The sequence below is a fragment of the Dendrobates tinctorius genome, unplaced genomic scaffold (genome assembly GCF_039654945.1).
Source record: "Dendrobates tinctorius isolate UK_male_01 unplaced genomic scaffold, ASM3965494v1 ptg000322l, whole genome shotgun sequence".
Classification (NCBI taxonomy): domain Eukaryota; kingdom Metazoa; phylum Chordata; class Amphibia; order Anura; family Dendrobatidae; genus Dendrobates; species Dendrobates tinctorius.
The window spans coordinates 981124-1053212 of record NW_027361989.1 but is presented as its reverse complement, the minus strand read 5'-3'; the positions used below and the strand labels follow the sequence as shown (position 1 = coordinate 1053212).

Genomic DNA, 72089 nt, shown 5'->3' with positions numbered 1-72089 from the left:
AACAAAAAATTACATCTTTATGACACTTAAATTCAATTTGCATAATAATTTGGAACGCAGTGCAAAATTGGTCATTCGACGGATCCGTCAAAAAAATGGATCCGGTAGCATACGTTCACATCAGTTAGGAACGGATCTGCTTTTCCGCCTTTTTGGCGGATTTTAACTGACACAGAAAACTGAAGTGTGAAACAGGCCTAAGGTGCTTTCTTTTGGGGACATTAGAGAGGACACCTTAGTATACAGTTCTTATATACAAGGGTAAACTAAGGGAAAGGGACAAAGAACCAGCTGAGATTGTAGCAAGGGGACCTCTTATTTCATGTAGAAGCACCAGATTAAGGGACATCTTGGTAAAAAATCGCATTGGGATGCATAGTGTGAATTGGTTACACACCGGCATAACGAAATGAAACCATAAGTGTGGCCATTGCCCTTATTGCAAATTCCATTTAACGGACCAAATTATTCGCATGGGAGCTGTAAGCCATTCTGTTGCAGAGTTTATCTCATGTAAAACGAATGATGTCGTTTATGTAGTGCTCTGCCCGTGCAAATACTTTTATATAGGGAAGACCACACGGTCACTATATGTCCGTTTTAGGGAACATTATAAATCTATCATGTCGAATAAGGGTGTACCGAGGTTGATTCATCATGTCAGAGAGGCACATGCAGGGGACCCGAATGTTCTGGCATTTGCGGGTTTGGAGAAAGTGGATTTGCCCCCACAGGGGGGAGACCTACACTAACTTCTACTAAGACGTGAGGCTAGGTGGATTATGCAGACTAATGCAATGGGCCCCACAGGATTTAATGATAGGGTGGACATGTCCATTTTTCTGTAGCAAATTTTCCCTGATAATAGTCACTTATCGTTTGCGGTATCCTTAGTAATATTTTGCTTGTATAGATGGTAGATAATATTATAATCATGTGAAGATTATTTACAGGGAAGATTAAATATAATAATTAATATTAGGGCATGTATCCATAACTAAGAACATATATGATATATCATTGAGTATATTTTAGTCATCACATGTCTGTTCTTTAATTATTATCGCTATATTTAGATCGCATAATTTTTGTATAATTAGGTTACATGTTATTAATGTTTAATTTAATATCTAATTTGATTATCCATTCAGTGTGCAAGACAGTGATAAAGATTTATAGTAAAATAGTTTTGCAGATAAATGTATATATATGGAATCTGATGAACTACATTATAGTGTAAAAGATTTTTCCCTACACATTTCTGTGAATTTCTGTGTTTTCACGTTCGTGACTTGGTTTTAATTGTTTTTAAATGTCTATGTATTTCATGTCATTATGGCAGCAGCTGCAGAAGGAGGAGCAAAAAGGTGGCAAGGTATAATTTCCCACGTCACATTCTTCTACTCACTGACCCGTTGAAGTGCTAGTAGGCACGTCGTCAGATTTTGCTCACTCCTCCCTCCAGCCTCCTGGCCATGAAGTTTTCATGTAGATTGCTAAATAAAGCAGACTTTTTCACCTGGATCGGTGAGTGCTATGGTCTTCTTTTCTTCCATGTGGATTTATATACTGTGTCTTCTGTTCCAGCACCCGAGATCACGGGGTTCAGCCTCTATCAGCAATATGGATATGACAGCTTTATATCGGCAGTAGTTTTGGCAGTGTTGTCTGGCTTTTTCCTTACATGTTGATGATATACAAGGGCAAGTGTAGTTCATTTGTGGACCACTAGATGGAGGCATACTAGTGTGCTCTGTTAGGTATAGTTGATAGGATGGTTATAGAGGGTGAAGTGTAGGAGGGGCTGCCGGGTGGTAAGACAGGAGTTTCTAGAAAGTTAGGTCAGACCCGGCCAGGGTGCCCAAGTGTCCACATGGGCTATAGACCCGGACAGCTCAGCAGCCACGTAATGTTAAAGCGCTGCAACCCACGTTATCCACAGCCACTGTGCATCATAGCAGTGGGCCAAAACAGGGAAGAAAAGATGTGGCGACTCATCACCTGGGCAGATGCCTTTTAGGGCAGGAATCGGTGGGTGGAGATAAGGGGAGGGGGAAAAATAGTAAATTAGTGATAGGGGTTTGTTATAAGTCTCCAAAAATGATGGAAGCAACAGAGAATATCCTCATAAAGCAAATAGATGAAGCAGCGACTCAAGGAGAAGTCATTATTATGGGGGACTTCAACTACCCTGAAATACATTGGGGAACAGAAACCTGCAGTTCCAGCAAAGGTGATAGGTGTCTGACAACTATGAGAGACAATTACCTTTCACAACTGGTTCAGGACCCAACAAGAGGGGGGGCACTGCTAGACCTAATATTAACCAACAGGCCAGACCGCAGATCAAATGTAAGGGTTGGGGGTCACTGGGGTAATAGTGATCACAAAATAATAAGTTTTCATGTTTCCTTTAGGCTGTGGGCACACGTAGCGTTTTAAAACGCTCACTAAAAACCGGACTCCTTCCCAGAAATCGCGTTTTTTTCCGCGCGATTTCACCGCGATTATGATCGCGATTTTCGTGTGCGATATTCAAGCACTTTCCAAGCGATTTGAAGCATCGCTTGGAAAGTGATTGACAGGTTGGTCACACTCGTCAAACATAGTGTTTGACAAGTGTGACCAGGTTTTTACTATTGAGGCCGCCTATTCGGCATCAATAGTAAAAGATAGGATGTTAAAATGCTAAAAAAAAATAAAAAAATCGGGGTATATTTACTTTCCGGCGTCCCGCGCTGCATTCCCGGGCCTCAGCGTTCCCAGTAATGCCTTGCGAGACCTGTGATGACGTAGTCTCGCATTGCTATAGCGATCTCACGAGACCGCTAGAGTCACGCGAGACTACATCAGTACAGGGCCTTGCCGCAAGGCATTACTGGGAACGCTGAGGTCGGGAATGCAGCGCGGGACATCGGAAGGTAAATATACCCCGATTTTTTTATTCTTTTTTTTACAGGGGTATGGTACCCAGGGCCTGGAGGACAGTTTCCTCTCCTCCACACCATGGGTACCAACCGCACATGAGATGCTTAACTTCCCGCATGGTGGGCATAGCCACATGCGGGAAGTAAGCGGTTCTCATGCATACCTATGGGTGCGGAATCGTGGCAATTCTTTGCGCTTCCGCACAAAAGAATGAGCATGCTGCGATTTTTTCCGCGATGCGATTCCGCCGCGGAAAAAAGCGCAGCATTAGCACAGCATGTGCGGAATGCCATAGGAATGCATGGGGGGCGTTCTTTACACGATTTTTAAACGTTTTCGCGCCGAAAATCACGGCAAAAACGCTTAAAAATCGCTACGTGGGCACATAGCCTTAATAAGATGTGTAGTAGAGGGGTTACAAGGACACTAAACTTCAGGAAGGCAAATTTCCAACGTATGAGAGATGATCTAAGTGCAATTAACTGGGACGATATCCTGAGACATAAAAATACACAAAGAAAATGGGAGACATTTATTAGCATCCTGAATAGGACCTGTGCACAATATATACCATATTATTATTATTATGCATTTATTCCATGGTGCTTTACATGTAAAAAGAGGAAATATAGACAAGTATAGCAAACATGTGCAAGACAAGGGACACACAAGTACATAAGGAGAGGGGACCCGCGAGGGCTCACAGTCTACAGGGATGGATGAGGATACAGTAGGAGAGGGTAGAGCAGGTCGTGCTGTGGTTCAGTAGACCGAGGATCATTGCAGGCTGTAGGCTTGTTGGAACAGGTAGGTCTTCAGGTTCTTCTTGAAGGTTTCTGTTGATGGTCAGAGTCTGATGTGTTGCGGCAGGGAGTTCCAGAGTATGGGGGAAGCACGGGAGAAGTCTTGTATGCGGTTGTGGGAAGAAGAGATAAGGGGTTAGTAGAGAAGGAGATCTTGAGATGATCGAAGGTTGCGTGCGGGTAGGTACCTAGAGACCATGTCACAGATGTATGGAGGAGACAGGTTGTGGATGGCTTTGTATGTCACGGTTAGGGTTTTGAATTGGAGCCTCTGGGCGATAGGAAGCCAGTGAAGGGCCTGGCATAGGGGGGAGGCTGGGGAATAGCGGGGAGACAGGTGGATTAGTCAGGCAGCAGAGTGTAGGATGGACAGGAGCGGAGACAGAGTGCTAGAGGGGAGGCCAGAGAGTAGGAGGTTGCAGTAGTTGAGGCAGGAGATGATAAGAGCATGCACTAGTGTTTTTGTGGTTGAGGAATGAGCGGATCTGGGAAATATTTTTGAGTTTGAGGCGGCAGGAGGAGGCGAGGGCTGGGATATGTGGCTTGAAAGAGAGTGCAGAGTCGAGGATCACCCCAAGGCACCGAGCGTACAGGACTGGGGAAAGAGAGCAGTCTTTGACATTGATGGATAGGTCTGGTGGAGGGGTTGAGCGAGATGGGGGAAAGATGATGAATTCTGTTTTGTCCATGTTCAGTTTGAGAAAGCGAGCAGAGAAGGCTGAGAGAGCAGACAGACATTGTGGGATTTCATTCAATAAGGAGGCGACGTTGGGTCCAGATAGGTAGATCTGCGTGTCATCGGCATAGAGGTGATACTGCAAACCGTGGGATTCTATGATCTGTCCCAAGCCGAAGGTATACCATATGGGAATAAACATGCAAGAAATAGGAGGAGACCACTATGGCTAAATAGAGCTGTAGGGGGCGCAATAAGAGACAAAAATAAAGCATTTAGAGAATTAAAGCAAGTAGGTAATGATGAGGCATTAACTAAATACAGAAGATTAAATAAATTCTGTAATAAGCAAATCAAGACAGCAAAGATTGAGACAGAGCAACTCATTGCCAGAGAAAGTAAAAATAATCCCAAAATATTCCTTAACTACATAAATAGTAAGAAGCTAAAAAATGATAGTGTTGGTCCCCTTTAAAATAGTCTGGGTGAAATAGTGGATGAGGATGAGGAAAAAGTCAATATGCTAAATAACTTTTTCAACAGTATTTACTCAAGAAAATCCCATGACTGATAGCATGATCAAGGATAAAAATTCTCCATTAAATGTCACCTGCTTAACCCAGCAGGAAGTACGGCGGCGTCTAAAAATCAGTAAAATTGACAAATCCCCGTGCACGGATGGGATACACCCCCGAGTACTGCAGGAATTAAGCACAGTCATAGATAGACCATTATTTTTAATCTTTAAGGATTCCATAATAACAGGGTCTGTATCACAGGACTGGCGTATAGCAAATGTGGTGCCAATATTCAAAAAGGGGACAAAAACTGAACTTGGAAATTATAGGCCAGTAAGTTTAACCTCAACTGTGGGTAAAATCCTGGAGGGTTTTCTAAGAGATACTATACTGGAGTATCTGGAGAAGAATAACCTCATGACCCAATATCAACTTGGCTTTACAAGGGACCGTTCCTGTCAGACTAATCTGATAAGCTTTTATGAAGAGGTAAGTTCCGGACTGGACCAAGGGAATGCAGTGGACGTGGTGTACATGGACTTTTCAAAAGCTTTTGATACGGTGCCATACAAAAGGTTGATACATAAAATGAAAATATGTGTAGGTGGGTTAAGAGCTGGCTCAGGGATAGGAAACAAAGGGTGGTTATTAATGGAGCACACTCGGATTGGGTCACGGTTAGCAGTGGGGTACCACAGGGGTCAGTTTTGGGCCTGCTTCTTTTTAACTTATTTATTAATGACCTTGTAGGGGGCTTAGAGAGTAGAATTTCAATATTTGCAGATGACACTAAACTCTGCAGGGTAATCAATACAGAGGAGGATAATTTTATAGTACAGGAAGATTTATGTAAACTAGAAGCTTGGGCTGATAAATGGCAAATGAGCTTTAATGGGGATAAATGTAAGGTCATGCACTTGGGTAGAACGAATAAGATGTATAATTATGTGCTTAATTGTAAAACACTGGGCAAAACTGTCACTGAAAACGACCTGGGTGTATGGGTGGATGACAAACTCACATTTAGAGGCCAGTGTCAGGCAGCTACTGCAAAGGCTAATAAAATAATGGGATGCATTAAAAGAGGCATAGATGCTCATGAGGAGAACATAATTTTACCTCTATATAAGTCACTAGTGCGACCACACTTAGAATACTGTGTACAGCTCTGGTCTCCGGTGTATAAGAAAGACATAGCTGAACTGGAGCGGGTGCAGAGAAGAACGACCAAGGTTATTAGGGAACTAGGGGGTCTGCAATACCAAGACAGGTTATTACACTTGGGGTTATTTAGTTTGGAGAATCGAAGGCTTAGGGGTGATCTTACTACAATGTATAAATATATGCGGGGACAGTACAAAGACTTTTCTAATGATCTTTTTACTCTTAGACCTGTGACGGGGACAAGGGGGCATCCTGTGCGTCTGGAGGAAAGGTTTAAGCATACTCACAGACGCGGATTCTTTACTGTAAGAGCAGTGAGACTATGGAACTCTCTGCCATATGATGCTGTAATGAGTGATTCCCTACTAAAATTTAAGAAGGGACTGGATGCCTTTCTTGAAAAGTATAATATTACAGGGTATATACACTAATTTCCTTAATATTGTGTTGATCCAGGGATCTAGTCTGATTGCTGTATGTGGAGTCGGGAAGGAATTTTTTTCCCCAATGTGAAGCTTACTGTTTGCCACATGGGTTTTTTTTGCCTTCCTCTGGATCAACATGTTAGGGCAAGTTAGGATAGGATATGGGTTGAACTAGATGGACTTAAAGTCTTCCTTCAACCTTAATAACTATGTTACTATGTTACATGACTCGGTCGGTCAAAATATGGAAAAATTATAGCTCTCAAAATGTGGTGATGCAAAAACTATTTTTACAATAAAAAGCGTCTTTTAGCGTGCGACAGCTGCCAAACATAAAAACCCGGCATATATAGTAAATCAAACCCCCTTTTATCACCCCCTTAGTTAGGGAAAAATAATAAAATTAAAAATTTATTTATTTCTGTAATGTTATGTGAGATATTACTGTAAGATATGATGTTCTGGAACACTAGAATCTTCCCTTGCTCCACACAGATGAAAATCGGCCTGTCACAGCTAAGTGAAAGGAGTGTTAATTAAGCTGGAGTGGAGAGCATTTCTTTGTTTGAGACATGTGGCTGAATAAAATTATGAGAGATATTAAACTAAGCTAGCACGGGCTCCGGTCGCGGCAGAAAAATTATACAGACATTTCTGTGATCTGCGCAGACCCGGCTTCGCTACGGTGGATCTTGCAAAGTTCTAAAACCTCCCGAAACTGAGATATGGATTATTCCCAAATGGAGTATCTATATCATGGCATGCTTGGTGTTGTTTTACTGGATTCGATAAACTGAGAAAAATGAGACCATCAGTGAGTTTATACGAGCTTCCCTCATTAAGATATAGTTATTATAAGTTTTACAGCTGAATTGCAACTTGCAGAAAGGGGGGCTGAACTTCTCCAGACTGCCCCTTTTGTGATGTAACCGACCATAGGCTATAAGATATCCCTCCCTTAAAATTCTTCAGTTAAGCTGGAGTTTTCATGCTGCAAAGACCTGCAGATGTCTGGGGATGTGTGGCTGGCTGGCTGCCCCTCCCCCTAGCACATTGTTTGCCTAATACCAACTAAGCACATGTAAGTGTACTTTCTGCTATCATCCCTGTTATTTTATATTTGCCTTGTACATATTTAATGTCTCACCTTTGTAACAACTTTTTATCTATGTAATCACTGCCCTCTTTGGGGAATAAATCATAAAATTATCAGTCTGCCTTCATGCTTTAAGAAACGAACTATGTGCTTTTTTAGATCATCGCTACTAATTTGGGGTTTTGCTACAGACCCTCTTAATTAACTCTTTGATAATTCCCTTACTGCAGTAGTCTAATTGACTGTGCACACCAAGCAGCCCATCCGACGACTAATTATCCTAGGTGCAGTTCCCTGACTGACCTGAGGGTAAGGGGGCGCTGAAGAGCTGCGAGTTCCAAAGTGGAACTGAGAAAGTGGGATATCCATAAATCCCCACAGTTCTTGGAAGGTTGTTAGCGGTGGTGGGGCATCCAAAATAACCCCCCTGCGATAAATTGCTAGGGCAAGATTAGCTTGCTGTATATTTTTGTCACATGGTGCCAGTGGCGGGATAACTAAGATAAGCCCCCACTGTGCCTGTGATAGCCGTGTGCTGGTAGTGCGTCACATCCCTCCGCCTGCTGACATATTGGTGTCAGCGGTGGGATTGTCACATGTTGGTGGCAGCGGTGGGATCGTGACAATTTCCATTTTCCCGTTAGGGCTAAGGCTGAGATTAGGGTTAGGGGTGTGTTGGGGTTAGGGTTGGAGTTAGAATTGGGGGTTTCAACTGTTTAGGCACATCAGGTGCTCTCCAAACACAACATGGCGTCTGATCTCAATTCCAGCCAAAAAAGTCAAATGGCGCCGCTTACCCCCACATATGGGGTATCAGCGTACTCACGACAAATTGCACAATAACTTTTGGGGTCCTGTTACTTTTGGGAAAATAACAATTGGGGGTGAAAAGATCATTTTTGTGGAAAAAATATTATTTTTTAACTGCACGGCTGTACGTTATAAACTTATGTGAAGCCCTTGGGGGTTCAAAGTGCTCACCACATATCTAGATAAGTTCCTTGGGGGTGTCTAGTTTCCAAAATAGGGTCACTTGTGGGGAGTTTCCACTGTTTAGGCACATAAGGGGCTTTCCAAACTTGATATGGCATCCGATCTGAATTCCAGCCAATTTTGCAAAAAAAAAGTCAAACGGCGCTCCTTCCCTTCCGAGCTCTGCCATGAGCCAAAAGAGTGGTTCCCCCCACATATCAGGTATCGGCGTACTCAGGACAAATTTCAAAATAACTTTTCCAGTTGAATTTCTCCTGTTACCCTTGCTAAAATAAAAAAATTGAACCTGAAGTAATTTTTTTTGTGAAAAAAGTTAAATGTTCATTTTTTTTAAAATATTTAAAAAATTCCTGTGAAGCACCTGAAGGGTTAATAAATTTCTTGAATCTGGTTTTGAGCACCTTGAGGGGTGCAGTTTTTAGAATGGTGTCACTTTTAGGTATTTTCTATCATATAGACCCCTCAAAGTGACTTAAAATGTGATGTGGTCCGTAAAAATAAAATGGTGTTGCAAAAATGAGAAATCGCTGGTCATCTTTTAACCCTTATAACTTCCTAACAAAAAAAAATTTGGTTCCCAAATTGTGTTGATGTAAAGTAGACATGTGGGAAATATTACTTAAGTTTGTTGAGTGCTGTATCTCTGTGATTTAAGAGCATAAAAATTCAAAGTTGGAAAATTGCGAAATTTTCAAAATTTTCGCCAAATTTCTGTTTTTTTCACAAATAAACGCAAGTTATATGAATTAAATTTTACCACTAACATGAAGTACAATATGTCACGAGAAAACATTGTCAGAATCACTGGGATCAATGGAAGCTCCAGAATTATTACCTCATAAAGGGACAGTGGTCAGAATTGTAAAAATTGGCCCGGGCATTAACATGCAAACCACCCTTGGGAGTAAAGGGGTTAAAGCAAAAAATGTGGTCAATTCTGTACTTAGTATCCCTTATCCTGGTATATATGGTTGTCTCACCCCCATCCTGATACACAAGGCCCCCTCATCCCTATCCTGGTATGCATGGATCACTCATCCTTATCCTGGCAGGAATGATCGCCCTCATCCCTATATTAATATGCAGGGCCCCCATCTCGTCCTGGTATGCATGGCCCCATCCCATTTGCCCCCACCCCCATCCTGGTATGCATGGCACCATCAGAAAACTTTAAAAAAAAAAAAAAATTAAACTTACCTACCCGGCGCTCACACGCTGCGTCCTGCTCCAGTGTCAGCAACTGCTTTATGCTTGTAAGCAGCACATGGCAGGGACGCCATGCGTTGCTCACAAGCAGAGCACAACTGCTGGAGTACTTACCGGGACTGTTCATTGGAGACCGGGGTGACTATTCATTGCTCTTCAGTAGCGCGCAGTGTCAGCCATTGGCTTCCTGCTGCTGCTGGCGGTCACGTGTGCCGCTACTTAAGAGAAATATATATTCATTGGATTCATCATTCATTCATTCATTCATCAGGAGACTATTTAATACTGAAGTATATTCAAGCGGGACTAGACGAAGAAAACCCTAAAATCATGTTAACCAAAACAGTCAGAAAACTAGCCACATATTGGGCGACCCCAAACCTCAAACTATATACTGTGTAAGTTTATAAGCCCCTCCAGTGTCAGGAATAGATAGTATGTGAAAATACCGTATATACCGCTCAGGGAACACGTAACTTTCAGAGATAATTTCCATCTTCATACTAAATAATGGCACAGATCTCCCAGACATTATGACTGCACATATCCCTAGTCTTTATACTGATATTGCACTCATTCCCTGACAGACCGCAGCATGGCCATTAGTTAGAAGCTGCTAATGATCTTTGGAGCAGGTAAGTTTTCCCTGAGTGGTACATATTGGGCCGTCTGAAGACTGAGTTTAGTCTAGGACAATTTGTCTGCACTACTAATTATCAGCTGTTACATTACCAAACTAGGGCAGTCCCTATAGGAGAAAACCCAAGAATTATACTGTATTGTCACATACTATCTATTCCTGACACTGGAGGGGCTTATAAACTTACACAGTATATAGTTTGAGGTCTGGGATCTGCCAATATGTGGCTAGTTTTCTGACTGTTTCGGATAACATGATACATTATTTTAATTTTTTTGTCTAGTCTCGCTTGAATATACTGTAGGTCAATATTAAATAGTCTTCTGATGAGTCGCCTTTGGTGAGGACGATGAAACCAGTAGAAATGAGAGGCTTGGACAGTGAGTCACCTCACTCTATGTATTCAACTGTGGGGTGCATGTTTTTTCTATTAGTCCCCTATTAACTAATCTTCAGGGGGTGAATTATGGGTATAGTTTTACATTTGGAATTAATAAAGTTAAGTTTTATCCTTTTGTCAGCAAACATGAAAAATGACAAGAGACAACCCATTTAAGAAGATTCAATTTTGGTTAAAACTATTCCAACACTATGAACATAAAAAAGGCTTCTCCCCTATGTGACGTCTCTGATGTTTATTAACAGCTGATTTCCAAGTAAAATATTTCCCACATTAAGAAAATGAAAATGGCTTCTCCTTTGTGTGACTGCTCTGATGTCTAACAAGAATCGCTTTCCGGTTAAAACATTTCTCACATTCTGAACAGGAAAAAAGGCTTCTGCCCTGTGTGCGTTCTTTGATGGCGATCAAGATCTATTTTCCATTTAAAACATTTCCCACATTCTTAAGATGAATATGGCTTCTCTGCTGTGTGAATTCTCTCATGTGTAACAAGACTTGAATTCTGAGTAAAATATTTCCCACATTCTGAACATCAAACAGGCTTCTCTCCTGTGTGAGTTCTTTGGTGCCTAACAAGATTCCCTTTATGGTTAAAACATTTCCCACATTCTGAACAGGAAAAAGGCTTCTCCCCTGTGTGAGTTCTTTGGTGCTTAACAAGATTGACTTTCAGTCTAAAATATTTTCCACATTCTGAACAGGAAAAAGGCTTCTCTCCTGTGTGAGTTCTTTGGTGCTGAACAAGATTGACTTTCAGTCTAAAATATTTTCCACATTCTGAACAGGAAAAAGGCTTCTCCCCTGTGTGAGTTCTCTGATGAGTAACAAGCAGTGATTTATGTGCAAAACATTTCCCACATTCTGAACATGAAAAAGGCTTCTCCCCTGTGTGAGTTCTCTGGTGATCAAGCAAATGTGATTTCTGGTTAAAACATTTCCCACAATCTGAACACGAAAAAGGCTTCTCCCCTGTGTGAGTTCTATGGTGATCAACCAAATATGATTTCCGGTTAAAACATTTCCCACATTCTGAACAGGAAAAAGGCTTCTCCCCTGTGTGAGTTCTCTGGTGACTAAAAAGATGACATTTCTGGTTAAAAGTTTTCCCACATTCTGAACACGAAAAAGGCTTCTCCCCTGTATGAGTTCTCTGGTGATTAACAAATTGTGATTTCCAGTTAAAACATTTCCCACATTCTGAACAGGAAAAAGGCTTCTCTCCTGTGTGGAATCTCTGGTGCTTAACACAATCTGATTTATTGTTAAAACATTTCCCACATTCTGAACAGGAAAAAGGCTTCTCCCCCGTGTGAATGCTCTGATGTCTAACAAGAATCGCTTTCTGGTTAAAACATTTCCCACATTCAGAGCATGAAAAAGGTTTCTCCCCTGTGTGAATTCTCTGGTGATTAACCAAATCTGATTTCCAGTTAAAACATTTCCCACATTCTGAACAGGAAAAAGGCTTCTCCCCCGTGTGAATGCTCTGATGTCTAACAAGAATCGCTTTCCGGCTAAAACATTTCCCACATTCCGAACATGAAAAAGGCTTCTCCCCTGTGTGAATTCTCTGGTGAGTAACAAAAAGAGATTTCTTGTTAAAACATTTCCCACATTCTGAACATGAAAATGACTTCTTTGCTTTAGGAGCAGTTTGTTTTTTAATGCCTCTTTTGTGACTTTGATTTTCCTTAGTAGTTGGTAATGAATCAAAAGATGGGACCTGTTTCATAGGACCAGATGACAGATCTTTGCTGTGAATGGATGATAATATATCTGGAGTAATATCAATCACTTCAGTTGAATCTTGTAGGATCTCAAGATTATCAGATTTAAAAATTGAAGATGTCAGCTGTCCCTCTGATCTCCTGGTACAGTCATCTGCTAAGGTAAAAAACAATTTTTTTAATAAAATATCCTTGAGTTTTATATTTTTGAACATTGCTACTTAAACTGTCCATAAAAATGGCAAGCTATGTAAAAAACCTTAATTATTTACCAAGACTATGACAGTCCACAGTCTAATAGAAAACCTTGTTGGATGAAACAGTAGTGTGTGGTGTTCAACTGTTCATTCTGCCTCCCAAATATTGAATATAAAGAAGCCAATCAATGTTATGTAGGCGAAAGTAATACCAGTTCTCACTTCACAAAAACAAGTCCCCACTCAGGTCCATCATTTGTCAATGGAAAAACAGATAAGGCAGGTTAGGGTTAGTGCTATAGTTAGGGTTCATTTTAAAGATAGGGTTAGGTTTTTCTCAATTGTCTCCCCAATAATTTGGTCACGTCAGTTTTCTATTTCCAGAAAAAAAATAAAAATGAATAAAATGGCCGGTCAGTATTATAGAGCAGAGGAGGCTTATGCACTTTTATGCTCTGACAGTGAAGAAAGTGCAGTGTCAGATGGCGATGTGGATTTTGAGGGCTTTAGTAGCAGTGACAGTGATAGCTCAGAAATGAGCAGTGATTCTGGTCCATCCTCACACACAAGGACCAGTACAACAAGAAGGACAAATAGCGCTTCTGGAGAAATGTCTCCAACTCAGGGAACAATGCCCAGTACTAGCGCTGTCCCTAGTGCTCGTGAATTGGCGCACACCAATGTCCAAGGGGCTTCGCCTCTTGATGTAGCATTTCCCAGATGGGAGGCTTCGGATTCGGCTACTCCATTCATCCCTAATTTTAATGCCATTCCTGGTATAAATGTGGAGGTGGAAAATTTTGCACCAATTAATTTTTTTTTTAATTTATGACAGATAGCTTGCTAGAGCATACTGTCCTACAAATTTATATGCATCCCAATTCATCAGCCAGAATCCACGATCCTATTATGCTAGGTCAAATTTATGGGACCAACTAATATCCTAGAAATGAAAACATTTTCAGGACTTACAGTACATTAGCTATGGGGCTTGTTAAAAAATGAGCATTCAGTCCTATTGGTCCAACCGCCCTGTTCAAGCCACCCCTATGTTTTCTGCCGTTCTTCCTAGGACCCATTATGAAAGCTTTTCGCATGTATGAGAGGAAAGATGGCCAACTAAACCCACGAAGACGCCCTACTTATCTGGGGACATCTGGAAAAATCGTTTGGGAGCTGATAACTCCATTTTTACAAAAAGGCTACAATGTATATGTTGACAACTACTACACCAGCATACCTCTATTTAAAAGTCTGGTTGAACATAACATAGGGGCTTGTGAGAGCATTCGCAAAAACCATCAGGGGTCTCCACAATCATTGGTCAGCAAAAAGTACCGAAAGGGGCAGTCAGGAGCTTTACACAATGGAGAGCTGCTTGTCCTTAAGTATAAGGATAAAAAAGATATTTTTATCCTGAGCTCGATCCACACAGATGCCACAAGGGCCACTGCAGACCAACAGGGATCCACTACTCCAAAACCTGTGTCTGTCATTGACTACAACAAATATATGGGGTGTGGACCTTGCAGATCAGGTTCTACAGCCATACCAGGTATCAAGAGAATCATAGATCTGGTATAAAAAGTTAGTCATGTATTTGTTTCAGGTGGCCACATATAATTCTTTTGTGTTATACAAAAAAGCCGGAAATGCAGACACTTTCCTTGATTATTAAGAAAAGGTCACTGAAAATCTTGTTTTTGAAAATTTTGTCCCCGCCAATCCTTTAGAATGTGAAGATGTCAGAAGACTCACTGAGCGACATTTTATTGCCCTCATCCCAGTAACTGAACAAGAAAGAACCCCCAGAGAAGATGTCGTGTATGCTCCTAGAGAGGAATGAGGCATGATCCCCGCTATTATTACCCACAATGCCCATCATTGCCAGCCTTATGCCTCCATGACTGCTTTACAATCTCCCACACAGAACCACGTTTTTGAACTGTTTTGACATTCAAGCATTTGGTTTATTTAGTGACAGACACATTTGAGTAGAGCTGACTTAACAATTTCCGGGGGTAGGTGGGGGAAGGTCTCCAGAGACACAAGCTGGGCACAATATATTGGGCACTACAATGACATTTTTGCAATTTTTCTGTTGTTCTGGCACTTAGCGGCTCTCCAAAGTGCCACAACAGCAGAATCCCCCCTGAAGTGACTCCATTTTGGAAATGACACCCCTCTGCGAATTCATCTATGGGTGTAGTGACCATTTATCTATCTACCTATTTTCCAATGTAAAATCTGGGGTTAAAACAACATTTTAGTGGTAAAAATATAATTATTTTTTCTTCACTGCCCAATGGTATAATTTTTTATGGAACAGCTGTGATGTCAGTATGCTCACTGCACCATTAGAAGAATTCATTCAGGGAAGTATTTGGTAAAATGCAGTCACTTTTGGGGGCTTATGATGTTCTGGCACCTCAGGAGCTCTGACGATGTGACATGTCACCCACAAACAATTCCAGCAAAATATGCTCTCTAATATGGCGCTCCTTCCCTTGCGAGCTCTGCCATGCACCCAAACAGTGGTTTACCCCCACATATGGGGTGTCTGCATAGTCAGTACAAACTAAAATATATATTGAGCTAAAAAGATTTGGATAATTTTTTTTTTTTATTTCCACGGCTCTACGCTATAAACGTCTGTGAAGCACCTGTGGGTTCAAGGTGCTCAATACACATCTGGATAAGTTCCCTAAAGGGTCTAGTTTCGAAAATGGGGTCACTTGTTGGGGGTTTCCACTGTCTAGGTACATCAGGGGCTCTCCAAACACAAAATAGCAACCACTAATTATTCCAGCAAATTTTACATTCAAAAAGTCAAATGGCGCGCCTTCCCTTTCGAGCCCTGCCGTGTGCCCAAACAGTAGATTTCCCCAAATATGGGGTATTGGCATGCTCAGGAGAAGTTGCAAAACAAAATGTATCGTCCATTTTCTCCTGTTACACTTGCAAATGTAAAAAAAAAAACAGGTCTTAAGGAAAAATTTTGTGAAAGAAAAGTAAATGGTTATTTTTTCCTTCCACATTCCATTAATTCCTGTGAAGCACCGGAAGGGTTAATAAACTTCTTGAATGTGGTTTTGAGCCCCTTGAGGGGTGCAGTTTTTAGAATGGTGTCACTTTTGGGTATTTTCTGTCATATTGACCCCCAACCTCACTTCAAATGTGAGGTGGTCCCTAAAAAAAAGTGGTTTTGTAAATTTTGTTGTAAAAATGAGAAATCGCTGGTCAACTTTTAACCCTTATAACTTCCTAATGAAAAAAAAATTTGATATAGTTGATATAGAGGCTACTGCGCAGGCGCCGCCATCGCCGGTGACATTTTACTGGATGCAATTTTTCTTTTCTAAGCCTCACAATAGCCACAATATTATAGGCATTATCACCAATAATATCAATGCTATTATATGCATTATGTAATAATGGGGGGCAGGTCAGTGAGGGGTCAGCGACCTGTCATAAGCCAATACAGATGACTATGTAATCAGAGCACCACATAAAGCCCCGCCCACAGCCCCGCCCCAGAGCACGAGAATCTCATTAACTGGAAACTACAAATACAAATTACACAACAGTAAACCAGAGTTGCCCTCATTTATGGTGGACCATTGGAGCTACTATGGATCTTGAGCAGAAGATTAGAGAAAATAATATTGCTCCCCATTTCAGGAGAGATTGTGCAGTAATCTGAATTCCTTAGGACCAAAAACAATGTAATTGGTTGTAAGTTCTATAGAAAAGGGCTTTCACTGCCCAATGTCATTTGAACAGTTTTGGGTGGAGCAGAATGTTGTGGTCTAGAGGCAAAATGGTGATCATGGTAATACGGCCGAACTACACCACCGATAAAGCAGCCACAGCCGGTGACTGAGAGGAATCTGTGACTTCTCTGCATTCAGTGGTTACTACTCACCTGGGTAGTCATATGTGGGAATCTCCTCTTTACACCACTCATCATCTCTCACATATGTCTCTGTAGTATTAATATGGGTCAGATCTTCACCCTGAAACAAATATTGTAAAAGTCACCGACAGATGGAGAAGTCCCATCTATGATCAGCTCTAATCCTGCCATCTCCACCGTTCTCATTACACAAGTATAAAACATATAATACTGGTGGATAAAACAAGACTGAGCACAAGACCTTCACAGCCGTCTACACATCATAGGGGAGATCTCCTGACACCTTCTCCATCTACCTGATGATCCTGAGGAGCACTGGGATCTTCTTGGTTACAGTCCTGTGGAAGAAGAGGACGGGGACATCTCTCTGGTGTTGTCCTCTTACTGGATAGATCTGGAGGAAACACATACAGGGACTGAAATCATTCTCTACATACAGATAATTATAGGCCGTGTGTATTTAGTCCTGTCTATTACCTGGTGATGTGAGGGGCTGGGGAACCTCCATTATGACGTTCTTGTACAAATCTCTGTGTCCTTCTAAATACTCCCACTCCTCCATGGAGAAATAGACAGCGACATCCTGACACCTTATAGGAACCTGACACATACAATGATACCGTCATCCCCCCGATCCCTTCATAGTGTTACTGTATAATGTCCCAGCATTCCCAGCAGTGTCACCTCTCCAGTCAGCAGCTCAATCATCTTGTAGATGAGGTCTAGGATCTTCTGGTCATTGATGTCCTCATGGATCAGGGGGTGAGGTGGGGGCCCCGTGATTGGGCTCAGGGGTCTTCCCCATCCCTCAGACACAGGGTCCTGACAGCGATCACTAGAGGTCTTCTTCACCACTGTGTAATCCTGGTTATGGAGAGACACATTAATAAATCTCACTACAGACATTTCCAGAGTCCTCACCTCTCCAGTTCTGTCCATCTGTTATTCCCATAGATAAGAATGATGTAATGTGACGACATCAGAATCTCTCACCTCTCCAGTGAGATGGAAGAGGATCTCTTGGGTGAGGTGTAACATCCTCTCCGCCATCTTGTCTCTGTCCATATCCATCCTTGATGGGTAAATCAGGAAAATTCTCTTCTGTAGAAGATCTTCACTGAGAGGATCCGATATTGTAGAGACCTGAATGAGAAGAAGATGATCCGATGTAACATCATAAGAATCCTGTGTAATAATACAATTACTGGAGATAATAAGGGAAACATATGAGGAGATTTATTATCTTATAGGGTTTAGTTTTCTTCCCTGACATCTACTAATAAAACCTATATATTTAGGCCACAGACAACAAGCAGTTTCCTCCTCGGAGTCGGCAGCTGAACACGTTCCTCATAGACTCATCTTCCATAACGCTAATTCTCGTCTCATTACCGACACTGGAATCGGCATTAGCAATACTGCAGGAGATATTCATTACACGCGACATGAGAAATAACTCCTTCATGATGGGGACGACATCTTCATCTTCTACTGCGGCTCTAGAGACAGGTTTGGCCAGAGTCGGTCACTGCCTCCATCCCCACCAGCCGTCTATATGAAGGTTTCGCGTCTTCCCCGCACTGGAATCTTCTCTCACGTTAGATCTCAGCTCTGAGTCACACACAGAAGTTTGAGGCTTTTAGAAAAGATTTTTTGTTTCCACAAACACAACGGACAAAAATGATCTGATCCCAAAGTCTCCATGTACAGTGATTTATGGGGATTATTTCTGGCCTTAGGCTTTCCTATATTACATGAAAAACTCCAGAAAAAGCCGATATTAAAATGTTTCTAAAGAAAATTGGCTCCAACAATTCTTGTAAGAAGAAAAAAAGAGCAAAAAGCAGAAGACACATTGTATAATTTTTAACATGTTAAACATTTATTAAAAAGAAATGATTCTTTTTGGGCCCCAGAACATAGATGTACACCGCAGGGACGGCACAGATGAGGCTTCAACAAAAACCCTGAAAAGCAAACATGACATCTAAGAAGGTGTGACAGAGTTTGGCTGAATGCCCCCCGCCTTCAAGTACTCGATAGTATGGGGCGGCCTAGTTACTGCGATACTTACAAGCCTAATAATGGTGTCTGGGCTGCAATGTATGAAGGTCTATTAGGCCGGGCCAGAGGCAGCGTCCAATAAGTTACCTTATAACGCCCCCATACACAGTAGACTAAAGTTCCATGAAAGCTCTGATTTCGGGGGGTTTGGCCGACCATATAATGTATTTGGGGGCCTCCCGACAGATGATGTCAGGGCAGAGAAGGATCCGGCATCCTGAATTTCAGAGGATAATCCGTTTGCTCTTCCTGTAGATAATCCTCCTCTAGAGGAGTCTGGAGGCGACTCTCTCATACAGACCAGAGGAAAGCTGGAATATTTGTGTGTATGGGGGAGTCGGGAGAGATCGCCGTCTGCCAAATGACCGATCAGCCAACTCTGATCTCATGTGTATGGGGCCGTTAGTATTACACTGACAGGCAGTGATGATACACGGCACTACAGTAGTACAGGGCATCACCGGAGCCATCAGAGGCTTGTATGTTGTATGATCGCACTGATCAGAGGGGTTTAAAAAAGGTTTAAAGTGAAAAAAATATCACAGTTTCAGCAACAAGAAATATCCGTCACTATATGGAAAGCAGAGTCCCTGCACAATGTTAGTTACGTCACGTCCATAACTACTTTATTATACTCTATTATCCTGTACACAGTGGAGTAGATAGAAATCACAGATCCCACAGCAATAGCTGGAATTGGACCCTCCAATGTAAAGAAAAAAAAATCTCTCTATCTATATACACTGTTCAAAAAAATAAAGGGAACACTTAAACAACAGAATATAACTCCAAGTAAATCAAACTTCTGTGAAATCAAACTGTCCACTTAGGAAGCAACACTGATTGACAATCAATTTCACATGCTATTGTGTAAATGGAATAGACAACAGATGGAAATTATTGGCAATTATCAAGACACCCTCAATAAAGGAGTGGTTCTGCAGGTGGGGACCACAGACCACATCTCAGTACCAATGCTTTCTGGCTGATGTTTTGGTCACTTTTGAATGTTGGTTGTGCTTTCATACTCGTAGTAAAATGAGACGGACTCTAAAACCGACACAAGTGGCTGAGGTAGTGCAGCTCATCCAGGATGGCACATCAATGCGAGCTGTGGCAAAAAGGTTTGCTGTGTCTGTCAGCGCAGTGTCCAGAGGCTGGAGGCGCTACCAGGAGACAGGCCAGTACACCAGGAGATGTGGAGAGGGCCGTATGAGGGCAACAACCCAGCAGCAGGACCACTACCTCCACCTTTGTGCAAGGAGGAACAGGAGGAGCACTGCCAGAGCCCTGCAAAATGATCTTCAGCAGGCCACAAATGTTCATGTGTCTGACTCTGCACAAACGGTTAGAAACTGACTCCATTAGGATGGTGTGAGTGCCCAACATCCACAGATGGGGGTTGTGCTCACAGCCCAACACCGTACAGGGCACTTGGCATTTGCCAGAGAACACCAGGATTGGCAAATTTGCCACTGGTGCCCTGTGCTCTTCACAGATAAAAGCAGGTTCACACTGAGCACATGTGACAGATGTGACAGAGTCTGGAGACGCCGTGGAGAGCGATCTGCTGCTTGCAACATCCTTTAGCATGACCGGTTTGGCAGTGGTCAGTAATGGTGTGGGGTGGCATTTCTTTGGAGGATCACACGATGTTGGGCTTTGAGCACAACCCCCATGCAGACAAAATTGTGCCTGTTATGATTGGGTAACCAAGGAGGAAAACAAAACCAAGCTAAGTCACAGAAAACCAGAGAGGTTGGTATCTAAGTGGATTGCAGACCCCTGATCCTAACCACACAACTAGAAGTAGCCGCGGAACGTACCTACGATGATTCTAGATGCCTCGTCACAGCCGGAGGACTAATTAAGCCTAAAGCAAGACAAGGGGAAATCTAAACTGCCCCAGAGCAGACCCCAAAGGAATAGACAGCCCCCACACATGTATTGATGGTGAGACAAGATGAAAGCACAAACACAGGTAGGAAAATAGACTGAGCAAACGATGGGGCCAAAACTAACTAGACAGGACAGGAAAGGAAAGATACTGTCTGCAATCACGCCAAAAAAAACATGCAAAAATGTCCAACACTTCTGATAGCAAAAAACCTTGAAGTCATTAGACTTCTCCCACTATATCAGCATATTCTGAGAACAGAGCAAAAAAAAGGCCAATCTAATAAGGTACAAAAAGCAAACTGGCACATGCAGTGACATAGGAATGGAAATTCAGCACAGCCCCAGCCGGGGCTGGCTAACCACACAAAAACTGAATAGATCAAACCAAATCAAGTGTGAACAATAGCAGAGAACACTTAGCTTGAGAAAGCAGGAACTGAACTGGAAACCAGAACCTCAGGAGGCAGGAAAAAATCACCAGCATGGGAAGAGGGAATCGGCTGTCTTAAATCCAGTCTGAGACTCCAGATGTCCAATCCTCATCCTCATTATCAGGTGGCAGGTCTCTGTTAATTAGATCAGCTTCATTACCTCCTGCCACTAGCAGAGGGAGCCCAGAAAGAGAACTCACGACTCCTCTGTCAACACAACCAGCTCCTTCACCAGAAACCAGAGGCAGACCAGAAAATAAGTTCACAACATGTGCCTTTACCAGTAGATAAATTCCCAGTGGGGTGCAATTTCCAAAATGCAATAATTTAAGTGGGGAATTCAGCTCTTTTTGCACTTAAGGGATCTGTATATGGAGTCTACAAACTACAGTGGGGAAAATAAGGATTTGTTACGCTGCCAATTTTGGGGTAAAGTCACATTTTTGTGAGGAAAAAAGTAAAATTGTCATTTTTTCCTTCCACATTGCTTAAATTCCTCTCACACTGTCCGAATTCAGATATTGTCCTGTCAGAAAGGAGAATACAGGGAGAGAAAGGGTTAATAGGACTCACAGGAGGAACCGGCCCAGAAAGCAGAAGGTCCAGGAGTGTCTGCCACATATATGACTGCTCTATGCGCACAGGACCTGTGATGAGGTCACAGGAGGGGAGGAGTCAGGGGTCACATGATCAGGGGCCTCAGTGTGTGCAGGACTCAGTGTGCTGGAGCGCTCCCGATAATCAGCTGCATGTGTCGCGCTGTGTGATAGTCACAGCACCTGCATGGAGGGCGACACATGCAGCTGATTATCGGGAGCGCTCCAGGGATCCGGGGTCCCGATGCAGCTATTCGGTAAGTGATATTAGCCAATAACAACTTCTCCGACGATATTCGCTCATCTCTAGTAATAACAGCTCAAAGGAATTCACCAAACTTTTCATTAAGTTTAATAGAAAGACCCTATTAAATATTGAGCACCAGCGGGATGAAGCATTGACAGCGGCATGTAAAAGTGTGAGCGCCCCTGGTCAAAATGACTGTTATTGTGAGCAGTAGTAAGATGAAGATGAAATGATCTCTAAAAGGCCGAACCTCTAAGATGACACATGGCCTTTGCATTTTAGGCAAAAATACTAATAAAAAATACATATATAGACTATTTTACACTTTCATAATTGCTAAAAAGGAAAAAGGGGCGATGCAAAACTTTGGGCACCCTTGGAGATTTGTGTACTGAGATAATTTTGACCAAGATTTCACACCTTAATTAGCTTGTTAGGGTTATGGTGAGATCACATGGTGACCAGGAGCTACAGTCTGAGGAAAGGGCTAAAAAGCCTTCACTAGACCCCTATACAGCTGTATAATGAGGCCCAGGCTTTATAGTGAAGGGACAGGAGTGAGGGCCTGTTCCCAGGAGCTACAGACTGAGGAAAGGGCTAAAAAGTCTTCACTAGACCCCTGTACAGCTGTATAATGAGGCCCAGGCTTTATAGTGGAGGGACAGGAGTGAGGGCCTGTTCCCAGGAGCTACAGACAGAGGAAAGGGCTAAAAAGCCTTCACTAGACCCCTGTACAGCTGTATAATGAGGCCCAGGCTTTATAGTGAAGGGACAGAAGTGAGGGTCTGTGCCCAGGAGCTACAGTCTGAGGAAAGGGCTAAAAAGCCTTCACTAGACTCCTGTACAGCTGTATAATGAGGCCCAGGCTTTATAGTGAAGGGACAGGAGTGAGGGCCTGTTCCCAGGAGCTACAGTCTGAGGAAAGGGCTAAAAAGCCTTCACTAGACTCCTGTACAGCTGTATAATGAGGCCCAGGCTTTATAGTGAAGGGACAGGAGTGAGGTCCTGTGCCCAGGAGCTACAGTCTGAGGAAAGGGCTAAAAAGCCTTCACTAGACCCCTGTACAGCTGTATAATGAGGCCCAGGCTTTATAGTGAAGGGACAGGAGTGAGGGTCTGTTCCCAGGAGCTACAGTCTGAGGAAAGGGCTAAAAAGCCTTCACTAGACCCCTGTACAGCTGTATAATGAGGGCCAGGCTTTATAGTGAAGGGACAGGAGTGAGGGCCTGTTCCCAGGAGCTACAGTCTGAGGAAAGGGCTAAAAAGTCTTCACTAGACCCCTGTACAGCTGTGTAATGAGGCCCAGGCTTTATAGTGAAGGGACAGGAGTGAGGGTCTGTTCCCAGGAGCTACAGTCTGAGGAAAGGGCTAAAAAGCCTTCACTAGACCCCTGTACAGCTGTATAATGAGGCCCAGGCTTTATAGTGAAGGGACAGGAGTGAGGGCCTGTTCCCAGGAGCTACAGTCTGAGGAAAGGGCTAAAAAGTCTTCACTAGACCCCTGTACAGCTATATAATGAGGCCCAGGCGTTATAGTGGAGGGACAGGAGTGAGGGCCTGATCTCAGGAGCTACAGTCTGAGGAAAGGGCTAAAAAGCCTTCACTAGACCCATGTACAGCTGTATAATGAGGCCCAGGCTTTATAGTGAAGGGACAGGAGTGAGGGCCTGTTCCCAGGAGCTACAGTCTGAGGAAAGGGCTAAAAAGCCTTCACTAGACCCCTGTACAGCTGTATAATGAGGCCCAGGCTTTATAGTGAAGGGACAGGAGTGAGGGCCTGTTCCCAGGAGCTACAGACTGAGGAAAGGGCTAAAAAGTCTTCACTAGACCCCTGTACAGCTGTATAATGAGGCCCAGGCGTTATAGTGGAGGGACAGGAGTGAGGGCCTGATCCCAGGAGCTACAGTCTGAGGAAAGGGCTAAAAAGCCTTCACTAGACCCCTGTACAGCTGTATAATGAGGCCCAGGCTTTATAGTGAAGGGACAGGAGTGAGGGCCTGTTCCCAGGAGCTACAGTCTGAGGAAAGGGCTAAAAAGCCTTCACTAGACCCCTGTACAGCTGTATAATGAGGCCCAGGCTTTATAGTGAAGGGACAGGAGTGAGGGCCTGTTCCCAGGAGCTACAGTCTGAGGAAAGGGCTAAAAAGCCTTCACTAGACCCCTGTACAGCAGTATAATGAGGCCCAGGCTTTATAGTGAAGGGACAGGAGTGAGGGCCTGTTCCCAGGAGCTACAGTCTGAGGAAAGGGCTAAAAAGTCTTCACTAGACCCCTGTACAGCTGTGTAATGAGGCCCAGGCTTTATAGTGAAGGGACAGGAGTGAGGGTCTGTTCCCAGGAGCTACAGTCTGAGGAAAGGGCTAAAAAGCCTTCACTAGACCCCTGTACAGCTGTATAATGAGGCCCAGGCTTTATAGTGAAGGGACAGGAGTGAGGGCCTGTTCCCAGGAGCTACAGACTGAGGAAAGGGCTAAAAAGTCTTCACTAGACCCCTGTACAGCTGTATAATGAGGCCCAGGCGTTATAGTGGAGGGACAGGAGTGAGGGCCTGATCCCAGGAGCTACAGTCTGAGGAAAGGGCTAAAAAGCCTTCACTAGACCCCTGTACAGCTGTATAATGAGGCCCAGGCTTTATAGTGAAGGGACAGGAGTGAGGGCCTGTTCCCAGGAGCTACAGTCTGAGGAAAGGGCTAAAAAGCCTTCACTAGACCCCTGTACAGCTGTATAATGAGGCCCATGCTTTATAGTGAAGGGACAGAAGTGAGGGCCTGTTCTCAGGAGCTACAGTCTGAGGATAGGGCTAAAAAGCCTTCACTAGACCCCTGTACAGCTGTATAATGATGCCCAGGCTTTATAGTGAAGGGACAGGAGTGAGGGCCTGTTCCCAGGAGCTACAGTCTGAGGAAAGGGCTAAAAAGCCTTCACTAGACCCCTGCACAGCTGTATAATGAGGCCCAGGCTTTATAGTGAAGGGACAGGAGTGAGGGCCTGTTCCCAGGAGCTACAGTCTGAGGAAAGGGCTAAAAAGCCTTCACTAGACCCCTGTACAGCTGTATAATGAGGCCCAGGCTTTATAGTGAAGGGACAGGAGTGAGGGCCTGTTCCCAGGAGCTACAGTCTGAGGAAAGGGCTAAAAAGCCTTCACTAGACCCCTGTACAGCTGTATAATGAGGCCCAGGCTTTATAGTGAAGGGACAGGAGTGAGGGCCTGTTCCCAGGAGCTACAGTCTGAGGAAAGGGCTAAAAAGCCTTCACTAGACCCCTGTACAGCTGTATAATGAGGCCCAGGCTTTATAGTGAAGGGACAGGAGTGAGGGTCTGTTCCCAGGAGCTACAGTCTGAGGAAAGGGCGAAAAAGCCTTCACTAGACCCCTGTACAGCTGTATAATGAGGCCCAGGCTTTATAGTGAAGGGACAGGAGGGAGAAAACTGGGGAAAGGAGCCAGAAGAGCCGGACTGCCCATCACTAACCTGCAGAGCCGCACTCCACATATATGGCTGCTCTGTGCACAGGACCTGTGATGAGGTCACAGGAGGGGAGGAGTCAGGGGTCACATGATCTCCAGAGTGAAGACGCTCCATGGAGCCTTCTCCTCAGTCAGTGACATTCCCGCCATTATTTCCCCTCACTACTGGCACAATTACCCCGCGCCGCCTTCTCTACACAGTGTTATGTGTGGAATGTAACGTTTGATTTCTCTGGAGGGAAATAGACCCCACACAGGAGGGAATTCTCACCGGTTACCGGCCGTCTACTATATGGCGGCATATGATTGTGCTATCGACTCCACACCAGGAGCTAAAATGCCCAAATCTCGGTTATTTCCCCCCTTCCAGAGTCCGGCTGAGGCCGGGGTCACACTTGGGAGAAACTCGCCCGAGTCTCGCTCCTCAGTGCCCTTGTGGATTATCCTCTGTAGGGGAAACGACACCGGCTGTCAGGGACAGGGGGCCCCAACATAAATCCAATATTCGCTGTAAGAAAACCCAACCTGATGCCGCCATTCGGGGTAACCAATGCTCCGGCAGTCTGTGACAATGTCAGTAATTATATTTTTCCTCACTGATTGGTAGATTTGTGGTAATTTTCCTGGATGATATAGTGAGTTACTCCCGTCCTCTGGAGGAGCATGCTGAGCATGTCAGACAGGTTCTCCAGGTTCTACGTGACAACTATTTATTTGGTAACCTGGAGAAATGACAATTTGTGGTCCAGCAGGTCCAGTTCTCAGGACATTTGTCTTCTGCATTGGGGTCTCAGATGGACCCCATTACGGTCCCAGCAGTCCCTTCATTGGTTTTTCCAAGTAACCTGAAAGTGTTACAGAGATTTCTTGTAGTCGAGATACTGAGGAACAAACAAGCGAAAAATAGGGTCTTACCTGATAACCAGATGTAATGAGAGTAGGGGAGTATTACACTCACCTGATGGAGTGGCGCCTTTACACCATGCTCAATGCATAAATCAGCTGCTGCCGGACCCGGGGCCAAAGACCGAGCAGAAGAGCTGATCCGGGTATAATGTGTCTGTACCTGCGCTGCTGATGGAGACGATCGGAGATGGAGATTTTCACTAAAAACGTTTATTCCAATAGGTTTTCAAAGTCAACGCGTTTCACAGTCACGCAGGATGTCTTCCTCAGGACGAAACCTGAGAGCGGATAAACATGTCAAGCCTGGAACGTTTTATATGCAGTCTTTATAATAATAATAATAATCTTTTTATTTATATAGCGCCAACATATTCCGCAGCGCTTTACAGTTTGCACACATTATCATCGCTGTCCCCGATGGGGCTCACAATCTAAATTCCCTATCAGTATGTCTTTGGAATAAAAAACGCCAACAAAGCACAAAATGTCAAAGTTCATGAGAAAGTCCGTCACACACAGATAAATTATAGATCATGAGAAAACAGAACACACTTACATACAATAATTATATTATAAAGAGCCTATGAATGAAGTGAGGTCACCTAAAAAAATGAATAAAGATATACTGTATCTTCTGACTATAAGCCGCACCGGACCATAAGACGCACCCCAAATATTCAGAAGGAAAATAGGGAAAAAGGTAATGTGTGAAATGGGGGTCTGTCCCACAGTCTGAATTCAGTAAACCCGGGGGGGGGATCGGCAGCGCTGGTGGAGCCGGGTCACAGGAGGTGTTCGGGGATCCGGCGATGATCTGACCTATCCCAGGCTGGTGCAGCAGGAGCCTCTGTAACATCTGTAATCTCACTGAGGCCATTTGGAGTAATGGGGTTTAGTTTATAAATCCAGAAGATTTCTTTCCGATGTAGTTGTCCAATGCGATTCTGTTCCTGTGGGGGAATCTCCTCTGTGGGGAATATTCTCAGTTGTGTGGAATCTTTCTTGTGTTTGATGGTGCAGTGACGTGAAAGCCCATGTTGGAGAAAACCCTATGGAGTATTGGGACGGTGTGAGTTCAGCCTTTTGTGGAGGGGTTGGGTCGTCCTTCCCACATATAATTTCTGGTCTGAGCATATAATCACGTGTGTAACATAACTGGTGGAACATGACATGGGAGTTTTGATCGGGAAAACTTCACCAGTAGAAATAAGGGTGAATTCAGAGAGACCATGGCAGATCGAGTCACAACAGAGGCAAGTTTTCAGATTGCATGTAATGAGTTTATTCGGGAGACAGGCGATTTTTTAGCAAATCTTCCGTCTTCTCTTTTATGTTTCTTGGTGCTAGGACATTTTTCAATGATGGAGGTCTTCAAAATGTCAAAAAGGGATTGCTGGGTAATGTTTTTCCCACTCCAGCTGTCTGACATGCTCATGATGCTCCTGCAGAGGACGTGAGTAACTCAATATATCATCAGGTAAACTACCGCAAATCTACCCATCGGGGAGAAAAAAAATGAGATTTTCAAAGACTGCCGGAGCATTGTTTAATCTGAATGGCATCACCAAATTTTCATTATGCCCCTCCGGTGTATTGAATGCGGCCTTCCATTCATCACCATTGTGTATACGTATAAGAGTAATCATAAGGAATTGAAAGAATTGTCACCCAGATCCTTCTTACAATTTTATTCCATGGTGAAACGAGACATCAAACCATATTAGAGTGCGGCGTGCAGGTAGCAGGGAGCTATACAGATGGGAGAGCCTGACGGACTACGGCCGTTTCGCACTTGCTTAGCGCTTCTACCGGTCCATGCTTGTCAGGGGGTTACACCACTTCCTCTTAACAAGGGTTAGGGAATGGTTAACTGAGAATTGCAAAACATTTACAGTGAGTACAGTGAAATGATTAATATAAAAAATGTAAAGAAATATATCATAGATCACAGCCACACAGACATATTCAATGTATCACTGAGGCCAAGGGGAACTTGTGCACCGCAATCCACAATCCATGCTGCTTCTCTTGTTAGTAGTAATCTATTCTGGTCACCGCCTTGTACAGGATAATCAGCGGGCTCAATTCCTGCAGATCTCAGCACATCGGGGTCCGCATTATGGACCTCTCTTATATCATTAATGTCACAGATGCTTTTCCTGTGTAACTGAATGGAAATGTTCTCTGAGCCTGATGTGCCGCGGTCTAATAGTCTGGGCAATATAATAATCGTCCTGGGCAGTATATGACATAAAGCACTTGCTCTGTGCGGCCCGTGATTAGTTTATCTACCGTCATCGCCCCGATCCTCAGATTTCTCCTGTAAGATGGAGATGACAGAAGGAGCGATCCCCACAATGGAAATGGCCTCTTGGACGTCTTCCATGTAACCAGGTGACTTTATTGTTCTTCTCCTGGAATCTTTCCTGTAGCGATAAGTCATCTAAGTCACCGCTTCTTCTAGAAGCAATCGCGGGTTGTTCTTTGCTGCTACGGCTAAATCTTTATCTCCTCACAAATGCCAATTCCTGTTTATCGCTGATTTTATTACATTCATATTGGGATTAGGTGTAAAAGTAACAATAAACCTTTTATTATCTCGTCCTTCTTTCTGCTCTTCCTCCTGGATCTTGTAACTAGACCCACATGGGTTCCTCCATCGCTCTAGCACAGTGTAATAATGTTGGCGGATAACCTCTGTGTAATAAGTCGTCTGTCAGGTCATTCGCTTGTTGTAGGAAACCTTCTTCTCTACTATTCATTGTTCTCAGCCTCAGATACCGGCTGTATGGTCGGCCTCTGTTAGTATGTTCCAGGTGCGCATTATTAGAATGGAGGGACATATTGGTGGCTGCAGGTTTTTATAGGTGCTGGTTATTATTCTACCATCCTCTATTTTATTATTCACATCTGAGAAATCTAAGTTATTCTGTCCAAATTGTGAATAAATCTCATATTAACCTTATTCTCCTCGATCAAAGGGAAGAGTTTCTCTGCTACTTTTAAACAATCGTCTCTTTTCTATCTGAAATCTCAAAAAAGTTCTTAGTTGTTCTGGAACACCCTCTCAGGGCTGTGCGGTTACTCGGTGCCGGGCCAGCGTCTACCCGGTCAATGGCCCTGAGTGTCCATGTAAGGCCCTGTGCACACAGTGCAGATTCGGTGCAGTTCTGCAGCAGATTTGGCCCTGCAGAACTGCACGTGATGTACAGTACCATTTAAGGCTATGTAAAGCCAAAAACGCGGTGCACATGCTGCAGGTTTTTCCGTGCAGATTTGGTGCGGAATAAGGCTAAGTGCAATGAGTGTAACAAGCTGCCACGAGAGGTGGTGAGTTCTCCTTCAATGGAAGTCTTCAGAGGCTGGACAGACATCTGACTGGGATGATTTAGTGAATCCTGCTTTGAGCAGGGGGTTGGACCAGATGGCCCAGGAGGTCCCTTCCAACTCTACGATTCTATGATTCTATGCACACGTACTTTTTTGCCCTGCAGATTTTTCCGCGCAGAATTGAAGAAATCCGCAGGTCAAATGACCTGCACTTTTCCTGCGGATTTCTTCCTTTTTTATTGTGGTTTTTGTGCGGTTTTCCTCTGCGGATTTGGAGAATGGAGCAGGTGGAAAACCGCACAAAAGAAGTGACATGCTGCATATTTTGAACCACAAGAAAACCGCGCGGAAAAATCCACAGCGTCTGCACAGTGTTTTTTTCAATTGATTTACATTGTACTGTACATCACACTGCGGATCCGCTGGATATCTGCATCGTGTGCACAGGGCCTAAAAGAAGCAGCATGTCGCTTCTTTTGTGCGGTTTTACTGCAGTTTTTCACCTGCTCCATTATAGAAATCTGCACTAAAGCTGCAGGTAAAACGCAGGTCATTTTACCTGCAGATTTAGCAAAATCTGCGCAGAAAATTCTACAGCAGAATCTGCACCGTGTGCACATAGCCTAAAAATAAGAAGTGATAACCAGCACAGCAGAGTCCTGCACACACTGAGGCCCCTGATCATGTGACTCCTGACTCCTCCCCTCCTGTGACCTCATCACAGGTCCTGTGCACAGAGCAGCTGTAGAAATCTCCGACCTCGGGGGTCTCACCAGACTTCGCTCTTTTCTTGCAGGGACCGCAGTGGATTTCATCCCGGATCCATAGAGCTGAATAGAGGAGCGATGTTCCTTCACTCTGATGGGAATTGATGGTGACGTTTGTCCAACGTCCACGTTACCGAGTAAATCCCCCCAGGACTGCAGCCGGTAAAGACCCCGATATCCACAGGTGTCCCCTCTAATTGGGGGAAAGGGATCGAAAAAGCCTCTTATCCCGAGGGGAAACCCTATACATGGAGACATCGGCCTCAGATCTCTCCTGTCCTGTTCTTCCAGAAAAGCCTCAAACTTCTGTGTGTGACTCAGAGCTGAGATCTAACGGGAGAGAAGATTCCAGTGCGGGGAAGACGGGAAACCTTCATATAGACGGCCGGTGGGGATGGAGGCAGTGACCGACTCTGGCCAAATCTGTCTCTAGAGCCGCAGTAGAAGATGAAGATGTCGTCCTCATCATGAAGGAGTTATTTCTCATGTCGCGTGTAATGAATATCTCCTGCAGTATTGCTAATGCCGATTCCAGTGTCGGTAATGAGACGAGAATTAGCGTTATGGAAGATGAGTCTATGAGGAACGTGTTCAGCTGCCGACTCCGAGGAGGAAACTGCTTGTTGTCTGTGGCCTAAATATATAGGTTTTATTAGTAGATGTCAGGGAAGAAAACTAAACCCTGTAAGATAATAAATCTCCTCATATGTTTCCCTTATTATCTCCAGTAATTGTATTATTACACAGGATTCTTATGATGTTACATCGGATCATCTTCTTCTCATTCAGGTCTCTACAATATCGGATCCTCTCAGTGAAGATCTTCTACAGAAGAGAATTTTCCTGATTTACCCATCAAGGATGGATATGGACAGAGACAAGATGGCGGAGAGGATGTTACACCTCACCCTAGAGATCCTCTTCCGTCTCACTGGAGAGGTGAGAGATTCTGATGACGTCACATTACATCATTCTTATCTATGGGAATAACAGATGGACAGAACTGGAGAGGTGAGGACTCTGGGAATGTCTGGAGTGAGATTTATTAATGTGTCTCTTCATAACCAGGATTACACAGTGGTGAAGAAGACCTCTAGTGATCACTGTCAGGACCCTGTGTCTGAGGGATGGGGAAGACCCCTGAGCCCAATCACGGGGCCTCCACCTCACCCCCTGATCCATGAGGACATCAATGACCAGAAGATCCTAGAACTCATCTACAAGATGATTGAGCTGCTGACTGGAGAGGTGACACTGCTGGGAATGCTGGGACATTATACATTAACACTATGAAGGGATCGGGGGATGACGGTATCATTGTATGTGTCAGGTTCCTATAAGGTGTCAGGGTGTCGCTGTTTATCTCTCTATGGAGGAGTGGGAGTATTTAGAAGCACACAAAGATCTGTACAAGAACGTCATAATGGAGGTTCCCCAGCCCCTCACATCACCAGGTAATAGACAGGACTAAATACACACGGCCTATAATTATCTGTATGTAGAGAATGAATTCAGTCCCTGTATGTGTTTCCTCCAGATCTATCCAGTAAGAGGACAACACCAGAGAGATGTCCCCGTCCTCTTCTTCCACAGGACTGTAACCAAGAAGATCCCAATGTTCCTCAGGATCATCAGGTAGATGGAGAGAAGGTGTCAGGAGATCTCCCCTATGATGTGTAGACGGCTGTGAAGGTCTTGTGCTCAGTCTTTTATCCACCAGTATTACTGTATATACTCATGGCTATCTGCCACGTCCTCTGTCTGTGACGTTCAGGCAGAAGAGGGCACGACGCACACTAACCACGTCACCGCGCCCTCTGCTATCTGAATGTCACTGACAGAGGACACATCAGACAGCAGCGATGGAGTGAGGGGACAGTTGAATATAGCCTATACTTTACCCGTCCTGGCGCCGTCTCTGCAGCTCTGTTCTCCCACTGTCTCCCTTCCTGCCTTCAGCGGTCACATGGTACCGCTCATTACACTCATGAATATGCGCATATTCATGAGTTTAATGAGCGGTACTATGTGACCGCCGAAGGAAGGAAGGGAGTCTGTGGGACAAGCAGGGGGCTGCAGAGACGGCGCCAGGACGGGTAAGTATGACCTGGCACCCCTCCGACCCCCTGGCGTATATGACTCGAATATAAGCCGAGAGGGGACTTTCAGTCCCAAAAAATGGGCTGAAAATCTCGGCTTATATTCGAGTATATACGGTATATGTTTTATACTTGTGTGATGAGAACGGTGGAGATGGCAGGATTAGAGCTGATCATAGATGGGACTTCTCCATCTGTCGGTGACTTTTACAATATTTGTTTCAGGGTGAAGATCTGACCCATATTAATACTACAGAGACATATGTGAGAGATGATGAGTGGTGTAAAGAGGAGATTCCCACATATGACTACCCAGGTGAGTAGTAACCACTGAATGCAGAGAAGTCACAGATTCCTCTCAGTCACCGGCTGTGGCTGCTTTATCGGTGGTGTAGTCCGGCCGTATTACCATGATCACCATTTTGCCTCTAGACCACAACATTCTCCTCCACCCAAAACTGTTCAAATGACTTTGGGCATTGAAAGCCCTTTTCTATAGAACTTATAACCTGGAGGATCCACCTACCCCCTGGGATCAGGAGACGCTGACCGTTACCTGCCCAGATCTGTAGTCTACAAAGCCAAATGACAGCGTATGTAGAATGTGCTGACAAGATAGAAAATCACTTGAAGAAAAATCTTATGCTGGGCCTGTAAGAGAAAGCGGAGGGTAATGATGCTGTTGGCTTCCTAGATCCCTGAGATCTTATCGGATGAATCTTCTCTCCCTTCTGTGCTGCTGAATGTCTCATGGTCCCTAAAAGACCAGGTCCTTACAAGTCTTTCTGGTCAAACTTTGCTTTTATGAGCGACAACTCCAAGGGTATGTGCACACGTTGCAGATTTACCTGCAGAATTTTTTGCACAGAATCTGCATCTGTTGCCAGAAAACGCAGGTAAAAATCCGCACGTTTTTTATGTGGATTTGTATGCGTTTTTGTAAGCTAAATAAAGATATGTTAATTAACAAAAAAAAAAAAAAAGATTTGTGATGTCATTTCTGGTCCAACCTCCTCTTTTACATTTGTCCAACCCACACTCCATTACACACACAGATAAATATGGGATAGATGGATATATCTATAGATAGACTGATATATCCATATCTATGGATGGATCCAACTATGGATGGATCCATCTATGGATCCATGGATGGATTTATGATGGATAGATGGATGTATCTATGATGGATAGATGGATGGATCCATCCATGGATGGATATATGATGGATAGATGGATCCATCCAATAAGACGCCTATCCATTATAGATAGATCCATCCATCCAATAAAATGCCTAACCATTATTGATCTTATAGTAAGAAAGGGTTAAAAAACACACATAAGATTAAAGTATTTTAATGAAATAAAACATGACAGTTTTTCATAATTTTTATTGTACGCCTAAATCCATTCAAAGCCATCGATCACCTGCAAAAAAATAAAAAAACAAACCAACAATATACTCCCTGTCCCATGTAATCCCATTAATAACGAATATCCCACGACGATCTCCCCTATAGAGCTGTCACATCAGCAGATATGACCGCTCTATAGGCCTCCGATGACACACTGACAGGCGAAAGCCCTCCAGCAGTGTGTCATTGGAGATAAGCCTCGCATTTTACGGCACTACAGCGTGAGAAAATTCTCACGCTGTAGTGCCGCAAATTGACAGGTGAACTCCAGTGACCTGTCGGCGGCGAAGTGATACAATACAGAGGATTATCTCTGTCATTGTATCACTGGATCCCCTGGAGAGCAGTCGCATCAGCTGATGTGGCAGCTCTCCATGGGAGATCGTCGTGGGATAATCATATTAATTGGATTACGTTGCACACAGGGAGTATAGTGTTTATTATTTTAATATTTTTTCAGGTGAGCGAGGGCTTCGGGGATTAGGTGTAGATGGGGAGTATGAACTGTATATGTGTGTTTTTTTTGTTTTTTTTTTTACATTCAACACATTAGCCGGATGATGGGACTACTACTGTCCCATCATTGGCTAATGTTTCACTCACTGTCACTGTTGCAGGCATCGACCGATGGGACTTGTAGTCCCATCGGACGATGCCTGCATGCACACACACATGCAGACCCCCCGCACACCCCCGGCAGACACGCACACAGTCACCGCCCACACACTTCCCTGTTCCCGATCAGCAGCGTTTCATCCGCAGCAATACTGCAGATCTTTTTTAGACCTGCGGTTTTGCTGCGGAAATGCCTGACTCAATGCAAGTCAATGGGTGCAGAAACACTGCAGATCTGCATAAAGAATTGACATGCTGCAGAAAATAAAACGCTGCAAATCCGTGCGTTTTTTTCGCAGCATGTGCACAGTGTTTTTGGATTTGATGCAATTCTGCGCGTTCAAAAACGCTGCAGAAATGCATCAAAAACTGCAACGTCTGCACGTACCCTAAATGTGCAGTGAGGCCAAGTGTGAATTTCTGTACAATAACAGCAGAGTTTCCCTTTATCCTGACTTTTCAGTTTGTATTAAAACTACTGTATTTTTTTGGACTATAAGACGCACTGTTTTCCTTCAAAAATATGGAGTAAAATGGGGGGGTGTCTTATAGTCCGGATGTACCGGCTCCGGTTGTAGAGGGGAGGTGGGCGAACGGCATCGGCGGAGCAGCGGGTCACATGAGGCTGGAGCCGGTGGCTGCGGCTAACTCCTGTTCCCGTTGCTAAAGAGAAATTAATATTCACTGCATTCTACGCCTATGGGTTTGGAGGGCAATGAATATTCATTTCTCTTTAATAATAGTATCTTGATATGATTAGCCCCCAACTCCGGTCCTGGTATGCAGGGCCCCATCCTTATAATTGGCCCACACCCCCATCCACATCCCTATCCTGGTATGCATGGCCCCTTCAGAAAACATTAAAAAAACAAACCATTACACTTACTTACCCCGTGCTCCCTCGCAGCGTCCTGCTCCGGTGCCAGCAACTGCTATATGCTTGTAAGCAGCACATGGCAGGGACATCATGTGCTGCTCACAAGCAGAGCACAGCTGCCAGGCCTGTGCACGCAAAAGGCACTGAGTATTCTTTGCTCTTCAGTAGCGCACAGTGTCAGCCACCGGCTTCCTGCTGCTACCGGTGGTCATGTGTGCCGCTACTTAAGAGAAATGAATATTCATGAATACTCACTGTTCTCAGCGATGCTTACAAGCATAAAGCATATAGCTATTGTTTTCTGATGGAGTCATGTATACCAGGATAGGAATGGGGGTGGGGGCCACTTATAAGGATGAGTCCCTGTATACCATAATGAGTTGGGGCCCTGCGTACCAGGACGAGATGGGGCCCTGCATACCAGGACGAGATGGGGGCCCTACATACCAGGATGAGACGGTGCCCTGCATACCAGGATGAGACGGTGCCCTGCATACCAGGACGAAATGGGGACCCTGCATACCAGGACGAAATGGGGACCATGCATACCCGGATAGGGATGGGGCCATACATAAGAGGATAGGAATGAGGTGCCATGCATACTAGGATAGGGATGGGACCATGCTTACTAGGTGCCATGTGTATCAGGTTGGGGATGAGGGGGCCATATATACCAGGATAGGGGATATTAAATACAGAATTGACCACATTTTTTGCTTCAATTTTTTTTCCTAATTTCCAATAAAACCTTAGGTGTGTGTTTTAGTCCAAAAAATATAGTAATTTCAAGGAGGATTGTAATAAACTACAGGAAAAACCTTATAATGATAATATTAAAATAATTGTTATTGAATTATAATAACTGGATTAATGTGCAGCTGGATCAAACTGGAGCACGTGTGGAAAATATATGAAAAATGTATTACAGTAAATAAAGCCACAATATTCACAATAGAATAGAAAATCCCTAATACACACTGTCAGTATAAAAGCAGATTATATAAACGGCCCCTAGTTCGGTTTTTGTCCCCTTTTTGAATATTGGCCCCACATTTGCTATACGCCAGTCCTGTGGTACAGACCCTGTCATTATGGAATCTGTAAAGATTAGGAATAATGGTCTATCTATGACTGTGCTTAATTCCTGCTGTCCTCGGGGGTGTATCCCATCCGGGCCCGGGGACTTGTACATTTTAGTGATGTTTAGACGCCGCCGTACTTCCTGCTGGGTTAAGCAGGTGACATTTAATGGAGAATCTGTATCACCTAGATAACCAGCCAGGGTCCCATGTACCGGACACTTATTACAGGTCCATTGTAGTCAGCGTCGGACTGGCCCACCGGAGAACCGGTGGATTCTCCGGTGGGCCCTGGCATCTGGTGGGCTCTGGCACCTGCTGGCATACAGGGCCAGCAGTTGCCTAGGGCCCCCGCTGCTCCAGGGGCCCCCAGCCAGTGGTGTGTCGCACACCATGCAGCTGCTATGGGGGCCCCTGCCAGCGGAGCAGCAGCGGGTGTCAGGAGGCAGGAGCCCCTGTCCCCGCTGCTAAAGAGAAATGAATATTCACTGCGGAGCATATCATTTCACAGTCTCCACCCCCCAGAGACCCCGCCCCCAGCCCAGTAAGCCGCTCTGCATCAGGGCCGGCGCCGCCCTCAGTCCTCTCTGCTCCTGACTCACAGCCAGTGGGCGATGACGTCACTACATCACACACCCGCTGTGTGTCTGGCAGAGGGGGCAGCTCCTGACACTGAAGCCGGGATCAGCGTGGGAGCGAGGAGGAGAGGTGAGTATCGTGTTTTGTTTTGTTTTTATATCTCTCTCACTCTCTCTATCTGTCTCTATCTATCTATCTATCTATCTATCTCTCTCTCTATATATCTCTCTCTATCTCTCTTATATCTATCTTTCTATCTCTATCTATTATCTATATCTATCTATCTCTATCTATTATCTATATCTATCTCTATCTATTATCTATCTCTATCTATCTATCGCTCTATCTTATATCTCTTATATCTATCTTTCTATCTCTACATCTATCTCTATATCTATCTATCTATCTCTCTCTATATCTTTCTATTATGTCTATCTATCTATCTCTATATCTATCTATCTTACTCTATCTATCTCTATATCTATTATCTCTATATTTATTATCTATCTAGCTACCATCTATATCTATCTATCTTTATCTATATATATCTCTATCTAATATCTATATCTATCTATCTCTATACCTATCTATCTATTTATCTATCCGTTATCTATCTCTATATCTTTTCTCTGTATCTATCTATCTCTATATCTATATCTCTCGCTATCTATCGCTCTATCTCTATATCTCTCTATAGCTATCTATCTATATATCTATCTATCTCTATATCTATCTCTCTGTATATCTATCTATCGCTCTATCTCTATATCTTTCTATCTCTATATCTATATATCTATCTATCTTTCTCTATCTATTTATCTCTATATCTTTTCTCTGTATCTATCTCTCTCTATATCTATATCTATCTATCTCTATATATATCTATTATCTCTATATCTATATCTATTTCTCTCTATATCTCTCTCTATATCTATCTATCTATTTATCTCTATCTCTATATCTATCTCTCTGTATATCTATCTATCTTTCTATCTCTATATCTATCTCTATCTATCTATCTTTCTCTATCTATCTATCTATTTATCTCTATCTATTATCTATATCTATCTATCTCTATCTATCGCTCTATCTCTATATCTATCTTTCTATCTCTACATCTATCTCTATATCTATCTTGCTATCTATCTCTATATCTATCTATATCTATCTATTATGTCTATCTATCTAGCTATCTCTATTATCTATATCTATCTATCTCTATCTATCGCTCTATCTCTATATCTATCTTTCTATCTCTACATCTATCTCTATATCTATCTTGCTATCTATCTCTATATCTATCTATATCTATCTATTATATCTATCTATCTAGCTATCTCTATTATCTATATCTACCTATCTCTATATCTTTCTATCTTACTCTATCTCTATATCTATCTGTTATCTCTATATTTATTATCTATCTTTATCTATCTCTATCTATTATCTATATCTATATCTATCTCTCTATCTATTTATCGATCTCTGTATCTATCTCTCTCTATATCTATCTCTCTCTCTATCTACCTACCACTCTCTCTATCTCTATCTATCTTTATATCTATATTTATCTATCTCTATATCTATCTATTATCTCTATATCTATCTACCTATCTATCTCTATATCTATCTCTATATCTCTCTCTCTATAGCTATCTATATATTATCTCTATATCTATCTATCTATCTATCTATATATTATCTCTATATCTATCTATCTCTATATCTATCTATCTATCTATCTATCTATATATATTTATCTCTATATCTATCTATATATGTCTTTATTATTATTATTATTATTATTATTATTATTATTATATCTGTATATCTCTATCTATTATCTATCTCTATCTATTATGTATCTCTATCTATATATCTATCTCTATATCTTTCTATCTATAGCTATCTATCTCTATATCTATCTATCTATCTATCCATTATCTATTTTCCATCTATCTCTATATCTATCTACCTATCGATCTATCTATCTATATTTCTTTCTATATCTATCTTTATATCTATCTCTATCTATCTCTATGAATCTTTCTATCTATATCTATCCATTATCTACTTTCTATCCATTATCTACTATCTAGCTCTATATCTATCTATTTCTACATCTATCTTTCTATCTATATCTATCTAACTCTATATCTATATATCTATATAGCATTATACCCTATGAGGGGGGCAGTATTATACCCTATGAGGGGGCAGCATTATACCCTATGAGGGGGGCAGCATTATACCCTATGAGGAGGCAGCATTATACCCTATGAGGAGGCAGCATTATACCCTATGAGGGGGGCAGTATTATACCCTATGAGGAGGCAGCATTATACCCAATAGGGGGCCAGTATTATACCCTATGAGGAGGGCAGCATTATACCCTATGAGGAGGCAGCATTATACCCTATGAGGGGGGCAGCATTATACCCTATGAGGAGGCAGCATTATACCCTATAGGGGGGCAGTATTATACCCTATGAGGAGGGCAGTATTATACCCTATGAGGAGGCAGCATTATACACTATGAGGAGGCAGTATTATACCCTATGAGGGGGGCAGTATTATACCCTATGAGGAGGCAGCATTATACCCAATAGGGGGCCAGTATTATACCCTATGAGGAGGGCAGCATTATACCCTATGAGGAGGCAGCATTATACCCTATGAGGGGGGCAGCATTATACCCTATGAGGAGGCAGCATTATACCCTATAGGGGGGCAGTATTATACCCTATGAGGAGGGCAGTATTATACCCTATGAGGAGGCAGCATTATACCCTATGAGGGGGGCAGCATTATACCCTATGAGGAGGCAGCATTATACCCTATGAGGAGGGCAGCATTATACCCTATGAGGGGGGCAGTATTATACCCTATGAGGAGGCAGCATTATACCCTATGAGGAGGCAGCATTATACCCTATGAGGAGGGCAGCATTATACCCTATGAGGAGGCAGCATTATACCCTATGAGGAGGCAGCATTATACCCTATGAGGGGGGCAGTATTATACCCTATGAGGAGGCAGCATTATACCCTATGAGGAGGGCAGCATTATACCCTATGAGGGGGGCAGTATTATACCCTATGAGGAGGCAGCATTATACCCTATGAGGAGGGCAGTATTATACCCTATGAGGAGGCAGCATTATACCCTATGAGGAGGGCAGCATTATACCCTATGAGGGGGGCAGTATTATACCCTATGAGGAGGGCAGCATTATACCCTATGAGGAGGGCAGCATTATACCCTATGAGGAGGCAGCATTATACCCTATGAGGAGGCAGCATTATACCCTATGAGGAGGGCAGCATTATACCCTATGAGGAGGCAGCATTATACCCTATGAGGAGGCAGCATTATACCCTATGAGGGGGGCAGTATTATACCCTATGAGGAGGCAGCATTATACCCTATGAGGGGGTGCATTATTCCCTATGAGGGGGGCAGTATTATACCCTATGAGGAGGGCAGTATTATACCCTATGAGGGGGGCAGTATTATACCCTATGAGGGGGGCAGTATTATACCCTATGAGGAGGCAGCATTATACCCTATGAGGAGGCAGCATTATACCCTATGAGGAGGGCAGCATTATACCCTATGAGGGGGTGCATTATACCCTATGAGGGGGTGCATTATTCCCTATGAGGGGGGCAGTATTATACCCTATGAGGAGGGCAGTATTATACCCTATGAGGGGGTGCATTATACCCTATGAGGGGGTGCATTATACCCTATGAGGGGGTGCATTATTCCCTATGAGGGGGGCAGTATTATACCCTATGAGGAGGGCAGTATTATACCCTATGAGGAGGCAGTATTATACCCTATGAGGGGGCAGTATTATACCCTATGAGGGGGGCAGCATTATACCCTATGAGGGGGGCAGTATTATTCCCTATGAGGAGGGCAGTATTATACCCTATGAGGAGGGCAGCATTATACCCTATGAGGAGGCAGTATTATACCCTATGAGGGGGGCAGTATTATACCCTATGAGGGGGCAGCATTATACCCTATGAGGGGGTGCATTATACCCTATGAGGGGGTGCATTATTCCCTATGAGGGGGGCAGTATTATACCCTATGAGGAGGCAGTATTATACCCTATGAGGGGGGCAGTATTATACCCTATGAGGAGGCAGTATTATACCCTATGAGGGGGTGCATTATACCCTATGAGGGGGTGCATTATACCCTATGAGGGGGTGCATTATTCCCTATGAGGGGGGCAGTATTATACCCTATGAGGAGGCAGTATTATACCCTATGAGGGGGGCAGTATTATACCCTATGAGGAGGCAGTATTATACCCTATGAGGGGGGCAGTATTATACCCTATGAGGAGGGCAGTATTATACCCTATGAGGGGGTGCATTATACCCTATGAGGGGGTGCATTATACCCTATGAGGGGGTGCATTATTCCCTATGAGGGGGGCAGTATTATACCCTATGAGGAGGGCAGTATTATACCCTATGAGGAGGCAGTATTATACCCTATGAGGGGGCAGTATTATACCCTATGAGGGGGGCAGCATTATACCCTATGAGGGGGGCAGTATTATTCCCTATGAGGAGGGCAGTATTATACCCTATGAGGAGGGCAGCATTATACCCTATGAGGAGGCAGTATTATACCCTATGAGGGGGGCAGTATTATACCCTATGAGGGGGCAGCATTATACCCTATGAGGGGGTGCATTATACCCTATGAGGGGGTGCATTATTCCCTATGAGGGGGGCAGTATTATACCCTATGAGGAGGCAGTATTATACCCTATGAGGGGGGCAGTATTATACCCTATGAGGGGGCAGCATTATACCCTATGAGGGGGTGCATTATACCCTATGAGGGGGTGCATTATTCCCTATGAGGGGGGCAGTATTATACCCTATGAGGGGGGCATTATTATATTCTATGAGGGGGTGCATTATACCCTATGAGGGGGGCAGTATTATACCCTATGAGGGGGGCAGTATTATTCCCTATGAGGGGGGCAGTATTATATTCTATGAGATGGCTGCATTATATTCTATGAGATGGCTGCATTATACTATGTGAGGGGGCTGCTTTATATTCTATGAGGGGGCTACCCCAACTCCTGCTACATAATTAAGACATGTACAACCTTATATTATACCCGGATATTAGCGTGTTTTACCGCATAATTGGTGGTCTGGTATTTAACTCTATGCAGCTACATAGTGGGCCCCAAGAATGATTTTCTCTGGTGGGCCCAAGGTGTTCCAGTCCGACGCTGATTGTAGTTAAAGTATAGGAGTAACCCCAGCACACTAATAACATGAAAGTAAAGTCTTCTCAACGACAGTCTTTAATTGTTGTGATTTTATTGATTGTGAAAAAAAAGGGTGGTGTTACAATCCAAAAAAGGGTGGTGTTACAATCCAACGTTTCAGCTCTACATCTCGAGCTTTCATCAGGGATATGACTAGATCCTTGGTTTTGAGGTGTGTGTATAAGTGGTATAGGTTTGCCTTTGTAATCCAGCTGCTGGAACGGTACCTATAGTAACCACGATGTGTAGGGTCAGCACGTGACTCCCGTCCTTGTGTCCTAAATCTAGTCTTGTTTTTTCCCAGAGCACCTAAGTTGGGGTTTGAGCCTGTCATATCTACTTTATAGCTGATTGTAGTTAAGGCCTTGTCTCACATAATAAGATTGTTAGCGAGATCGCTGGAACATCACAGATTTTGTGACGCCACAGCGATCTCGCTACGTGTGACACATAGCGGCGACCGCCCCCCCGCCTGATATTGCTGATCGTGCTCAAACATCCTGGACCATTTTTCGTTGTCGGCGTCCCACTGGCCAGCATGCATCGCTGTGTTTGACGCCGACGAGCGACCTTGTTGGCGACGCAGAACTCAGGGACGCAGGCTGGAATCGTTTAGAATAGCTGGTGTGTGACAAGGTCCCAACGACCGCCGAGGTCGCTATACGGATCGCCGGATCGTTGCTGCGTCGCTGAATAGATCTGCCTCTTTGACAGCTTACTAGCGACCATGTAGCGACGCACCAGTGATCCTTACCAGGTCGTATCGTTCTCGGGATCGCTGGAGCGTCGCTAACTGTAACAGTACCCTTACAGTGCCTTGCGAAAGTATTTGGCCCCCTGGAACTTTTCAAGCTTTCCCCACATACTGTACACGCACAATATAATATAATATATATACATATATTATATACATACACACACATATGTATACATATATACATACATATATATACTTATATCTACATGCACGCACAATATATACACACACACTTTTGGTCTGTACTGTATCATGCTTCAAACATAAAGATACCAAATGTAAATTTCTGGTGAAGAATCAACAACAAGTGGGACACAATTGTGAAGTTGAACGAAATTTATTGGTTTATTTTTAATTCCTACTGAATAGACTGTCAGCTGCTTTTTTCTTGCCATAATACAAATTCTAACAGTCTATTCAGTAGGGCTATCAGCTGTGCATCCACCAGACTTCTGCACAACACAACTGATGGTCCCAACCTCATTTATAAGGCAAGAAATCCCGCTTATTAAACCTGACAGGGCACACCTGTGAAGTGAAAACCATTTCCGGTGACTACCTCTTGAAGCTCATCAAGAGAATGTCAAGAGTGTGCAAAGCAGAAATCAAAGCAAAAGGTGGCTACTTTGAAGAACCTAGAACATAAGACATACAGTATTTTCAGTTGTTTCACACTTTTTTGTTACTTATAAAATTCCACATGTTAATTCATAGTTTTGATAGTTTTGATGCCTTCAGAGTGAATCTACAATTTTCATAGTCATGAAAATAAAGAAAACTCTTTGAATGAGAAGGTGTGTCCAAACTTTTGGTCTGTACTGTGTGTGTATGTATATATATATATTATGCATAATCTGAGTGTATAGCCCTGCCCACTCCTCATAGCCACATTCACTATAATATCCCACATCGTCCCATCAGTCAGAGCCACCGGACTACTACCCCTAATATCCCATATCATCCCGTCAGCCAGAGCCACCGGACTACTACTGCTAATATCCCACATCATCCCATAATCCCAAGCCACCGGACTACTACCCCTAATATCCCATATCATCCCGTCAGCCAGAGCCACCGGACTACTACCCCTAATATCCCACATCATCTCGTCAGCCAGAGCCACCGGACTACTACCCCTAATATCCCACATCATCCCGTCAGCCAGAGCCACCGGACTACTACCCCTAATATCCCACATCATCCCATCAGCCAGAGCCACCGGACTACTACCACTAATATCCCACAACATCCCGTCAGCCAGTGCCACCGGACTTCTACCCCTAATATCCCACATCATCCCGTCAGCCAGAGCCACCGGACTACTACCCCTAATATCCCACAACATCCCGTCAGCCAGTGCCACCGGACTACTACCCCTAATATCCCACATCATCTCGTCAGCCAGAGCCACCGGACTACTACCCCTAATATCCCACATCATCCCGTCAGCCAGAGCCACCGGACTACTACCCCTAATATCCCACATCATCCCGTCAGTCAGTGCCACCGGACTACTACCCCTAATATCCCACATCATCTCGTCAGACAGAGCCACCAGAATACTACCACTAATATCCCACATCGTCCCGTCAGCCAGAGCCACCGGACTACTACCCCTAATATCCCACATCATCTCGTCAGCCAGAGCCACCGGACTACTACCCCTAATATCCCACATCATCCCGTCAGTCAGTGCCACCGGACTACTACCCCTAATATCCCACATCATCCCGTCAGCCAGAGCCACCGGACTACTACCCCTAATATCCCACATCATCTCGTCAGCCAGAGCCACCGGACTACTACCCCTAATATCCCACATCATCCCGTCAGTCAGTGCCACCGGACTACTACCCCTAATATCCCACATCATCCCGTCAGCCAGAGCCACCGGACTACTACCCCTAATATCCCACAACATCCCGTCAGCCAGTGCCACCGGACTACTACCCCTAATATCCCACATCATCTCGTCAGCCAGAGCCACCGGACTACTACCCCTAATATCCCACATCATCTCGTCAGCCAGAGCCACCGGACTACTACCCCTAATATCCCACATCATCCCGTCAGCCAGAGCCACCGGACTACTACCCCTAATATCCCACATCATCCCGTCAGTCAGTGCCACCGGACTACTACCCCTAATATCCCACATCATCTCGTCAGCCAGAGCCACCGGACTACTACCCCTAATATCCCACATCATCCCGTCAGCCAGAGCCACCGGACTACTACCCCTAATATCCCACATCATCTCGTCAGCCAGAGCCACCGGACTACTACCCCTAATATCCCACATCATCCCGTCAGTCAGTGCCACCGGACTACTACCCCTAATATCCCACATCATCCCGTCAGCCAGAGCCACCGGACTACTACCCCTAATATCCCACATCATCTCGTCAGCCAGAGCCACCGGACTACTACCCCTAATATCCCACATCATCCCGTCAGTCAGTGCCACCGGACTACTACCCCTAATATCCCACATCATCCCGTCAGCCAGAGCCACCGGACTACTACCCCTAATATCCCACAACATCCCGTCAGCCAGTGCCACCGGACTACTACCCCTAATATCCCACATCATCTCGTCAGCCAGAGCCACCGGACTACTACCCCTAATATCCCACATCATCCCGTCAGCCAGAGCCACCGGACTACTACCCCTAATATCCCACATCATCCCATCAGCCAGAGCCACCGGACTACTACCACTAATATCCCACAACATCCCGTCAGCCAGTGCCACCGGACTTCTACCCCTAATATCCCACATCATCCCGTCAGCCAGAGCCACCGGACTACTACCCCTAATATCCCACAACATCCCGTCAGCCAGTGCCACCGGACTACTACCCCTAATATCCCACATCATCTCGTCAGCCAGAGCCACCGGACTACTACCCCTAATATCCCACATCATCCCGTCAGCCAGAGCCACCGGACTACTACCCCTAATATCCCACATCATCCCATCAGCCAGAGCCACCGGACTACTACCACTAATATCCCACAACATCCCGTCAGCCAGTGCCACCGGACTACTACCACTAATATCCCACATCATCCCGTCAGCCAGAGCCACCGGACTACTACCACTAATATCCCACAACATCCCGTCAGCCAGTGCCACCGGACTTCTACCCCTAATATCCCACATCATCCCGTCAGCCAGAGCCACCGGACTACTACCCCTAATATCCCACATCATCCCATCAGCCAGAGCCACCGGACTACTACCCCTAATATCCCACATCATCCCATCAGCCAGAGCCACCGGACTACTACCCCTAATATCCCACATCATCCCATCAGCCAGAGCCACCGGACTACTACCACTAATATCCCACAACATCCCGTCAGCCAGTGCCACCGGACTTCTACCCGTAATATCCCACATCATTCCGTCAGCCAGAGCCACCGGACTACTACCCCTAATATCCCACAACATCCCGTCAGCCAGTGCCACCGGACTACTACCCCTAATATCCCACATCATCTCGTCAGCCAGAGCCACCGGACTACTACCCCTAATATCCCACATCATCCCGTCAGCCAGAGCCACCGGACTACTACCCCTAATATCCCACATCATCCCATCAGCCAGAGCCACCGGACTACTACCACTAATATCCCACAACATCCCGTCAGCCAGTGCCACCGGACTACTACCACTAATATCCCACATCATCCCGTCAGCCAGAGCCACCGGACTACTACCACTAATATCCCACAACATCCCGTCAGCCAGTGCCACCGGACTTCTACCCCTAATATCCCACATCATCCCGTCAGCCAGAGCCACCGGACTACTACCCCTAATATCCCACATCATCCCATCAGCCAGAGCCACCGGACTACTACCCCTAATATCCCACATCATCCCATCAGCCAGAGCCACCGGACTACTACCCCTAATATCCCACATCATCCCGTCAGCCAGAGCCACCGGACTACTACCCCTAATATCCCACATCATCCCATCAGCCAGAGCCACCGGACTACTACCCCTAATATCCCACATCATCCCGTCAGCCAGAGCCACCGCACTACTACCCCTAATATCCCACATCATCCCATCAGCCAGAGCCACCGGACTACTACCCCTAATATCCCACATCATCCCGTCAGCCAGAGCCACCGGACTACTACCCCTAATATCCCACATCATCCCGTCAGCCAGAGCCACCGGACTACTACCCCTAATATCCCACATCATCCCGTCAGCCAGAGCCACCGGACTACTACCCCTAATATCCCACATCATCCCGTCAGCCAGAGCCACCGGACTACTACCCCTAATATCCCACATCATCCCATCAGCCAGAGCCACCGGACTACTACCCCTAATATCCCACATCATCCCGTCAGCCAGAGCCACCGGACTACTACCCCTAATATCCCACATCATCCCGTCAGCCAGAGCCACCGGACTACTACCCCTAATATCCCACATCATCCCGTCAGCCAGAGCCACCGGACTACTACCCCTAATATCCCATATCATCCCGTCAGCCAGAGCCACCGGACAACTACCCCTAATATCCCACATCATCCCGTCAGCCAGAGCCACCGGACTACCACTAATATCCCACATCATCCCATCAGCCAGAGCCACCGGACTACTACCCCTAATATCCCATATCATCCCGTCAGCCAGAGCCACCGGACAACTACCCCTAATATCCCACATCATCCCGTCAGCCAGAGCCACCGGACTCCTACCCCTAATATCCCACATCATCCCATCAGCCAGAGCCACCGGACTACTACCCCTAATATCCCACATTATCCCATCAGCCAGAGCCACCGGACTACTACCACTAATATCCCACATCATCCCATCAGCCAGAGCCACCGGACTACTACCACTAATATCCCACATCATCCCGTCAGCCAGAGCCACCGGACTACTACCCCTAATATCCCACATCATCCCGTCAGCCAGAGCCACCGGACTACTACCCCTAATATCCCACATCATCCCATCAGCCAGAGCCACCGGACTACTACCACTAATATCCCACATCATCCCGTCAGCCAGAGCCACCGGACTACTACCCCTAATATCCAACATCATCCCGTCACAGCCACCGGACTACTACCACTAATATCCCACATCATCCCATCAGCCAGAGCCACCGGACTACTACCCCTAATATCCCACATCATCCCGTCAGCCAGAGCCACCGGACTACTACCACTAATATCCCACATCATCCCATCAGCCAGAGCCACTGGACTACTACCACTAATATCCCACATCATCCCATCAGCCAGAGCCACCGGACTACTACCCCTAATATCCCACATCATCCCGTCAGCCAGAGCCACCGGACTACCCCTAATATCCCACATCATCCCGTCAGCCAGAGCCACCGGACTACTACCCCTAATATCCCACATCATCCCGTCAGCCAGAGCCACCGGACTACTACCACTAATATCCCACATCATCCCGTCAGCCAGAGCCACCGGACTACTACCCCTAATATCCCATATCATCCCGTCAGCCAGAGCCACCGGACTACTACCCCTAATATCCCACATCATCCCGTCAGCCAGAGCCACCGGACTACTACCCCTAATATCCCACATCATCCCATAATCCCGAGCCACCGGACTACTACCACTAATATCCCACATCATCCCGTCAGCCAGAGCCACCGGACTACTACCCCTAATATCCCACATCATCCCATCAGCCAGAGCCACCGCACTACTACCCCTAATATCCCACATCATCCCGTCAGCCAGAGCCACCGGACTACTCCCCCTAATATCCCACATCATCCCATCAGCCAGAGCCACCGGACTACTACCCCTAATATCCCACATCATCCCATCAGTCAGAGCCACCAGACTGCTACCCCTAATATCCCACATCATCCAGTCAGCCAGAGCCACCGGACTACTACCCCTAATATCCCATGTCAGCCAGAGCCACCGGACTACTACCCCTAATTTTACCCTTCGCCATGACAGCACCCACTGGAGAGAGGGATCCACCCCATAGGAACAGGAAACCTACAGAAAATAAAAGGGGAGGTCTGCCTCTCCTCCTCAGTTGGTTTCCTGTTCCTACGGCATCCACAGGAAGAATCTCCTACACAAGAACACATACCTGGGCCAATGCATGCCGCCTGTGCGGGGTCTGTGGGAAAGGCAGGGGCTGTGGTCCAGATGCAGCGTTGGAGGAGTTTCCATTTGACGGCTCCCTCCTCATCTAGTGGATGGCACGATGGCTGGGTCTGGGGAGGGCCGCCCGGTCTCACTCGGGAGACGCGCCGTCGGCTGCATGAAGCTGCGGGAACACAGCTTCTTACGGGTTCCAATGGTGACCCGGGGATGGAGCTGGGCTTCACGGGCCCCGACCAGCATAGCAGTTGCGTGGGGGGCAGCATTCCGGTAAGGCCTGCATCCTGGATGCAGCCCGGTGCATGAAGCCGAGCTGGCACATGCGCCGACTGACACAGATTTTTCTGCCCCGGAAGTGAAAGTTGGACTTCCGGGGCACACAGGCTGAGGTACAGGTGGTAGGGGAAGTGCTGGTGGCGCATGCGCGATACACCGCAGCCGCTGACCCGGAACTGGATGGGGGACTTCTGGGTCATGGAAAACAAAGGAAAAAATAAAAGGGATGTGTATTATGTTCTATAAAAGCCCCCATGCCGACTACTCCCGCCACCGCATTGAACTATACCGGCATCATAGATGCCGGTACAGTTCATAGCAATGATGGATGATCATTCCCTGCTGTGACTCTGACACTTCATTGCGCACTCACTGTGTGCCAGGCAGAGCAGGATACCGGAGCAGTGCGGGCACGAGGAGTTGAGTGTTTTGGTTTTTTTAAATGTAACAGTGACTGTGGGGCCATTCTCGGGGGGGGAGGGAGAGCTGGTGCATACCATGGGGCAGTGCTGTATACCATTTGATGCTGTGTACCATTTGGTGCTGTATACCATGGTGTTGTGCTGTATACCATATGGGACTGTGCTGTATACCAGTGGGGGGCTGTGCTGTATACCAATGTGGGGCTGTGCTATATACCATGGTGCTGTGCTGTATACCATCTGGGGCTGTGCTGTATACCAATGGGGGCTGTGCTGTATACCATGTGGTGCAGTGCTGTATACCATGTGGGGCTGTACTATATACCATGTGGGGTTGTGCCATATACCATGTGGTGCTGTGCTATATACCACTTGGGGCTGTGTTATATACTTTGTGGGGCTGTGTTATATACTTTGTGGCTGTGCTATATATTATGTGACTGTGTTATATACCGTGATGGGTACATTATACATTATATCCTATGGGGGAGGCTGTGTTATATAATATAGGGGGATACATTATATTCTATGGGGAGGTGGGCTGTATTCTATTCTATTCGGGGCTACATTATATTCTATGGGGGGCTGTATTATATTATATTCTATTGGGGTGATCGCATCATACTCTGAGTGGGCTACATTATACTATATGAGGAGGCTACATTGTATTCTATGGGGGGCTGCATTATAGTCTATGTGGGGCTAGATTATATTGTATGGGGGCTCTATTATATTTTTTGAGGGGGCTACATTATATTCTATTGGGGCTGTATTATACTATATGAGGAGGGCTACACTGTATTCTATGGAGGGGCTACATTATACTATATTAGGGGCTGCCATATATTCTATGGAGCGGCTGCATTATACTATATTAGTGGGCTATATTATATTCTATGGGGAGTTACATTATATTCTTTGGGGTGGCTACATTATGCTCTAAGGGGTGGCTGCATTAAACTGTAAGAGTGGGGCTGCATTTTATTCTATGGGGGTTACATTATATTGTATGGCGGGGCTGCATTATACTCTTTGGGGTGGCTGCATTATGCTCTATGGGGTGGCTGCACTATGCTCTATGGTGTGGCTGCATTATACTGTATCAAGGACTATGGGGAATACATTATACTATATGAAGAACTATGGGGTGCATTATACTATGGGAAGTGAATTGTACTACATGGATGACTATGGCGGTGTATTATACTATATGGAGGACTATGGGGAGTATATTATACTATATGGAGGACTGTAGGGGGTGTATTATACTATATGGAGGACTATGGGGTACATTATATTATATGGAGGACTATGGGGTGTAAACTGTAGATGTGCTGCTGATAACATGATACTGTATGGGGACAGATTGATCCATTAGGGATTGTTCTGTCCCCATCATTCTTTCTCAGACGGTGGAAAGAGCCCGGGAAACAAGTGTTGAACGACTTCAATATTGTCGATCACACTCATTTAGCAGCCTTAACTCAGCACATGTAAATACAATCGAACTACTTCTGTGTGATGTGCAATATGTTAGCATTTGGGGCCCCATTTTAAACTTTGCCTAGGGTCCCACTTTGCCTAAAACCGGCCCTGCTCAAACACATGACATGATGCAGCATTACCGATCACAATCTCTGCCAGTGCCTCCAATGTAAGATACACACACACCACACTCTTATATGGCCTAATATGTCATATGAGGCCTGTATACCGACTGTACAGACCACACTATCATCCTCCTGTATGCCGTATATAGGCAGAGAGTGCAGTCTGTACAATATCTAAGATGGCGACAGTCTGTATGTCTTATAGGGGGCCTAATAGGAGACGACAGTCTGTATGTCTCATAGGAGGCCGACAGTCTGTATGTCTTATAAGGGGCCTAATAGGAGGCCGACAGTCTCTATGTCTTATAGGAGTCCGACAGTCTGTATGTCTCCTAGGAGGCCTAATAAGAGGCCAACAGCCTGTATGTCATATACGAGGTCAATATTCCGTACATACCGCAATATCGGCATCCTATTTACTGTACATACCACACTTATGGAAAGTATCTATTATAGGAGACTGAGTCTGTATGTGATATAGGATGCCAAGAGTACAGTCTGTATGATATATAGGAGGCTGAGAGTGCGTTCTGTATGATATATAGGAGGCTGAGAGTGCGGTCTGTATGATATATTGGAGGCTGAGAGTGCGGTCTGTATGATATATAGGAGGCTGAGAGTGCGGTCTGTACGATATATAGGAGGCTGAGAGTGCGGTCTGTATGATATATAGGAGGCTGAGAGTGCGTTCTGTATGATATATAGGAGGCTGAGAGTGCGGTCTGTACAATAGAAAGGAGGCTGAGTGCGGTCTGTACGATATATAGGAGACTGAGTCTGTATGTGATATAGGATGCCAAGAGTACAGTCTGTATGATATATAGGAGGCTGAGAGTGCGGTCTGTACGATATATAGGAGGCTGAGAGTGCGGTCTGTACGATATATAGGAGGCTGAGAGTGCGGTCTGTATGATATATAGGAGGCTGAGAGTGCGGTCTGTACGATATATTGGAGGCTGAGAGTACAGTCTGTATGATATATAGGAGGCTGAGAGTGCGGTCTGTACAATAGAAAGGAGGCTGAGTGCGGTCTGTACGATATATAGGAGGCTGAGAGTGCGGTCTGTTCGATATATAGGAGGCTGAGAGTGCGGTCTGTTCGATATATAGGAGGCTGAGAGTGCGGTCTGTATGATATATTGGAGGCTGAGAGTGCGGTCTGTATGATATATTGGAGGCTGAGAGTGCGGTCTGTTCGATATATAGGAGGCTGAGAGTGCGGTCTGTACGATATATTGGAGGCTGAGAGTGCGGTCTGTACGATATATAGGAGACTGAGAGTGCGGTCTGTATGATATATTGGAGGCTGAGGGTGCGGTCTTTACGATATATAGGAGGCTGAGAGTGCGGTCTGTACGATATATAGGAGGCTGAGAGTGCGGTCTGTATGATATATTGGAGGCTGAGAGTGCGGTCTGTTCGATATATAGGAGGCTGAGAGTGCGGTCTGTACGATAGAAAGGAGGCTGAGTGCGGTCTGTACGATATATAGGAGGCTGAGAGTGCGGTCTGTACGATATATAGGAGGCTGAGAGTGCGGTCTGTACGATATATAGGAGGCTGAGAGTGCGGTCTGTACGATATATAGGAGGCTGAGAGTGCGGTCTGTACGATATATAGGAGGCTGAGAGTGCGGTCTGTACGATATATAGGAGGCTGAGAGTGCGGTCTGTACGATATATAGGAGGCTGAGAGTGCGGTCTGTACGATATATAGGAGGCTGAGAGTGCGGTCTGTACGATATATGGGAGGCTGAGAGTGCGGTCTGTATGATATATAGGAGGCTGAGAGTGCGGTCTGTACGATATATTGGAGGCTGAGAGTACAGTCTGTATGATATATAGGAGGCTGAGAGTGCGGTCTGTACAATAGAAAGGAGGCTGAGTGCGGTCTGTACGATATATAGGAGGCTGAGAGTGCGGTCTGTTCGATTATATAGGAGGCTGAGAGTGCGGTCTGTTCGATATATAGGAGGCTGAGAGTGCGGTCTGTACGATATATAGGAGGCTGAGAGTGCGGTCTGTATGATATATTGGAGGCTGAGAGTGCGGTCTGTTCGATATATAGGAGGCTGAGAGTGCGGTCTGTACGATATATTGGAGGCTGAGAGTGCGGTCTGTACGATATATAGGAGGCTGAGAGTGCGGTCTGTATGATATATTGGAGGCTGAGGGTGCGGTCTTTATGATATATAGGAGGCTGAGAGTGCGGTCTGTACGATATATAGGAGGCTGAGAGTGCGGTCTGTATGATATATTGGAGGCTGAGAGTGCGGTCTGTTCGATATATAGGAGGCTGAGAGTGCGGTCTGTACGATAGAAAGGAGGCTGAGTGCGGTCTGTACGATATATAGGAGGCTGAGAGTGCGGTCTGTACGATATATAGGAGGCTGAGAGTGCGGTCTGTACGATATATAGGAGGCTGAGAGTGCGGTCTGTACGATATATAGGAGGCTGAGAGTGCGGTCTGTACGATATATAGGAGGCTGAGAGTGCGGTCTGTACGATATATAGGAGGCTGAGAGTGCGGTCTGTACGATATATAGGAGGCTGAGAGTGCGGTCTGTACGATATATGGGAGGCTGAGAGTGCGGTCTGTATGATATATAGGAGGCTGAGAGTGCGGTCTGTACGATATATAGGAGGCTGAGAGTGCGGTCTGTATGATATATTGGAGGCTGAGAGTGCGGTCTGTTCGATATATAGGAGGCTGAGAGTGCGGTCTGTACGATAGAAAGGAGGCTGAGTGCGGTCTGTACGATATATAGGAGGCTGAGAGTGCGGTCTGTACGATATATAGGAGGCTGAGAGTGCGGTCTGTACGATATATAGGAGGCTGAGAGTGCGGTCTGTACGATATATAGGAGGCTGAGAGTGCGGTCTGTACGATATATAGGAGGCTGAGAGTGCGGTCTGTACGATATATAGGAGGCTGAGAGTGCGGTCTGTACGATATATAGGAGGCTGAGAGTGCGGTCTGTACGATATATAGGAGGCTGAGAGTGCGGTCTGTACGATATATGGGAGGCTGAGAGTGCGGTCTGTATGATATATAGGAGGCTGAGAGTGCGGTCTGTATGATATATAGGAGGCTGAGAGTGCGGTCTGTACGATATATGGGAGGCTGAGAGTGCGGTCTTTATAATATATAGGAGGCTGAGAGTGCGGTCTGTACAATAGAAAGGAGGCTGAGTGCGGTCTGTACGATATATTGGAGGCTGAGAGTGCGGTCTGTACGATATATAGGAGGCTGAGAGTGCGGTCTGTACGATATATTGGAGGCTGAGAGTGCGGTCTGTACGATATATAGGAGGCTGAGAATGCGGCCTGTACGATATATTGGAGGCTGAAAGTGCGGTCTGTACGATATATTGGAGGCTGAGAGTGCGGTCTTTACGATATATTGGAGGCTGAGAGTGCGGTCTGTATGATATATTGGAGGCTGAGAGTGCGGTCTGTACGATATATTGGAGGCTGAGAGTGCGGTCTGTACGATATATTGGAGGCTGAGAGTGCGGTCTGTACGATATATTGGAGGCTGAGAGTGCGGTCTGTATGATATATTGGAGGCTGAGAGTGCGGTCTGTATGATATATTGGAGGCTGAGGGTGCGGTCTTTACGATATATAGGAGGCTGAGGGTGCGGTCTTTACGATATATAGGAGGCTGAGAGTGCGGTCTGTACGATATATTGGAGGCTGAGAGTGCGGTCTGTACGATATATTGGAGGCTGAGAGTGCGGTCTGTATGATATATTGGAGGCTGAGAGTGCGGTCTGTACGATATATTGGAGGCTGAGAGTGCGATCTGTACGATATATTGGAGGCTGAGAGTGCGGTCTGTACGATATATTGGAGGCTGAGAGTGCGGTCTGTACGATATATTGGAGGCTGAGAGTGCGGTCTGTACGATATATTGGAGGCTGAGAGTGCGGTCTGTATGATATATTGGAGGCTGAGAGTGCGGTCTGTATGATATATTGGAGGCTGAGGGTGCGGTCTTTACGATATATAGGAGGCTGAGAGTGCGGTCTGTACGATATATTGGAGGCTGAGAGTGCGGTCTGTACGATATATTGGAGGCTGAGAGTGCGGTCTGTACGATATATTGGAGGCTGAGAGTGCGGTCTGTATGATATATTGGAGGCTGAGAGTGCGGTCTGTACGATATATTGGAGGCTGAGAGTGCGGTCTGTACGATATATTGGAGGCTGAGAGTGCGGTCTGTACGATATATTGGAGGCTGAGAGTGCGGTCTGTACGATATATAGGAGGCTGAGAGTGCGGTCTGTACGATATATTGGAGGCTGAGAGTGCGGTCTGTATGATATATTGGAGGCTGAGGGTGCGGTCTTTACGATATATAGGAGGCTGAGAGTGCGGTCTGTACGATATATTGGAGGCTGAGAGTGCGGTCTGTACGATATATTGGAGGCTGAGAGTGCGGTCTGTACGATATATTGGAGGCTGAGAGTGCGGTCTGTACGATATATTGGAGGCTGAGAGTGCGGTCTGTATGATATATTGGAGGCTGAGAGTGCGGTCTGTATGATACATTGGAGGCTGAGGGTGCGGTCTTTACGATATATAGGAGGCTGAGAGTGCGGTCTGTATGATATATTGGAGGCTGAGAGTGCGGTCTGTATGATATATTGGAGGCTGAGAGTGCGGCCTCTACGATATATTGGAGGCTGAGAGTGCGGTCTGTATGATATATTGGAGGCTGAGAGTGCGGTCTTTACGATATATAGGAGGCTGAGAGTGCGGTCTGTACGATATATTGGAGGCTGAGAGTGCGGTCTGTACGATATATTGGAGGCTGAGAGTGCGGTCTGTATGATATATTGGAGGCTGAGAGTGCGGTCTGTACGATATATTGGAGGCTGAGAGTGCGATCTGTACGATATATTGGAGGCTGAGAGTGCGGTCTGTACGATATATTGGAGGCTGAGAGTGCGGTCTGTACGATATATTGGAGGCTGAGAGTGCGGTCTGTACGATATATTGGAGGCTGAGAGTGCGGTCTGTATGATATATTGGAGGCTGAGAGTGCGGTCTGTATGATATATTGGAGGCTGAGGGTGCGGTCTTTACGATATATAGGAGGCTGAGAGTGCGGTCTGTACGATATATTGGAGGCTGAGAGTGCGGTCTGTACGATATATTGGAGGCTGAGAGTGCGGTCTGTACGATATATTGGAGGCTGAGAGTGCGGTCTGTATGATATATTGGAGGCTGAGAGTGCGGTCTGTACGATATATTGGAGGCTGAGAGTGCGGTCTGTACGATATATAGGAGGCTGAGAGTGCGGTCTGTATGATATATTGGAGGCTGAGAGTGCGGTCTGTATGATATATTGGAGGCTGAGGGTGCGGTCTTTACGATATATAGGAGGCTGAGAGTGCGGTCTGTATGATATATTGGAGGCTGAGAGTGCGGTCTGTACGATATATTGGAGGCTGAGAGTGCGGTCTGTACGATATATTGGAGGCTGAGAGTGCGGTCTGTACGATATATTGGAGGCTGAGAGTGCGGTCTGTATGATATATTGGAGGCTGAGAGTGCGGTTTGTATGATATATTGGAGGCTGAGGGTGCGGTCTTTACGATATATAGGAGGCTGAGAGTGCGGTCTGTATGATATATTGGAGGCTGAGAGTGCGGTCTGTATGATATATTGGAGGCTGAGAGTGCGGCCTGTACGATATATTGGAGGCTGAGAGTGCGGTCTGTATGATATATTGGAGGCTGAGAGTGCGGTCTGTATGATATATAGGAGGCTGAGAGTGCGGTCTGTTCGATATATAGGAGGCTGAGAGTGTGGTCTGTATGATATATTGGAGGCTGAGGGTGCGGTCTTTACGATATATAGGAGGCTGAGAGTGCGGTCTGTATGATATATAGGAGGCTGAGAGTGTGGTCTGTATGATATATTGGAGGCTGAGGGTGCGGTCTTTACGATATATAGGAGGCTGAGAGTGCGGTCTGTATGATATATAGGAGGCTGAGAGTGTGGTCTGTATGATATATTGGAGGCTGAGAGTGCGGTCTGTATGATATATAGGAGGCTGAGAGTGCGGTCTGTATGATATATAGGAGGCTGAGAGTGTGGTCTGTATGATATATTGGAGGCTGAGGGTGCGGTCTTTACGATATATAGGAGGCTGAGAGTGCGGTCTGTATGATATATAGGAGGCTGAGAGTGTGGTCTGTATGATATATTGGAGGCTGAGGGTGCGGTCTTTACGATATATAGGAGGCTGAGAGTGCGGTCTGTATGATATATAGGAGGCTGAGAGTGTGGTCTGTATGATATATTGGAGGCTGAGAGTGCGGTCTGTATGATATATAGGAGGCTGAGAGTGCGGTCTGTATGATATATAGGAGGCTGAGAGTGTGGTCTGTATGATATATTGGAGGCTGAGGGTGCGGTCTTTACGATATATAGGAGGCTGAGAGTGCGGTCTGTATGATATATAGGAGGCTGAGAGTGTGGTCTGTATGATATATTGGAGGCTGAGAGTGCGGTCTGTACGATATATAGGAGGCTGAGAGTGCGGTCTGTTCGATATATAGGAGGCTGAGAGTGTGGTCTGTATGATATATTGGAGGCTGAGGGTGCGGTCTTTACGATATATAGGAGGCTGAGAGTGCGGTCTGTATGATATATAGGAGGCTGAGAGTGTGGTCTGTATGATATATTGGAGGCTGAGGGTGCGGTCTTTACGATATATAGGAGGCTGAGAGTGCGGTCTGTATGATATATAGGAGGCTGAGAGTGTGGTCTGTATGATATATTGGAGGCTGAGAGTGCGGTCTGTATGACATATAGGAGGCTGAGAGTGCGGTCTGTATGATATATAGGAGGCTGAGAGTGTGGTCTGTATGATATATTGGAGGCTGAGAGTGCGGTCTGTATGATATATAGGAGGCTGAGAGTGCGGTCTGTATGATATATAGGAGGCTGAGAGTGCGGTCTGTACGATATATTGGAGGCTGAGAGTGCGGTCTATACGATATATTGGAGGCTGAGAGTGCGGTCTGTACGATATATTGGAGGCTGAGAGTGCGGTCTGTACGATATATAGGAGGCTGAGAGTGAGGTCTGTACGATATATTGGAGGCTGAGAGTGCGGTCTGTACGATATATAGGAGGCTGAGAGTGCAGTCTATGATATATTGGAGGCTGAGAGTGCGGTCTTTACGATATATAGGAGGCTGAGAGTGCGGTCTTTACGATATATAGGAGGCTGAGAGTGCGGTCTGTACGATATATTGGAGGCTGAGGGTGCGGTCTTTACGATATATAGGAGGCTGAGAGTGCGGTCTGTATGATATATTGGAGGCTGAGAGTGCGGTCTGTACGATATATTGGAGGCTGAGAGTGAGGTCTGTACGATATATAGGAGGCTGAGAGTGAGGTCTGTACGATATATTGGAGGCTGAGAGTGCGGTCTGTATGATATATAGGAGGCTGAGAGTGCAGTCTGTACGATATATAGGAGGCTGAGAGTGAGGTCTGTACGATATATAGGAGGCTGAGAGTGCGGTCTGTACGATATATTGGAGGCTGAGAGTGCGGTCTGTACGATATATAGGAGGCTGAGAGTGCAGTCTATGATATATTGGAGGCTGAGAGTGCGGTCTTTACGATATATAGGAGGCTGAGGGTGCGGTCTTTACGATATATAGGAGGCTGAGAGTGCGGTCTGTACGATATATTGGAGGCTGAGGGTGCGGTCTTTACGATATATAGGAGGCTGAGAGTGCGGTCTGTATGATATATTGGAGGCTGAGGGTGCGGTCTTTACGATATATAGGAGGCTGAGAGTGTGGTCTGTATGATATATAGGAGGCTGAGAGTGTGGTCTGTATGATATATTGGAGGCTGAGAGTGCGGTCTTTACGATATATTGGAGGCTGAGAGTGCGGTCTGTACGATATATAGGAGGCTGAGAGTGAGGTCTGTACGATATATTGGAGGCTGAGAGTGCGGTCTGTACGATATATAGGAGGCTGAGAGTGCAGTCTATGATATATTGGAGGCTGAGAGTGCGGTCTTTACGATATATAGGAGGCTGAGAGTGCGGTCTTTACGATATATAGGAGGCTGAGAGTGCGGTCTGTACGATATATTGGAGGCTGAGGGTGCGGTCTTTACGATATATAGGAGGCTGAGAGTGCGGTCTGTATGATATATTGGAGGCTGAGAGTGCGGTCTGTACGATATATTGGAGGCTGAGAGTGAGGTCTGTACGATATATAGGAGGCTGAGAGTGAGGTCTGTACGATATATTGGAGGCTGAGAGTGCGGTCTGTATGATATATAGGAGGCTGAGAGTGCAGTCTGTACGATATATAGGAGGCTGAGAGTGAGGTCTGTACGATATATAGGAGGCTGAGAGTGCGGTCTGTACGATATATTGGAGGCTGAGAGTGCGGTCTGTACGATATATAGGAGGCTGAGAGTGCAGTCTATGATATATTGGAGGCTGAGAGTGCGGTCTTTACGATATATAGGAGGCTGAGGGTGCGGTCTTTACGATATATAGGAGGCTGAGAGTGCGGTCTGTACGATATATTGGAGGCTGAGGGTGCGGTCTTTACGATATATAGGAGGCTGAGAGTGCGGTCTGTATGATATATTGGAGGCTGAGGGTGCGGTCTTTACGATATATAGGAGGCTGAGAGTGCGGTCTGTATGATATATAGGAGGCTGAGAGTGTGGTCTGTATGATATATTGGAGGCTGAGAGTGCGGTCTTTACGATATATAGGAGGCTGAGAGTGCGGTCTTTACGATATATTGGAGGCTGAGAGCGTTCTCTTTTGCACACTGTACAGCTTGCAAAAAGGCACACGTTTTAGTGGGAGAGGCCAAAAAATGAACACGTAATAAAACTGTTTATGGTAGCCATAGGGTGGGCCCTAGGCATCCCAGTCCGACCCTGTTCATCCAACAAGATTTTCTATTAGACTGTGAACTGTCCTTGTCTTGGTAAATAAAGTTTATTACATAGCTTGCCATTTTTATGGACAGTTTAAGTAGAAATGTTCAAATATATAAAACTCAAGGATATTTTATTAAAAAATAATTGTTTTTTTATCTTAGCAGATGACTATAACAGGAGATCAGAGGGACAGCTGACATCTTCAACTTTTAAATCTGATGATCTTGAGATCCTACGAGATAGAACTGAAGTGATTGCTGTTACTCCAGATATATCATTATCCATTCACAGCAAAGATTTCTCATCTGATCCTATGAAACAGGTCCCATCTTCTGATTCATTACTGACTACTAAGGAAAATCAAAGTCACAAAAGAGGCAATAAAAAGCCAACTGCTCCTAAAGCAAAGAAGTCATATTCATGTTCAGAATGTGGGAAGTATTTTACATGGAAATCACATTTTGTTACTCACCAGAGAACTCACGCAGGAGCGAAACCTTTTTCCTGTTCAGAAGCTGGGAAATATTTTGCACAGAAATCAAATTTAATTAACTACCAGAGAGCTCGTCCAGGGGAGAAGCCTTTTTCATGTTCAGAATGTGGGAAATGTTTTACAAAGAAATCAACATTTGTTACCCACCAGAGAACTCACACAGGGGAGAAGCCTTTTTCCTGTTCAGAATGTGGGAAATGTTTTGCAAAGAAATCAACTTTTGTTACCCACCAGAGAACTCATACAGGGGAGAAGCCTTTTTCCTGTTCAGAATGTGGGAAATATTTTGCACAGAAATCAACTTTTGTTACCCACCAGAGAACTCACACAGGGGAGAAACCTTTTTCATGTTCAGAATGTGGGAAATGTTTTAACAATAAATCCGATTGTGTTCATCACCAGAGAATTCACACTGGAGAAAAACCTTTTTCATGTTTAGAATGTGGGAAATGTTTTGCAAAGAAATCAACTTTTGTTACCCACCAGAGAACTCACACAGGGGAGAAGCTTTTTTCCTGTTCAGAATGTGGGAAATATTTTGCACAGAAATCAACTTTTGTTACCCACCAGAGAACTCACACAGGGGAGAAACCTTTTTCATGTTCAGAATGTGGAAAATGTTTTGCACATAAATCACAGTTTGTTACCCACCAAAGAAATCACACAGGGGAGAAGCCTTTTTCCTGTTCAGAATGTGGGAAATGTTTTGCACAGAAATCACAATTTGTTACCCACAGGAGAACTCACACAGGGGAGAAGCCTTTTTCATGTTCAGAATGTGGGAAATGTTTTAACAATAAATCCGATTGTGTTAATCACCAGAGAATCCACACAGGGGAGAAGCCTTTTTCTTGTTCAGAATGTGGGAAATGTTTTGCACGTAAATCACATTTTGTTATCCACCAAAGAACTCACACAGGGGAGAAGCCTTTTTCATGTTCAGAATGTGGGAAATGTTTTAACAATAAATCAGGTTGTGTTAAGCACCAGAGAACTCACACAGGGGAGAAGCCTTTTTTATGTTCAGAATGTGGGAAATGTTTTAAATGGAAAATAGATTTTGATCGCCATCAGAGAACTCACACAGAGGAGAAGCCTTTTTCCTGTTCAGAATGTGGGAAATATTTTAACCGGAAATCAGATTTGGTTAATCACCAAAGAACTCACACAGGGGAGAAGCCTTTTTCCTGTTCAGAATGTGGCAAATCTTTTAACTACAAAGGGAATCTTGATGAACACCAAAGAACCCACACAGGAGAGAAGCCTTTTTCATGTTCAGAATGTGGGAAACGTTTTACTCAGAAACCAAATCTTGTTAAACATCAGAGAATTCACACAGCAGAGAAGCCATATTCATGTTCAGAATGTGGGAAATATTTTAAATGGAAAATAAGTCTTGATAGCCATCAAAGAACCCACACAGGGGAGGAGCCTTTTTCATGTTCAGAATGTGGCAAATGTTTTAACAATAAATCAAATTGTGTTAAGCACCAGAGAACTCACACAGAGGAGAAGCCTTTTTCCTGTTAATGTGGGAAATATTTTAACCACAAAGCGCTCCTTGATCGCCATCAGAGCAGGCACACAGAAGTGAAGCCTTTTTCATTTTCTTAATGTTGGAAATATTTTACTTGGAAATCATCTGTTAATAAACATCAGAGTCGTCACATAGGGGAGAAGCCTTTTTTATATTCATAGTGTCGGAGTAGTTTTAACCCAAACTGAATCTTCTTAAATGGGTTGTCTCTTGTCATTCCTCATGTTTGCTGACATAAAACTAAACTTTATTAATTCCAAATGTAAAACTATACCCATAATTCACCCCCTGAAGGTTAGTCAGAAGGTGACTAATAGAAAAAAACATATACCCCACAGTTCAATATATCGGGTGAGGTGACGTATAAACACTCACTCTCCAAGCCTCTCATTTCTACGGGCTTCATCGTCCTCACCAAAGGCGACTCATCAGGAGACTATTTAATATTGACCTATATTCAAGCAAGACTAGACAAAAAAAACTAAAATCATGTATCATGTTATCCGAAACAGTCAGAAAACTAGCCCCATATTGGCAGATCCCAGACCTCAAACTATTTACTTCGGAAGCTTATAAGCCCCTCCAGTGTCAGGAATAGATAATATGATTTTGAATTTACCAAATGGCGGCAATGAAACAAAGAGTGAAAAATTTAAAGGGGTGTGAATACTTTCCATACCCACTGTAAAAATAACTCCTCTTTATTAGGTAAAGTATAAAAGAATTGCAGCATTTTCCGATACCCGTCGCGTCTCCATTTTTTATGATCTCGCATTGGGTGAGGGCTTATTTTTTACTTGCCGAGCTGATGTTTTTAATGGAGACCATTTTGATGCAGATACGATCTTGTGATCGGCCGTTATTGCATTTTAATGCAACGTTGCGGCAACCAAAAAAAGTAATTCTGGCGTTTTGACCTTTTTTCTCGTTACGCCATTTAGCGATCGGGTTAATTCTTTTTTATATTGATAGATCGGGCGATTCTGAACGCGGCTATAACAAGTATGTGTATGTTTGATTTTTTTATTGCTGTATTTTGAAAGAGGGGTGATTTGAACTTTTATATTTTTTTAACATTTTTAACTTTTTTTTACTTTTGGCATTGTGAAGACATACAGCATTGTATCTTAATTAACCAGATGAATATTTTTTAGCAAACGAAGAATAATAGAATGTTATCTGTATGTTGGCTTTAAATGTAAGTGTTGATTTCTGGTTGGTCAAGAAAACAGACTTTTGTTTGTGTCAGCCGGTAATATTGACATCCATACATCCAAAGGACAAGAGACAGGACAGCAGCCACAACATCATCACAAGGGACACGGATCTATCATTCTATAGGAAACAACCTAGGGGTTTTCAGCCGCGGTTGGAAGAATACAGATCTGCTCCATTGACCATTGCTGAACCATGGATACGTTTGGAGACGGGTTGTGATCCTCGGATCAACTGGCCTTGTATGGACTGTCAATTTCCTATGCTTGTCATTACCCCTGTGTGTGTGCGCCACAGGTGGAGTTGCGACCCTGGAAGATCTGTAGTCACAGCTGCTATTATCCTGGCGGGTCAGTGGAGGGTGAGACTCTGTAATGTTCCCCCTCTTGGGTATTTTTCTGGGACTGTTCTATGTGTTAGCATACAAAGAGATAAACTGCACGGCAGGGAAATCACGGCCGCCACATGTGCTCGGTGCGATACTGCTCAGTGAGCCATGACGACCTCATGTAACCGGACACTTCGGGTGCACACCAAGTAAAGAAAGTGTGGACCCGCAGAAGCGCAAAATGGCCGTCATCACTCGCATACTCCATCTCCCTGAGGACATGCTGTGAACTGCTTGATCAATAAAGAACAGACTTTTTACACTGGTGAGTGCCACCTCATCTTTTCTTCGTGTTCTATGTGTTATCTGCCTGTTCTGTGGTACAATAAAGCATGGCCACACTGTGTTACCCTCACCCTGTGTTGTCTGAGTAGCGTTTTGCCCAAGTTAAAAGGAGAGCGGGAGATCGGCGGGATGATCCCTGGTCCGTGCGGTTTTGGCTAGTGAGTGGATTTCATAGCAATCCGGCAGTGACAAGCATAGAGGTCTGCTGGAGACCTCTGGTTCTCATGCCAACCCATCGGTGACCCATGATCATGTGACGGGGTCACCGATGGGCGGGATTTCCGATGCGCTTGCTGGAAATGCGCATTAAATGCCGCTGTCAGAGGTTGTTCGGGGCAAATAGCAGCTGTTCAAAATAGCTGACGTGCCGGAAAAGATGTCGGCTCACCGCCGGAGCCCACATCAAAGGGAGGAAGTACATTTACACCCGGTGTCGGAAAGGGGTTAAAGGGGATTGTTTTTACAGAGACAGAAGTGGTAATCAATCATGTATACATACAGATAATTACAGAAATACACAGCTTCTAATGGTAAATAGTATAGAGTTACCACAAGAAAATATAATTTGTGTAAACCATGTGTAGATATAAAAATTCAGGCAAATGTCAAATGTTGTAGCTCCATCTAGTGGCCATGTGCAAAAGTGCCATCAGAGTAAAATGTTGGCGTGACACCTAATAGTGGTGGGGACATACCCCTGATGGCTTATTGGTGCAAACCGAGCGACCTGGGGCAAATGCCAATCAGAGGTCACAGGGAGCGAGTATACCCCACGTGGGTACATGCATCTGTGACGCCCCCGGGTGGTGTGTCACGTGCGGGATCCAGGAAACAGCGTCACACGCCATCCCGGGTAACTCTGCCTCCGGGTACCTCTGATTGGATGGTGTCACACCGAAGAGGAGTGACCGGAATGACACTGGATGGACTCGTCGCCATGGAGACCGGACTGGGCCACACCACGCGAGAGTTCAGCATCCCCAGTGAAGCAGGAGGTTCAGGATGAAAACCTGTTGGTAAGACCAAGATGAATAATGCTGCATAGAGCCATCTGGTAGTGATCAATCAGGTGAAGTGATAGTGAGGGGGGTCCGGAAACAGAACAATGCAGGTGAAAAGTGCCAAATGTGACCCCACCAAGTGACCAGTGAGAGTGCAACTGTGCAACGGGTAAGAAAAGAGAATAAACAGTGATATGGTAAAGATATAAAGAGAAAAGCAGCTTAATAACAGTGATGATAATAAAATCTATGGGAAGTGTTTGTGGTGAAGTGTATACACTCCTAGAAATGTTTCCTCTACAATATAGAGATATAAATGATCAGTATTAGGACGTGTAACAAAGAGGAATCTGTTATTATATAGAGAGAATGTAATGAGCAATAAATGACGGGAATAATCGGGAATGACATTGTTATTAATAATATAATGAGATCCCAGCACCTGACACTTCCCGGGATATATGGGCTTATATTAGAATCCCAATTACCAACTGGAAAGATAACAACAAAGGGAAAAGGGCGGAACAAAAAACAAGCCCCAAACACCTCATAACCCACAATGTAAGGGCAGAAAAATACCGGAAATATAAGTTTCTATTCACACTGCAATATTAGTCACATGTGATCTGTGTCTCTCCCAGGAGAAGTCATCACAGCGTCATTCCCCGTAATAACCGTATAGAGGAGTAAATGATCGCGGAGAGAGCGTCCATTGTTAGAATAGTGGGGAGACACAGATGGGATCCTGTTGTGAGTTCATTTTTCCCTTCACCAGTGAGGTCTGATGAACTCCCTCTTCTGGCGAAGGAAGATAGTGAGGCTGACTACCAAACAGCTGAGCAGGTAGATGATGACTGGGTCACAGGAACTGATGACTGGATATAAGGCAGCCGACGCCCTGCTGCCTTGCCGGTGATTTTCCTGCTGGATTCTTGGAGACCAGTCTGATTTCTGCTTCTCAAAGCGAAGTTTTGCTCTGCCTTTTGTACACTTTAGTTCTGGTTTTGTTTGCCTTGTTTTTTTTTGGAGTTCAGCCATCCCCGGCCGGGGGTGAGCTGAATTCCATTTTTTCTCTGATCTGTTGATCTCTGGCTCTGTCTTCAGAATATACCTGAGTGCTGATATAGTCTTTTGAAGCCTAGCGACTTCAGGGCCTGTTTCTCCTATCAGACGGTTGGGACATTTTTTGGATAGGGTTTTTTGCGGATTGCAGACAGCAGCTTTTCTATCCTGTCCTATTTAGTTAGCTTGGGCCCCATCATTTGCTCAACCTATCTTTCTATCTGTGTTAGTGTTTTTCATCTTGCTTCACCGTCATTATATGTTGGGGGCTGCCTATTGCTTTGGGGTCTGCTCTGGGGCAGTTTAGATTTCCCCTTTCTTTCTTTAGGCCTATTTAGTTCTCCGGCTGTGATCGAGGGGTCTAGGGCACCGTAGGAACCCCCCACGGCTACTGCTAGTTGTTGTGGATAGGATCAGGGGTCTGCAATCTGATAGCTGCCAACTTCTCTGGTTTTCTGGACTTAGCTATTATTTTTGTTTTTTCCTCCTTCGGTGACTCATCCATAACAGAATCACCGGCCATACCGCAGATCCTAGGGTACTCAATAGCAGGAAAGAATTGTAAAAAAAAAAAAAAAAAGAAGGTGTCAGAATTTCTTTGTGTATATTTTTTCCTCTATATCTCTGAGGCCGTAGGGGGAATTTTTTTTCTCTCAATGGAGAGGAAGCAATTGTCTGATCATGTGGAGCAGCTTGCTGCGGAAGTGCGGGGAATTTCCGCCTATCTTACTCATTCACATGCTGCTGAACCAAAGATCCCTACTCCTGATGTGTTTTTTGGGGATCGGTCTACATTTTTGAATTTCAAGAATAATTGCAAATTATTTTTTTGCCTTGAAGCCTAACTCGTCGGGGAGCTCCGCGCAGCGGGTTAAAATTGTCATCTCTTTGCTGTGCGGCAATCCCCAGGATTGGGCCTTTTCTTTGAAACCTGATGATCCTATTCTAAATAATGTGGATGCATTTTTGTCAAGCCTTGGGGTTGTTGTATGATGAACCTAATGCTATTGATCAAGCTGAGAAAGCCCTGTTGGCAGTGAGCCAGGGTCAGGATTCTGCAGAGTTATACTGTCAAAAATTCAGAAAGTGGGCAGTCCATACTACCTGGAATGATGGTGCCTTGGCAGCTCTCTTTCGGAAGGGTTTGTCAGAAACCGTAAAAGATACTATGGTGGGATTTCCTGTTCCCTCTGGTCTTGACGATTCTATGTCATTAGCCATTCAGGTTGATCGGCGTTTGCGTGAACGCAAGACCGCACGAGAGGTTTTGCCACCTGTTGAACAAATGTCTGAACCTATGCAATGTGATAGAGTTTTGTCCAGGGCGCAACGTCAGGAGTTCAGAAGGCATAATAAGCTGTGTTTTTTTTGTGGAGATGCCTCGCATATTATTTCTGTCTGCCCTAAACGAGAGAAACGTTGTGCTCACACGTTTTCTGTGGGTGGTGTTCAACCTAAGTTTCTTCTAGCAATTACTCTGATCTGCTCCCTGTCCACATTTTCCGCCAAGGCTTTTGTGGATTCGGGAGCAGCTCTGAACCTGATGGACTTGGATTTTACTAAACGTTGTGGATTTCCTATGACGCCTTTGCGGACGCCTATCCCTTTGAGGGGTATTGATGCGACTCCTTTGGCGAAAAATAAACCTCAGTTTTGGACCCAGGTGGTAATGCGGGTCGCCCCAGACCATCAAGAAAATTGCAGATTTTTGGTGTTGCATAATTTGCATGATACCATTGTTCTGGGGTTTCCCTGGTTGCAAATCCATAATCCAGTTTTGGATTGGAAATCTGTGTCTGTGGTGAGTTGGGGTTGTCGGTGTGCCCTTAGCGATGCTCCTGTTTTCTCCACCTCTCCCCAGTCGCATGATGTTCCTGACTATTTGGCTGACTTTTATGATGAATTTAGTGAGAATGAGTCTGTGTCTTTGCCTCCTCATAGGAGTTATGACTGTGCAATTGAGCTGAGCCCGGGGTGTAAATTTCCCAAGGGTCGTCTTTTCAATTTATCTGTACCCGAGCACGAGGCTATGCGATCCTATATTAAGGAGTCGTTGGAGAAGGGTCATATTAGACTATCCTCTTCACCTTTAGGTGCTGATTTTTTTTTCGTGGCTAAAAAAGATGGTTCATTAAGGCCTTGTATTGACTATCGTGCCCTCAACAAAATTTGTTAAATATCAGTATCCGTTACCCCTGATTTCTGATCTATTCTCCAGAGGTAAAGGTGCTTGCTGGTTTACCAAGCTTGACCTCTGGGGGGCGTATAATCTTATTCGCATTAAGCATGGGGATGAATGGAAGACGGCGTGTAATACTCCGGAGGGACATTTTGAGTACCTGGTGATGCCTTTTGGGCTCACTAATGCCCCTTCTGTCTTCCAATCCTTCATGAACGATATTTTCCGAGACTTTGTGGATAAATTTTTGATTATCTATTTGGATGATATTTTGATCTTTTCCAAGGATTGGGACTCCCATGTGGAACATGTTCGGACTGTGTTCCGGATTTTGAGGGAGAATTCCCTGTACTTCAAGGGATCGAAATGCCTTTTTGGGGTACAGAGGATTTCATTTTTGGGATTCATTTTGTCTCCGTCAACTATTGAAATGGACCCGGCCAAGGTACAGGCCATTTATGATTGGGTTCAGCCCACTTCTTTGAAGGCCCTTCAGAAGTTTTTGGTTTTGCTAATTTTTATCGGAAATTTATAGCTAATTTTTCTAGTATTGCCAGGCCATTGACTGATTTGACTAAGAAGGGAGCTGATGTGCTGAATTGGTCTCCGGAGGCTGTTTCTTCCTTTCAGGAGCTGAAGCGAAGATTCACTTCTGCTCCGGTTCTGCGGCAACCTGATGTCTCACTCCCGTTTCAGGTAGAGGTGGACGCCTCTGAGATTGGTGCAGGAGCTGTTTTGTCCCAAAAAGATCCTGTGACATCTAAAATGAATCCCTGTGCTTTCTTTTCCCGAAAGTTCTCCCCATCCGAACGTAACTATGATGTGGGGAATCGGGAACTGTTGGCCATGAAATGGGCATTTGAGGAGTGGAGACATTGGTTGGAGGGAGCTAAACACCAGGTCGTGGTCCTTACTGACCACAAGAATTTGATTTACCTAGAGTCGGCCAAACGCTTGAATCCTAGACAGGCTAGGTGGGCCTTGTTTTTCACACGTTTTGATTTTGTGGTCTCTTTTCTTCCTGGCACTAAGAATGTCAAGGCAGACGCCCTCTCTAGGAGTTTCTTTGCTGATTCTCCTGTTGCGACCAAGCCTGCTACCATCTTAGGCGAGGGGGTAGTTCTTTCTGCCATCTCGCCCGATTTGAGACGTGCTCTGGAAGAGTTTCAGGAGGACAAACCTGAGCGTTGTCCCAGTGGAAAGCTATATGTTCCTGACCAGTGAAGGAAGAGAGTGATGTCTGAAGTTCATTGCTCTGCATTGGCTGGTCATCCAGGTATTTTTGGTACTAGAGATCTGGTGAGTCGGTCTTTTTGGTGGCCCGCCTTGTCTCGTGATGTCAGGAATTTTGTGCAGTCCTGTGGGACTTGCTCCCGGTCTAAACCTTGTTCTCGCTCTAGTGGGTTGTTGATGCCTTTGCCGGTGCCCAAGAGGCCATGGACCCATATTTCAATGGATTTTATCTCTGATATGCCTGTCTCTCAGAGAATGACCGTTATTTGGGTGATTTGTGATAGATTCTCTAAGATGGTCCATCTTGTACCACTCCCTAAGTTGCCATCTTCCTCTGAGTTGGTGCCCTTGTTTTTGCAACAGGTAGTTCGCTTGCACGGGATTCCTGAGAACATTGTGTCTGACAGAGCAGTTCAGTTTGTGTCTAGATTTTGGAGGACTTTCTGTTCCAAGCTGGGAATTCAGTTGTCCTTCTCCTCTACGTTTCACCCTCAGACCAACGGGCAGACGGAGAGAACAAACCAGACTTTGGAGTCGTATTTGAGATGTTTTATTTCCGCTGATCAGGATGATTGGGTTTCATTTTTGCCCTTGGCCAAATTTGCTTTAAATAATAGAGCTAGTTCTGCCACTTTGTTGTCACCTTTTTTTTTGTAACTTTGGGTTTCATCCTCGATTTTCTTCAGGGCAGGTGGAGCCTTCTGCCTGCCCAGGTGTTGAGACTGTGGTGGAGAGAATGCACCAGATCTAGGACCAAGTGGTAGATAAGTTGTCTCTCTCCCAGGAAAAGGCCCAGCGGTTTTCCAACCGACATAGGACCATTGGTCCCCAGTTTAAGGTGGGTGATATGGTTTGGTTATCATCAAAAAATATCGCTATGAAGGTGGCTTCTCCTAAGTTTAAGCTTAGATTTATTGGACCTTACAAGATTTTGGAGATTATTAATCCGGTCTCTTTTCGGTTGGCTCTTCCTGTCACGTTTAAGATTCATAATGTGTTCCATAAGTCCTTGTTGAAGAGGTTTGTTGGTTTGGGGTGGCACCTCCTGACCCTGTATTGGTTGAAGGTAACATGGAGTATGAGGTAGAGAAGATACTGGATTCCCGTCTGGCTAGACGGAGACTCCAGTATTTGGTTAAGTGGAAGGGTTATAGTCAGGAGGATAATTACTGGGTCTCTGCCTCTGATATTCATGCCGAAAGATTGGTGCGTGCCTTTCATCGGGCTCACCCGGATCGCCCTGGTGGCATGGATGAGGGTTCGGTGACCCCTCCACAAGGGGGAGGTACTTTTGTGAGTTCATTTTTCCCTTCACCATTGAGGTCTGATGAACTCCCTCCTCTGGTGAAGGAAGGTAGTGAGACTGATTACCAAACACCTGGGCAGCTAGATGATAACTGGGTGGCTGGAATTGAGGACTGGATATAAGGCTGCAGACGCCCTTCTTCCTGGCTGGTGATTTTCCTGCTGGATTCTTGGAGACCAGTCTGATTTCTGCGTCTTAAAGCTAAGTTTTTCTGCTCTGCTTTGTACTCTTCAGTTTTGTTTTTGTTTTGCCTTGTTTTTTGGGAGTTCTGCCATCCCCGGCTGGGGGTGAGGTGAATTCCATTTTTGTCTCTGATCTTTTGCTTTGTCTTCAGAATATACCTGAGTACTGGTAGAGTCTTTTGAAGCCTAGCGACTTCATGGCCTGTTTTTCCTATCAGTCGGTTGGCTCATTTTGATAGGGTTTTTGCGGATGGCAGACAGCAGCTTTCCTATCCTGTCCTATGTAGTTAGCTTGGGCCCCATCATTTGCTCAACCTATCTTTCTATCTGTGTTAGTGTTTTCATCTTGCTTCACCGTCATTATATGTTGGGGGCTGCCTATTGCTTTGGGGGCTGCTCTGGGGCAGTTTAGTTTTTCCCCTTTCTGTCTTTAGGCTATGTAGCTCTCCGGCTGTGATCGAGGGGTCTAGGGCACCGTAGGAACCCCCCACGGCTACTGCTAGTTGTTGTGGATAGGTTCAGGGGTCTGCAATCCGATAGCTGCCAACCTCTCTGGTTTTTCTGGACTTAGCTGGTATTTTGTTTTTTCCTCCTTCGGTGACTCATCATAACACCCACCTCCACCTTGCTGGCGTCTGAGTCGGAGAGGAGCTCTCTGGCTTTACTGATCCAGCCTCG

The 72089-nt window shown here is 45.1% G+C and overlaps 1 protein-coding gene, 1 long non-coding RNA gene and 1 pseudogene across 2 annotated transcripts; 1 reads left to right on the top strand and 2 right to left on the bottom strand.

The window, feature by feature from the left end:
* Positions 1-3446: 3446 nt before the first annotated feature.
* Positions 3447-16796, bottom strand: LOC141074011 (uncharacterized). The gene is made up of 2 exons (XR_012227116.1): positions 16702-16796; positions 3447-3833 (listed from the first exon to the last, which is right to left on the bottom strand). It is a non-coding gene; the product is annotated as an uncharacterized lncRNA (long non-coding RNA).
* Positions 11066-12794, bottom strand: LOC141074001 (uncharacterized; annotated as a pseudogene).
* Positions 16797-49188: 32392 nt separating the features above from the next.
* Positions 49189-64510, top strand: LOC141074008 (uncharacterized). Its single transcript, XM_073561524.1, has 2 exons — positions 49189-49545; positions 60692-64510. The coding sequence occupies exon 2, from the start codon at positions 60844-60846 to the stop codon at positions 62551-62553; it is 1710 nt and encodes a 569-aa protein (XP_073417625.1). The 5' UTR covers positions 49189-49545; positions 60692-60843; the 3' UTR covers positions 62554-64510.
* Positions 64511-72089: the final 7579 nt, after the last annotated feature.

Excerpts from the sequence above, each read along its gene's own strand:
- LOC141074008 (XM_073561524.1), top strand. The coding sequence starts at position 60,844 with ATGAAACAGGTCCCATCTTCTGATTCATTACTGACTACTAAGGAAAAT.